The sequence below is a fragment of the Eumetopias jubatus genome, unplaced genomic scaffold (genome assembly GCF_037043125.1).
Source record: "Eumetopias jubatus isolate StellerSeaLion01/CBP00866 unplaced genomic scaffold, mEumJub1_p1.0 scaffold_7, whole genome shotgun sequence".
In the NCBI taxonomy this organism is placed as follows: Eukaryota; Metazoa; Chordata; class Mammalia; order Carnivora; family Otariidae; genus Eumetopias; species Eumetopias jubatus.
In genome coordinates, this window is record NW_028274813.1 from 28,605,798 (window position 1) to 28,666,745 (window position 60,948).

The 60,948-nt window shown below is 45.6% G+C and overlaps 1 protein-coding gene and 1 pseudogene across 3 annotated transcripts; one reads left to right on the forward strand and one right to left on the reverse strand.

Moving 5' to 3' along the window:
- Positions 1-2,601: 2,601 nt before the first annotated feature.
- ZFYVE1 (zinc finger FYVE-type containing 1) lies at positions 2,602-59,104 on the forward strand. Of its 3 annotated transcripts, none has more exons than XM_028088908.2 (12): positions 2,602-2,826; positions 4,154-5,088; positions 29,085-29,589; positions 34,326-34,540; positions 48,557-48,663; positions 50,667-50,775; positions 51,321-51,418; positions 51,513-51,630; positions 53,359-53,529; positions 54,282-54,462; positions 54,983-55,096; positions 57,496-59,104. In XM_028088908.2, exons 2-12 carry the CDS (start codon positions 4,576-4,578, stop codon positions 57,726-57,728), a joined length of 2,364 nt encoding a protein of 787 aa, XP_027944709.1. In that variant the 5' UTR covers positions 2,602-2,826; positions 4,154-4,575; the 3' UTR covers positions 57,729-59,104. The 3 variants fall into 3 exon arrangements, with proteins under 3 accessions (XP_027944709.1, XP_027944791.1, XP_027944857.1); XM_028088990.2 differs by having other exon boundaries at positions 2,602-2,823; XM_028089056.2 differs by lacking the exons at positions 2,602-2,826; positions 4,154-5,088; positions 29,085-29,589; positions 34,326-34,540 and adding an exon at positions 47,089-47,153.
- Positions 26,176-26,502, reverse strand: LOC114197917 (small ribosomal subunit protein eS26 pseudogene; annotated as a pseudogene).
- Positions 59,105-60,948: the final 1,844 nt, after the last annotated feature.

Genomic DNA, 60,948 nt, shown 5'->3' on the forward strand with positions numbered 1-60,948 from the left:
CTCTGCTCTTTCTCTTTCTCTATCTCTCTCTAAAATAAAATTTTTTAAAAAAGTACAAATGGTGTGCCTGGGTGGCTCAGTTGATTAAGCATCTGCCTTTGGCTCAGGTCATGGTTCCAGGGTCCTGGGATTGAGCCCCATATTGGGCTCCCTGCTTAGCGGGGAGTCTGCTTCTCCCTCTCCCTGGGACACTCCACCTGCTTGTGCTCTCTCACTCTCTGTCAAATAAATAAATAAAATTAAAAAAAAAGTACAAATGGATTTAAATGAAGTCTCTCTTCTTCCTCACCTTGGTTATACTCCTTGGAGGCAATAATTTTCCATGGTTTTACGGGTGCTTATTACAACTTTAAAAAAATAAACTTTAAAATGGGTATCCTTGGGGCGCCTGGATGGCTCAGTCGTTAAGCGTCTGCCTTCAGCTCAGGTCATGGTCCAGGGTCCTGGGATCGAGCCCTGCATCGGGCTCCCTGCTTCGCGGGAAGCCTGCTTCTCCCTCTCCCACTCTGCCTGCTTGTGTTCCCTCTCTCGCCGTCTCTCTGTCAAATAAATAAATAAAATCTTTAAAAAAAAATAAAATGGGTATCCTTGGCTTCGGAAGAGAGTATCATTTTATTCCCAGAATATATCCTCATTTTATAATTAGGAGTATAAAGCAAAATATTAAGCCTACAAAAACTTACAGTGTCAGTCTTAGGAATTAAACCCTCTAGGGAATTTTTCTTTTTTTTTAGATTTTATTTATTTATTTATTTATTTATTTATTTATTTATTTATTTTGTTTTAGAAAGATAGCATGGGCAGGGGGAGGGGCAGAGGGAGAGGGAGAAAGAGACTCTCACACAGACTTGGTGCTGAGCACAGAGCCCCACATAGGGCTCCATCTCACAACCCCAAGATCGTGACCTGAGCCGCTTAACTGACTGAGCCACCCAGGTACCCCTTCTAGGGAATTATTAAGAGCCTAGCTCAAGATCTATTCTCTGAACTTATTAAAAATCCCTCCCCCCCTTTATTTAAAAAGATTTTAAGTAACCTCCACACCCAACACAGGGCCCGAACTCACAACCCTGATATCAAGAGTTACACCCTCTGCTGACTGAGCCAGCTAGACGCCCCTAAAATCCCTCTTAAAAAAAAATAATGGGGCACCTGGTGGCTCAGTTAAGTGTCTGCCTTTAGCTCAGGTCACGATCCCAGGGTTCTGGGATGGAGCCCCACGCTAGCGGGGGTCTACTTCTCCCTCTCCCTTTCCCACCGCCTCTCTTCCCGGCTGTGGGAGCACTCTCTCTCTCTCTCAAATAAATAAATAAAATCTTTAAAAAAAAAGAAAAGAAAAGAAAATCTCTTTTCCTTTTCCTGTTTGAAACTTTGGAGTTTTAAGGTGCTATAGACAGCTTAGTTTTTAATATCCTGGTTTGTGATAAGCATGGGAAAAAAAATTCTCAGTCATTTGTGCAGTTAGCCCAACTGTTGGCTATCTGCCCAGTCTTGAAAACATAATTTTCAGCAATATAACCCTTATATGTGGCTCACACATTATTACATAGATTTGGTTTTACTATTGGTCTAATTATGTCCTTTGAAACATAAAAGAGTATGTGACTAAGTCGGGAGATGGAGTCTTGTCCCAGCTTTGTCAATAATTTCCTGTGTGACTTGGCAAGTCCCTTAACCTTAGTTTTCTCTACTGGGTTAACAATTATCAAGATAGAATCATAGAACGTTAGAATTGGCAGAGACTTCAGAATTGATAAAGTACAATTCCTTTATTTCATGGAGGGCTTGAGTGATTTACCCAGGAGCTTTCTAGAACAAGCACTCAGTCTCCCGCATCTCAGACCAGGGCTCTTTTTATTACATCAGGCTTTCTTTCAGTGTCGTTCCAAGAAATAAACAGAAAACCCCCGAAAAGTGAAAGCACTAAACAAATATATGGCTTTTTAAGAAAAGCCAGATAACAGTGTTAACCATTAGCCTGCACCGTAGCCCGCAAGCTTGTCTGAAAATGAACCCCGTCTAACTTAGGATAAAATGCAGAAGTTCTAAAACTATGTAGGAGGAGGTCGAAAAGTAAAAGGTAAGGGAAAAAAAATTCAGCTTGAACACCCATAAAGGGAAAACAAAACTCCAAGAAGAGTAAATTCTCTTATCATTTGTTTCTGGTCTTTTCCTAACTTGGGTAAGGTGAAATCAGGGAAGAGGAGATCGCCTGTTTCTACACATTTCTGAAGGAATCGTGTGCAATATGGGTTCGTGAAATCGAATTATTTGCCTCAACCATACTACACATTACATCAGCCGTCTAATTTAACGCCATTCCCTCTCAGGCCACTACCCAAACCAACGCGCTGAAATCGTCGAACACCGCAGTCAATGCAAAAACTCCAAGTCCCGAAACGCTCGACGGCCAATCTTCACCGCCTCCTCACAAGAGCAGGCTTTTTGATCCTGGGAGTTGTAGTCATTCAGAGCCTTGATTTCCGGGATGTGAGTAAGGACGCACGTCCGAGGAACTACATTTCCCAGGAAGCTGTGCGCGCCCTTCTCCGCCCTCGCCGGCGTAGGACTCCACCTCCTCCCTCTCCTCTCTCCCTCGACTGCACTGCTCACGCCTTCCTGGTAGTCTGAGCTGGGAGAAGTTCACTCGATCAGCTGATCCCAACTGACAACAGGAGAGGAGGAAACCCGGGAGGCAGAGAAGGAGGAGGGGGGGCGGAGATGGAGATGAGGATGGATCCACCGGTGTCCTGAGAAACAGCCCCCGCCCCCGCAGGCGCCCTGCGGTTCCCCGACACCGCCTCACCGCGGCCGAGCTGCTCCGTGGTGGGATCCCCGGGCCGCCGCGGGCGGGGAGGGAAGGGCACGGCCCAGCGCTGGGCGAGCTATATAGTCCTGGAGCTCCGGCTGCCCCCGGTGGGGGGGGAGCGGGTGCGGCTGGGGTGGGGGTGGGGTGGTATAAACAATGGATTCGGCTCTAGCCTCTGCTAGCGTGGGGGCGGATTTTGGGGGACCTTCTTTGTTTAGACTCTGCTCGTGCCCCTCGGGTTGTGGTGGTGTTGCCCGGGAGAAAGGTAGGGTGAGGAATCCCCGGCTGGAGAGAGGTGTCGAGGTGGGGGCCCGAGTGGGCAGATTGTTTGCTTGGCCGGTCGGGCGGTAAGGTGTTCTTTTGAAGGTTGATTTTATATTTTTCTGAATTGTGGCAAATTTCGAGTTTTGTTTCCGTTGTGGGAGCTGGTTGGGCATGGATGAGGTTAGGGTGTAAATAAGGTCTCCTAGTCACTCCCTTGCCTTCCTCGTTTGTCTAAAAATAAGATTGATAGATTGATTACTAGAGGGAGGACTTTACATTTCGTTGGGGTATTAGAATGGAGGTCAAGGCTAAGAGGGGTTAAGAATATAATTGTAGAAGTGACAAAAGCCTCTTTCCTGCTCCAGTTATCTTTTTTCCCTTTTTTCTTTTTTAAGTTATTTTTAAGTTAGTTTTTCAGTGACAGAGAGAAAAATTATTTGTTATAACTCACTGCAGGCCTGGCTTTGCAGTGGGCCTTAGAGGAGGCTAAGAGAAGCTCCTGTTGCTCCCTTTTTTTGCAATCAGAGAAGGGACAAAAGGAAGTACAATAATTGTTTTTAAACATGACATGGTGACTTTTGTTTCCAGGCTTAAGGTCCTTCATAGACATTTGTCTAGAGTTGAAACAACCTAACTAGATCTGTCAAAGGCTTTGATGGAGCTAAAGTCTACATTATTACCATTCCTTTAGATTTTTACAGGCCTCTTTATTCACCTCTCGAGTGTGTGCTGCAGGTTAGGGGAGTGCAGAGGGTTGTCCCTCCAAGCACTGTTTGCTTAATGATTTTGATTCTGAATTTAATAACTGGATGAATAGAGAATTTCAGTCTAAAATGAAGAGACAAAGTCTCTGAAATGCCTTGGGCCTAGAGATAGTGGCTGGTTTCAAAGGGAGGAGGCTTGCCCATGATTTTGAGAAGAAATTTCTGGGATCAGAAGTAGCCTGTGTAAGTTTTATAGCAAGAATGAGATTTCTCTCAGGAGTTCTGGCCTCTTACTTAACCACAATCTTTTTTTTTTTTTTTTTAAGGTGACTTCTGTTTTTGGATTAGTGAAATACTTTTCCTTCCTCTATTGTAGGTATTCCCTGAAATATTGACTTGAGGTTGGATTATATTGCAGAGCTCCTGACCACTGTCTTTCACTACCAAACCCTTGTGGCTGAGGCCCAACTGATGAGCCCACCTCAGTGAACCTATCGGATCTCTCTCAGATAGCCCTAAGAGACCCTTTAAGTAACTTTGACCACAACTTTGCTTGCACTTTATGGAGGATAAAACCATCAAACCAAATCAACGTTGCTGCTGACACAAGAATCTTGGAGGCAGAAAATTAAAAATTCCGACATTTGTGAGTGTGTGAAGAATTCTGATAGGACACCAAAGGTTTGTTTTTGTTTTTGTTTTTTTTAAGGTGTTCAGGAATCCATTGAAAGTTCTCTGCAGTCCTCAGACTCAAAAAGCCTTTGTCTTCACTGCTGGGGAAAGCCCAGGGACTGGTCTATGGTGGGTGATTTCCTTGCCAATCTGAGTATGAGTGCTCAGACTTCCCCAGCAGAGAAGGGCCTGAATCCGGGGCTGATGTGCCAGGAAAGTTACGCCTGCAGCGGGACTGACGAAGCGGTCTTTGAGTGTGATGAGTGCTGCAGTCTGCAGTGTCTCCGCTGCGAGGAGGAGCTCCATCGGCAAGAGCGCCTGAGAAACCATGAGCGGATAAGGCTCAAACCTGGCCACGTCCCTTACTGTGACCCCTGCAAGGGCACCAATGGGCATTCGCCGGGTATTAGGCAGAGGGCGGCTGTGAGGTGCCAGACCTGTAAAATCAACTTGTGCTTGGAGTGCCAGAAGAGGACTCATTCCGGGGGTAACAAAAGGAGACACCCCGTTACTGTGTACCATGTCACTAGGGTCCAGGGGCTCCTGGAGGAAGAAGAGCTGGATGAGGAGACCAGGAGGAAGAAGATGACCGAGAAGGTCGTGAGTTTCCTCCTAGTAGATGAAAATGAAGAAATTCAGGTGAGCCTGTGGGTGAAGTGCGAGTCCTGTGGTCGTGCAGCAGATCTGTTGTTGGAAGGTAGCTCTCAAAAGGAAAAGTCCAAGAAGAGCTTGCATTTTGATCGTTAAAGGGCGAGACCCCTGAAAGCTTAAGTTGGGTGGAGTCAGATTTCGGCACTTACTGGTTGTGTGACCTCGGGTTGAATTACTTTCTCTCTCTGAGCCTTAGTTTTGTCATCTATAAATTGGAGACAGTGCTTACTTCTTCGGGTGGTTGTGAGGATGAAATGATACCATGTGTGTAAAGCCTGTTGCATAACAAATGCTCAGAACATGGTAGCTGTTGTTGTTACCGTGTTACTGGGGTTATTGTGAGGGAGACCCGACTCAGATCAGCTTTCTGAGTGAGAGTGCTTGGCAAGTTAATAAACGGGACTGATGAGGGGTGCATGTGCAGGGTAGGAGACACCGTGGGTCCTCTCGGAGTGCCAGGCAGCAAGTCATAAAGCTGCTAGCTCAATTTAGAGAGGGGGGGTGGTCTTTAAAAAGTGGCTTTTGATAAGGAGAGTATTCTGCCAGTTGGCCTCTTCTTTTCCTGTATGGGCTGATGGGAAAAGCCAGTGAGGGCACCTGCCATTACAGAAGGACTGGAGAATATTTGATTGCATTCCGAGTTGGGGCAAGGGTAGGGTGTGATGGAAGCAAGCCGGGGAGATCGTGGCGTGTGACAGTTGGGGGTGACTATGGAAGGGGTGGTATAACGTTTATACTTTCCAGTGAAAGTAGTATAATGTCCAGACTTTTGAGTGAAGACTGCTTGAATTCTCTGCTTGCTTCTCCACTCAACTGTGTAATCGTGGAGAGTGATTTGAGCTTTGTGCCTCAGCCTCACTTGTACTTCCCAGTAGTAATTGAGAAGATTCTGAGAGAGAGTAAGGAATGGAAATGGAAGGGCCCTTGTCACAGGGCCTGGCACAGAGTGTCCAGTACCAGCTCCTTGTTTCTGTCAGTGTCATGGGGTATTTGTCTAAATTGACTGGGTACTTTTCAGCAGTGATGACTCCTCAAGTCTCCAGGTTGGGGGAGAACCTTTGTAAGTTGCTGTTTGACAACTCTCCAGTTGCCCACTAAGAATTTTTCAGCTCTGTCTTTTTCCTCCTTGGTAAGGTTATAGAAATGCATTACATCATGATTCCATTGTCAGCTAAATACTTTGCTAACACAGACTTCTTTATTGGCTGAGAGGGACTAATGGAGTTATGGAAGAGTGACCCAGATCCCAGTCTGCCTCCCTTGTTAGCAATAATGTCTTCATTAGGGTTATGCTCTAATTGGGTGACTGTGGACTAAATATTTTATAAATGGAACACTTGGACTTCGATGATTCTTTTTGGTTTTGCCACCAATTCAGCCTATGGAAAGCCATACTTTGGATTGGTGTCACTTTCGTAAAGCAAGAGGAAGATTTGGAATGAACCAGTAATCCTCATGGATGTTGTGTTGGCACCAAAAAGTATTTTTTGAGGGGAGGAGGGTGTGTATTTTTTTCTTTTTGTGCCATTGATACATGTTCCTTAGTAGAGAATTAGGAAAAATATATGCAAATGTAATGAAGAAGACAAATCCAGCTACCCAGAGATTATATTTGTTCTTTTTTCTTGCAGTGTATAATAATGTATGTAATTGGGTTGTTTGTAAAGATTCCTCCTGCTTTGCTTTCCTTCTTAAACACTGACCACTTCCCAAGAAGTAACAATTTCTTAAGCTTAAGCAGCCCTGGTTGGGGCTAATGGATTAGACATAGAATTTATTCTTTTTAGGTGGTGATTTGTTCTCCCAGAGTCACAGTGGAAAAATACTTTGAGAGGATGTCTGGTTCTGTTTTCTAATGTGAATGTCCAAAACAATTAGATGATTGTCTAATACGAATCTAGATTATAAATTCAGCCAGCATGTGAACTCCTGGAGAGCAGGACTGGGTCTTAGGCCCTGTGTCATGTACAATGGTAGGTAGGCACATTGTCAGCGCATAAATACCTGTTGATAGGTCAGTGATGTCTCATTTCAACTTTGGTTTTTAAAAAAAATGGGTATCATGCACATACCTAGTTAAAACCTAAAATAACATAAAAGGGCATATGATCGCAAGAGTTTCCCTCCTACTTCATCCCCTTAGTCTCCTTTAGAACAATCACCATGAGCAATGAACTACATGCCCTTTTAGAGTTTGACATGTACTTATTAACATATGTAAGTATCCTTTTTATTTTTAAACAAAAATGAAATCTAATATGCTTACTGTTCTGTCCCTGAGCTTTTTTTCACTAAAGGATACATCTTATTGCTATAGCAGTACATCTTATCAGTACATTGAGGTCTACCTCATATTTAAAGGCTGTCTACTATTTTGTTGAATGGGTTTTCTGTAATTTGAGCCTGTTAGTGGAGACTTGAGTAGTTAAAAACAAGGATATGTTGAATATCCTGTGAATCTATTTAGAAGTGGAATCTCTTTGTCAAATGATATGTGCATTTTATTTTATATATTTTATTTTTTTAAAATTTTATTTATTATAGAGAGAGAGCACCCATGTGCAGAAGGAGAGGGAGAAGCAGACTCCCCACTGAGCAGGGAGCCCGACCATGTGGGGCTTGATCCCAGGACCTGGAGATCATGACCTGAGCTGAAGGCAGATGCTTAACCGACTGAGCCACCCAGGCACCTCTAATATGTGCATTTTAAATTTATAGATACTACCAAATTTCTGAACCTCATTTTCTTAGCCTCTGAAGTACTTCAGTGAGTCCCCTGGGTTCTGATCTTGACAATAGCTAAAATTTAAAAGCTCTTACTTTGGTTGTTAGGAACTGTTAGGAACTGTTCTTAGCACTTGTTATTCTTATTCTTATTGCTTATTCTTGGTTCTATGGTTCTATGGTTCTATGGTTATTCTTATTGCTGTGGTAGCCAATTCCCACACATTTAGCGGCTTAAAACAACACAAATTAATTTTCTTACAATTTGGAGGTCAGAAGTCCGAAAATGGGTCTGTGTGGCTGTGTTTCTTGTGGGACTCCAGGGGAGTATTTCTTTGCTTTTCTAGCTTCAGGAGGCCACCTACATTCTTTGGCTTGTGGCCCCATCATCTAGCTTCAAAGATAGCAATGTAACATCCTCCAATCCCTCTTTCTGTCTCTCTGCTTCTATTGTCATATGTCCTTCTTGGCCCTCTTGCCTCCCTTTTACAAGGACACTTTGATTAAGTTGGACCCACTTGGATAATCTAGCACTGTCTCCTGCTTTCAAGGTGTTTAATGCAGTCACATCTGTAAAGTTCCTTTTGCCACATAAAACGAGCTATTCAGAGCTCTCGGAGATTAGATCGTGGTGAGTAGGGGGTGCAGTTTCAGCCTACCACACCTCATGAAGTAAGTTGTAGTCAGTTTGGGCTGCTGTGTATGATAGAATACCATATGCCATTAAATTAGATACCATTCAGTAGCATATAAACAACAGAAGTTTATTTCTTGCAGTTCTGGAGGCTGGGAAGTCCAAGATCAAGGTGCTAGCAGATTCGGTGTCTGGCGATGACTGACTTCCTAATTCACAGACAGCCATCTTCTCTTCTCTCTGTGTCGTCAGATGGTGGAAGGGAGTTCCAGAATCTCTTTTATAAGGGCACTAATCTTATTAATGAAGACCTCACTTCATGACCTCATCACCTCCCAAAGACCCCACCTCTTAATACGGTCACATTAGGGGTTAGATTTCAACATGAATTTTGGGGGAACACAAACATTTCATTTATAGCATTGTGTTTTATAGGTGAGGACATTGAAACACAGAGATGAAGTAACTTGACAGGATCAAGTTACAGTAAGTGGCAGAGGGTTTGAACAGAAGCATCAGGCTCTAAAATCCTTGCTGTAACTATGACACTCCAGTTGCCTCTGACCAAGTCTGTTAAGCTTTCTGATTAAGCTTTATATGGCCAGTACCATCAGCTCATCAATTCCTCAGGGCTGCTGTGAGGAGCAAAGAAAGCACAGCTCTATAAAATGCAAGACAGGGTTTTTGAACTGTTTACTCACAATAGTAAAGATTCTATGAGTTAGGCCCCATCTTCATTTTTCTTTTTATGTTTCTAGGCATTTGTGGGTTTTGACCATTTTCAGTTTTGTCCATAGGAATTATTTTAGAAGCTCGTAGGCTGTAACATATGTGGGGTTTTCTCAAATTCTTTGGCCTAGTGTCCCCTAAGATTTGTTGCTTATGGTTTAAGTGTTATTCAGTTTCTTTTGGGAAACCTGAAAGTGCCTTTTAGAAACAAAAAAGTTCCTTTTAGAAGTGTGAGTTTTATCGTTACCTTGTTATTTGAGTGTGTACTCTAGTGCTAAATTTGAGGAGAGACTGGCTTTTGGTCTCAGAAGCAAGAATTCATTTGTGGCTCTTAAATGGACACCTTTGGTGTTATTAGCCAAAAGCATTCATTAATTGATCACAGTTATTGAGCATATACTGTGTGCCAGGCACTCTCTAGGTTCCAGGGGTACATGGCTAATAAGACTTGGTCCGTGGCATCATAGACTTACCATTCAAGCAGGGAAAGCGGAGTTTACATGTATAAAACGCATAAAAAGGGGTCAGGTGTAGTATTAAGCAAGAATGACTTGGAAGCTGCTTGTGCAGGATGATCAGGGAAGGTTTTATTGTAGAGATGACTTTTAAGCAAAGACCTGATGGGTACTACCACCTGGAGAAATAGACCTTCAGGCAGAGGGCAGTGGGAACAAGTAGAAGGTGGATGGGATGTTTGGGGTATAGGAGGAATGCCAGTAGGGTTGGAGAGAGCGGACAGAGAGTGGTAAGGGCAGAAGCACAGAGGTAAATGGGTTCCAGAGCATGTGGGGCCTTGCAAGCCATAGAAAAAACCTTGGCTTTTAAGTGTAATGGGAAGCACCAGACTGCTTTATGGTGGTAAGTCACATGGTCTGATAGAAGTTTTCAAGAAATGGCTTCAGTGTAAAGACTAGATTGAGGTGACTGGTAGGGGTGGGGCAAGAAGAAAAGCAGGGAGACCACTTAGGAGGCCATTGTAGAAGATAAGGTGAGAGGTGGCTTCGATTTGGTGTCACCGTTGACATTGGGGAGATGGAAAGACACTGATGAGAGCTTCTGGGTTGGTGAACACATGGTCATTGTGGGGAGGGGTGTGCCTGGAGAGGGCATGGAAGCTCCTCACCCTTTCCCCATACCTCTCCCTACACAGCTCTGCATCTTGCTGTTGATTTGTATCCTTTATCATATCTTTAATAAACTGGTAAGTATTTAAAAAAAAGAAAGAAAGACTGATGAATTTGGGACAAAATTTGGGTGTAAAACAGGAATGCTGTTACAGAGTGGAGGGTGAGGAATGAGAGAACTTTCAGTGGTGACTTGACTCCGTGGCATTTCGTTTGTGCAGATCTCACCAGCTTAATACCCTGTGTCTTATTGATTTGATAAAACTAAAAGTCTTTAAGAACCTGATTCGTACAATAAAGAGTTAATGTCATTTGGTATTATATAACACAGTGGTTCTCAACCAGGAGTGATTTTGCTCTCCCAGAGGGCATTTGGCAATGTTGAGAGACATCTTTGGTTGTCACAACTGGGGGATGTGCTACTGGCTAATGGGTAGAGGCCAGGGTGTTGGTAAATATGTTACAACACATAGGGCAGCCCCCCACAAAAAGAATGATCTGGTACAAAATGTCAGTTGTGCTGTGATTGAGAAATTGATATAACGGATGAAGGTTTGGTCTGATAGATCTATATTCTGGTGACATGGCAAACATACCAGGGACAAAAAGTTTAAGCTCTGCACCAGTTTTTCCTCCCTCTCTTGGTTCTCTTTGCTCCCCAGAAGTAATGTAGCTGAAATCAGTATTCTCTTTTGGCATACTTGGCAACCTCTCCAGTGAAATGGTTACTTTCTTCTGTGTTGTATTCATTGATTTTTATAGGCCTCAGTTTAACTGTGCTAGGAAAACCAGAGGACTTGCAGGTCCATTATTTTTTTTAAATTTTTTATTGTTATGTTAATCGCCATACATTACATCATTAGTTTTTGATAGTGTTCCATGATTGCAGGTCCATTATTTAGAGTCCATAATAAGTAAATAGTCCACACTGATAAGTCATCCATAAGCTCTTGAACTTAGAGACAACACCCTTAGCAAATAACTCAAAGGTTAGAAGACTAAGTTCTTTTTTTTTTTTAAAGATTTTATTTATTTATTTGAGAGAGAGAATGAGATAGAGAGAGAGCATGAGAGGGGAAAGGGTCAGAGGGAGAAGCAGACTTCCTGCTGAGCAGGGAGCCCGATGTGGGACTCGATCCCGGGACTCCAGGATCATGACCTGAGCCGAAGGCAGTCGCTTAACCAACTGAGCCACCCAGGCGCCCTAGAAGACTAAGTTCTGACAATTGGATTTCTTAGTGGAGGAAGACGATAGTATTTTCCTATTTGTTGTGTCTTGTGAGGGATTCAGACATCCTGTCTTATCTGAATGTTTACCGGTCAGAGAAAAAAGTGAACAATTGTCTTTTTTTTATTCATATGCATATCTTTAAACCCCATATAAGTTTTTCTTTTTTTCATAACCACCCCATTCTCTTCTTTGTCCCTTTTCTACAAACTTCCTTTGGCTGTCTTCTTTCTGAGAAAGTAGAGCAGCAAACTGATGAGACATTTCACCTGTTTCCCTTTCATGGTTACTGACCCCTGACTAGGACATTAGGAGAGCCTAGGAGCTTCTCATGCCAAAGACTCCTCAAGGGAAGTCCTCTCACGCTGAACGTGCAAGGTGATAAGGAAGCCCGTTGACCTAGGAACAGTCAGTGAGAAGCTAAGCAAGCGTCCACTGGGGCAGGCCTTCCTTGACTCAGAGATCTACAGTCTTGGCCCACTCCGAAATGGGAGGCCAAAGTGAGCCTTCTTCATTCCTTCTTCAGCACAGTGGTGGACTTTCTCTCACTGAGACCGTGCCTTTAAGAAGACCCATCACGTTGCTTGGCTGCTTCACTTGTTTACAGTCCCAGAATAGTGTGGCTCAAAATACTGAGACTTGGCTTTTTTTTTTTTTTAATTGGTTAAAGGAGACATTATTCTTGTGAGATTCTGGAATGGAAACCAGCAGAGCATGTTTTCATACTGTATGGGAACCCTTGACCACAAACTGGCTCTGCTGGTCTGCCCCATTTTTGTTCCCCTTCTGTCTTGGACTTAATCTGCTAGTGACCCCTCTGGCCTCGTCCTCTGCTTCCTGGTCTAGGGTACCTTACCGGGGCCTGGTCTTACAGACAGGCTGGCGGAAACCCTTGAGGACTTAATTTTGGCCAACAGGTCATGAGCCAGGGGAATCAATGTAAATTGTGGAACTTCCCCATTTTTGCTCTGCACATGGCCACACCATTACAGTGTAAGGACTAGTTTTGGTGCTGTGGCTGGTTAGCCTTTGGCAAGTTCTGGTCAGTACGTGGATGTATGTGCTGCAGTATTAGTTCTTGGGTGCCGTATAAGAAAATATAACAAAAAAACCATAGATCTGCTTAGGGGCTGTCAAAATCATAAGCAATAATCGGCTGAGTAGCAGAGGCTCCCTCCCCCATCACTGTTTTTTGCTTCTAGAAACCCAAGGAAAAGCCCCTTTTGCTTGGTAATAGTCAGGAGAAGGCATTGTGTGGAATTACTGGGAAATGCAGGGTTGAGGATGACTCAGGCAAACAGAAGGAGGAAAGGGCCCCTATTATGTGCTTCCGGTTTCTGCTCAGCATCTTCTGAGCTTTCTCAGCCTTGGGCTCATTCAGTTCTAACAGGGTCCTGGCATTTAACTTGGGAGGCTATTTTTTTTAGTACAGGGCTTTTTAAATTTGACCCATATAAGCCATCAAAACCACTGTGAGTCAGCTTTTTAGGGAACCTGTCTTTAACTCTTTCAGGTTACCTCCTGTTTGTGTGATTCTCTTTCTTTCTGGTCTGTTACTTCCTTGAAGTGATTGATTTTTCTGGAATTGGGCAAATATTTAGCTTTTTGAGCCAGGATTAATAGAACAAGCCGATTTCTTATTAAGTTGACCTTATATGTTTTTCCTGTGGATGCATCTCCTGCGTGTCGCATCCTTGAGTTTATCCTGGAGATTACATAGCACGGAAGTGCTTCTGACAGCTGGTTAAACTTTCGGGGGGGGGATGGGTGCTTTGGGAGGAGCTCCCATGAGACTATTTCTGAGGTTAGAACTGCTAAATGTATTGGAGAAGAAGGGAAAGAAAACAAGGACATAGGGGGCACCTGGGTGGCTCAGTCGATTGAGCTCCTGACTTTGGCTCAGGTTATGATCTCAGGGTTCTGGGATCGAGCCCCCCCATCAGGCTCCCCGCTTAGGGAGTCTGCTTGTCTCTCTCCCTCTTGCTCGGCGCCTCCCCTCACTTGTGCTCTCTCTCTCTCTCTCAGATAAATAAATAAAATCTTTACAAAAAACAAAAACAAAAAAACCCCACAAGGATATAGAAAGTTCCAGGCAAGAAGAATTGGAAGGACATATGGGAAGGGATACAGAGGGACTTTTGGAGGCAGAAGAGCATGGATGTTTCCTGGGAGGCTGTTTTGTTCATTTTCCCATTTTTCCAGTGGCTTTTGGCCAGCACTTAAGAGACTCTCTTTGACTGGTTTGTGTGGTCAGCTTGGTGGTGACTGGAGTTCTTGGGCAGAGAAGTAGGTATACCAGCCATGCAAAAGCACCTGACCTCCAGCTTGACCTCACTGGAGGATGATTCTACTTTCTGGTAGCTTCTGGAATTTATTTTCTGCTTCCCAATTTCCTTCTATTTGAGACTGAATTATTGCTGTCTTTCCCAGGAATTTGACTCTAGATGTTAGAATGCTTGAAAAGAACTGACAGCCTGGTTCCTGCACGTAGTCACAGACATCCTAAATTCAAGTTAAGAGACAGCATGATCCTGAGCAATTCAGCAGTCCTAGAGTATTCTAGAAATTCCTCTGCTTTCTAGCCCAGTCCTTTCTGCCTGGTGAGTGTCATCCAAATGGCTAAACTTGTTTTCCATAATCTCTCATAACCTTTTCTTTCAAAGTGCTCAATTCAGTTTATCTGTATCACTCAGCAGCAGTCATAAACATTTATTGAACGTCAATTATGTGCCTTATTAGTGTGAGTAATCTCTATGGAAAATGTTTTAAAATGAAAATTCAGAGGTTAAGTGAGCCTCGGGTGTCGGGGGAGGAGATGGCAGAGGCTTCACTCCCGGGAAAGCTGAGCTCTCTTTTGTACTTGTCTGTGAGTAGAGGCTGTTTGAAGATCCCGTAATTCTTTTTGTACACCCTCCCTGGTCCTGCCTGGTGACCATGCTTTAGTTTGCGGTCATAGGTTATAGGTGACCGCATAGGCACTATTGCTTTTTTCCCCTCATCTCTCTCGCAGTCAACTTTGTTAGTTAGATCTAGACTATGACTGATGGACAGATGGACAGCCTGCTTGCCTGTCTTTTTCTGTCTTCTCTGTCTTCTTTCGTTCGTTCTTACCCTGTCTCCTCCCTCTCTCCCTGCCTTCCCTCTCCCTTCCCCTCCCCTGCCTCTCCTTCCTTCTTCCCTTCCCTCATCATTCTCTCCCACTGTCCTTTCCTTCTTCCTCCCTCTACTTCCCCCTCCCCCCTTCATGAATTAAGTTAAGTCTGCCAGTGCCAGGGGAGAAAAGTTCCTTTCTAGAACGAAATAGAAATGATTTTAGGTTTATGTTCTGTTTTGGGTTGTTCACGACATTTCTCTTCCATTTTCATTACCACGGAAAATTGCATTCACTACATCGTTTTTAAAAGGATTGACCTAGGGCGCCTGGGTGGCTCAGTTGGTTAATCAACTGTCTTCGGCTCAGATCATGATCCTGGAGTCCCGGGATCGAGTCCCACATCGGGCTCCCTGCTCAGCGGGGGGTCTGCTTCTCCCTCTGACCTTCCCCCCCTCCTGCTCTCTCTCTCTCTCTCTCATTCTCTCTCACAAATAAATAAATAAAATCTTAAAAAAAAAAAAAAAGGATTGACCTAAAAAGGTTTTGGCTTCATAGTGCAGCCTTCCTTGAGCACCATATTTAAAAGAGGAGCCCCTGCCCTGGCCTTGTATTTCTAGTCCTCTCCTGATTTTTTCACACTGCTTACCACCATTTGACATAACATGTACTTTTATCTATCTATCTATCTTTCTATCTATCTATCTATCTATCTATCTATCTATGTATCTAAAGATTTATTTATTTGAGAGAGAGAGAGAGTGCCAGCGTGCATGGGAGCGGGAGGAGGGAGAGAGAGAGAGGGAGAGAGAGAGAATCTCAAGCAGACTGCCTGCTGAGCATGGAGCCCGATGTGGGACTTGATCTCATGACCCTGAGGTCATGACCGGAGCTGAAGCCTTGAGCCAGATGCCTAGCTGACTGAGCCACCTGGGTGCCCCTAATATGTACTTTTAAAAATCAGCTCTGTTGTGATATAGTTTTTATGTGATACAATACATGCATTTTAAGTGTATGGTTCTGTGGGTTTTGATAAATGTATATCCACATGTATAAAAAGTGCCACAATCAAGATACAGAACATTTCCATCCCCCAGAAGGGTTCCTCAGCAGTCACTGATCTGTTTTCTATCACTATAGGTTTGGTTTTCCTAGAGTTTCATGTAAATAGAATCATGCAGTACTGTTTTGGGTCTGGCTGCTTTCAATCACTGTAATGTTTTGGAGCAGGGGATCATTCATGTTGCATGTCCCAGGTCAGTTCTTTTTATTGCTGAGTAGTATTCCATTGCATGGATCTACCATAATTTGTTCATCTGTTGACTTGTTTTTTGGTGTGTGTGCTATATATTTTAATTGTTTGAATATGGTCTTTCTTCCTCCCCATTAGAATATAGATAGGCTCCATGAGGGCATTTATTTATTTTTTTATTGAGGTGTAATTTGCATCACATGAAATGAACCATGGCAAAGTGAATGAGTTAGTGGTGTTTAGTGCATTCACAGTTTTGTGCAGCCACCACTCTGTCTAGTTCTCAAACATTTTCATCATCCCGAGTGAAAACCCTATGCCTATTAAGCAGTCTGTTCCAGGGAGATGGCTTTTTTGGTCTTTTCTTATGTAACTTTTATTATTTTCCTGTTATAAAAACGATAGACTCTGCATGTTAAAATACTGAAAATACAGAACTACGGAAAAGTATAGAATTTTATCTTAATTTTACAATAAAAGAAGGCCACTAGTATCTCATTTCTTTTTAATGTTGCATTTACTTTTTTTAAAGGTTTTTTTTTTTTAAGATGTTATTTATTTATTTGACAGAGAGAGACACAGCGAGAGAGGGAACACAAGCAGGGGGAGTGGGAGAGGGAGAAGCAGGCTTTCCGCCGAGCAGGGAGCCCGATGCGGGGCTCAATCCCAGGACCCTGGGATCCTGACCTGAGCCGAAGACAGATGCTTAACGACTGAGACACACAGGCGCACCTTAAAAACAGTTTTCTTGAGGGGCACCTGGGTGGCTCAGTCGGTTAGGCGTATGACTCTTGATCTCTAGATCGTGAGTTCAAACCCTGCATTGGGCTTCATGCTGGACTTGGAACCTACTTCAAAAAAACAAAACAAAACAGTTTTATTGAGATATGATTCACATACTATACAATTCACCCATTTAAAGTATACAGTTCATTGGCTTTTAGTATATTCATGGATATGTACAACTATCACCACAGTCACTTTTAGAAAATTAAAAAAAAAACATCATTTTCGTTGGGCAGTGATTTTTGCCTCTGCTGTTCATCAGCATCTAGAACGGTGTTTGGCATATAGTAGGTACTCGATATTTGTTGAATGAATGAAATGCACTCATGAGGATAAATCAGCTTAATCATTAATTCAGTAAACATTTAATCAGGGCCTCCTCTGTGCTGACAACTGAGGACAGTAGGAAGTGGCACTCAGATACTGAGCTTGCGCTCAGGGAGTGGACAGTCCAGCGGTAACAGAAGACAAATACATGGAAATAAGATGGATGATGTCAGAGTGGTATAGAGAGGATGTTAGAGAAGTTCAGAGGAGGGGGATACTGCTGGAGGGGTTACTATTATTGACTTTGTTTTTATTTTTTTAATTTTTTAATTTTTTTTACATTCCTTGTATTTTGTTTTCTAATACATTGCTTCTAGTGTAAAAAATTAAGTTATTTGTATTTTGACTTTGTATCTTGTGACATTGCTAAATTTATTAAGAACTTTGAGTGCTTTTTTTCTTTTTTAAATTTAAATTCAGTTAACATAATGTATTATTAGTTTCAGAAGTAGAGGTCAGTGATTCATCCGTCTTTTTTTTTTTTTTTAAGATTGTATTTATTTGAGAGAGAGACAGCACAGAGGGAGAGGGAGAAGCAGACTCCCCACTGAGCAGAGAGCTCAGTGGATGCGGGGCTCGATCCCAGGATCCAGAGATCATGACCTGAGCGGAAGGCAGATGCTTCACTGACTGAGCCACCCAGGCGCCCCCATCAGTCTTACATGATACCCAGGGCTCATTACATCACATGCCCTCCTTAATGTCCATCACCCACTTATCCCTCCCCTCCAGCAGCCCTCACTTTGTTTCGTATGATTAAGAGTTTCTTATGGTTTGTCTCCCTCTCTGATTTCATCTTGTTTTATTTTTTCCTCTCGTCCCCTATCATCCTGTTTTGTTTGTTTGTTTTTTTTTGGTGCAAAAAGGTGATTTTATTAAAGCACAGGACAGCACCCGTGGGCGGAAAGAGCTGCTGATCCTGTTTTGTTTCTTAAATTCCACATATGAGTGCAATCATATGATAATTGTCTTTCTCTGATTGACTTATTTTACTTGGCATAATACCCTCTAGTTCCATCCACGTCGTCACAAATGGCAAGATTTCATTTTTTTGATGGTAGTATTCCATTGTATATATATATATACCACTTTTTTTTTTTTAGGATTTTATTTATTTATTTGACAGAGAGACACAGCGAGAGAGGGAACACAAGCAGGGGGAGTGGGAGAGGGAGAAGCAGGCTTCCTGCTGAGCAGGGAGCCCGATGCAGGGGCTCGATCCCAGGACCCTGGGATCATGACCTGAGCCGAAGGCAGACGCTTAACTACTGAACCACCCAGGCGCACCGAGACTGAATTTTTAACTTTTAATTCCTGTCTCACATTTAGGTCTTTCTTCCATTTTGAATTTACTTTTGTAAAATTTTTGCTTCTCCCTCTTCCTCTCTCCCTGCTCATGCTCTCTCTCTCTCTCTCTCTCTCTGTATCTCTGTGTCTCAGATGAATAAATAAAATCTTAAAAAAAAACCCAATATTTGTTCTTCCAATCCATGAGCATGGAACACTTATCCATTTCTTTGTCTCCTCAATATCTTTCATGGGTGTTCTATAGTTTTCTGAGTACAGATCCTTTGCTCTTTGGTTAGGTTTATTCTTAGGTTACGGTTTTTGGTACAGTTGTAAATGGGATCACTCCTTAATTTCTCTTTCTTCTGTCTCATTGTTAGTGTATAGAAATGCCACAGATTTCTGTGCATTTATTTTAGATCTTGCTACTTTGCTGAATTCCTGTATGAGTTCTAGCAGTTTTGGGGTGGAGTCTTGGGTTTTCCACACAGAGTATCACGTCATCTGCGAAGAGTGGGAGTTTGACTTCTTTGCTGATTCGGTTGCCTTTTATTTCTTTTTGTTGTGTGATTGCTGAGGCCAGGACTTCTAGTACTATGTTGAACAATAGTGGTGAGAGTGGACATCCCTGTCATGTTCCTACCTTAAGGGAAAAGCTCTCAGTTTTTCCCCACTGAGCATGATATTTGCTGTGAGCTTTTCGTACACGGCTTTTATGATATTGAGGTATGTTCCCTCTGTGAAGAGTTTTAATCAAGAAAAGATGCTGTACTTTGTCAAATGCTTTTTCTGCATTTACTGAGAGGATCATATGGTTCTTGTTCTTTCTTTTATTAATGTATTGTATCACATTGATTGATTTGCGGATGCTGAACCACCCTTGCAGCCCAGGAATAAATCCCACTTGGTCGTGGTGAATAATCCTTTTAATGTACTGTTGGATCCTGTTGGCTACTATTTTGGTGGGAATTTTTGCATCCATGTTCATCAGGGATATTGGTCTGTAATTCTCCTTTTTGGTGGGGTCTGTCTGGTTTTGGGATCAAGGTAATGCTGGCCTCATAGAAGGAGTTTGGAAGTTTTCCTTCCATTTCTGTTTGTTTGAAACAGCTTCAGAAAAATAGGTATTAATTCTTCCCATTACTGACTTTAAATAGTTCTAGCAGTGTTCTTACTTCACCAGGGCTCCGCTGTCGCATCCGTGTAGCGCAGGATGCAGGCCCTGCTCAGTCTCTGCCTCAGATGCCAAAGATTTCCTTGTGAGGCTGTGTCATCTGTTAAGATCTTTGAGATAAAGTATGAGAAGAACATTTTTAGTGAATCTGTGGTATAGTAATAATTCTTGGAATCACGTCACATCATTCTTCCGAAGACTGAATGCCTTCTTATGCATAATGTATTATGTGATCTCATAATTGCTTTTTCTTTAATTGAAAAGATCTATCCTTTTGAGGGAGGGAACAGTAAGTATTGAGTGAGCATCTTGTTCATATCTCTTCTTTTTTTTTTTAAAAGATTTTATTTATTTATTTGACAGAGAGAGAGATAGCGAGAGCAGGAACACAAGCAGGGGGAGTGGGAGAGGGAGAAGCAGGCTTCCCGCCGAGCAGAGAGCCCGATGTGGGACTCGATCCCAGGATCCTGGGATCATGACCTGAGCTGAAGGCAGACGCTTAACGACTGAGCCACCCAGGTGCCCTTTGTTTGTATCTCTAATTCTTTAATGAGAGTGCACTGGAAGCCTTCCCTCGGAAGGGTTTTTACTTGGGATGATGGAATGAAATTCTGTGGTGGCAGTGGTGACTCTGGCCTAGAGGCAAACAGTGTAGCTACAGCCATGATGTTAGCCAGGTCTTCTAGCATTTACTGCCTGATTGCACCGTGCCCAGTGCCCCACGTGCAGTGATCTCGTTTAGTCCTCACAGCAATCCTCAGAAGTAGATTGTGTTATCCCCATTTTACAGGTGAGAAAACTGAGGCCTAGGGAAGTTAAAGGACTTCTTTAAGGTTATTCTAAAAATCAGCAAGTGGTATCGAGGCAGGTTGGTTGAACCCTTCACGGTAAAACTATACTGTTCCCTTCCCCAGAGGGAATATGGCATTTAGATACTCATTTATTTAACAAATGTATGTATATTGATTTCCTGTTACGTGTCAGTCCTTGGGCTAGGGCTGCAGTGGTGAAAACAGAACAGACCCTGGCCAGCACGGAGTATGTTGTAGTTGGGAAGCTCAGAACTAGGAAGGAACGGAAAATGTTAAAAGAGATGGGTGGGAAGGGCGCCTGGGTGGCTCAGTTGGTTAAGCGACTGCCTTCGGCTCAGGTCATGATCCTGGAGTCCCGGGCTCGAGTCCCACATCGGACTCCCTGCTCAGCAGGGAGTCTGCTTCTCCCTCTGACCCTCTTCCCTCTCATGCTCTCTATCTCCCATTCTCTCTCTCTCAAATAAATAAATAAAATCTTTAAAAAAAAAAAAGAGATGGGTGGGGAACGGAGACTTTGAGCAGGAGAAGGGTTGAGTGAATTGCGCATGGTCTGATCCAGGTAGAGGTGGACCTGAACCTAGCTCTCTTGTCTTCTTCCTGGCTTGGTGCTTTTATTGCTAAGTCTTTTATAGCTGGCCAGATATGGGTATGCCGTGTCACTTAAGAGGGGGCTGTGTCTCCCATCTGGAAGTTCTTTGGAAGAGTCTTCGGATGATGTGGATCTTGAGGATGACTCGGTATTTCCAGTCTGTCCTCAGATTTCAGCTTTGCTTTGGAAAGCTTTTTGTTCAGATACAAAAGGATAGCTGAACAGGGTGAGTTGGGTAAGGTCAAAGAAACTGATCATGGAGCTAAAAATGACTCTCTTTAAAGAATTCATTTTGTGGATCATTTCTACATACAGACACTCTTTCTTGCTGGAGTAGGAGGGGAGCTGCAGGTGAGTCTGAGAGGCTCTGTGTCAGAAGCACCGCTGGTGGTTCTAAGACAAGGAAGAATTCCTGACCTCTCAAGTAATGGAACACTTTGGGGACACTGGAGGGGAAGAAAGTGATCTTTGCCCTTACCAAATGTGCTCAGTGTGTTTGTGAAGCTAATCTCATGACTTTAGTGGTCTTAAGAAAACATTTGATTGAGAAACAATTGTGTTTTTGTATGAAATTCTGTGGACACATACATGGATAAACACAAAGTTACACACTCCTTTTAGGATAGAATGAAAGGAAATTTTCTGGACTTGCTGGGGTGGAGAAACAGGTTTGCTAGAACTTTCTGACAGGGTTTTCCTATTGGAATGGAACCACCTTATCGTTTGGGTTGTAAAATTAGACCGGCTACTGATCTGTTTGACATTGTTTTAGTAAAATCTTGTCTGAAAATTAGACCCTGGAGTTTAAACCATTGCCTGGAGTTTTTTCCAACATGATGAAAGTGGCTCTGGATTTTTTTTTTTTTAAGATTTTATTTATTTATTTGACAGAGAGTGAGAGAGCACAAGCAGGGGGAGCAGTAGAAGGACAGGGAGAAGCAGGCTCCCCACTGAGCAGGAATCCCAACGTGGGGCTCGATCCCAGGACCCTGGGATCATGACCTGAGCTGAAGGCAGATGCTTAACCATCTGAGCCACCCATGTGCCCCTGGATTTTTTTTTAAGATTTTATTTATTTATTGGAGAAAGAGAGTGAGAGAGCGTGCATGAGCAGGGGCAAGAGGCAGAGGCAGGGGCAGAGGGAGAAGCAGACTGTCCGCTGAGCAGGGAGCCTGATGCCAGGCTTGATCCCAAGACCCCAGGGTCATGACCTGAGCCGAAGGCAGACACTTAACCAAATGAGCCACCCAGGTACCCCTGTTTTTTTGTTTTTTGTTTTTTGTTTTTTTTAATCAGAGAGAGAGAGAATGGGGGGGAGGAAGGGAGAGAGAGAATCTTAACCAAGTTCCTTTCCCAGCACAGAACCTGACATGAGGCTTGATCTCACGACCCTGAGATCATAACCTGAGCCAAAATTAAGAGTTGGACACTGAACTGACTGAGCCACCCAGGCGCCTAGCTCTGGATTTTTCTAGGAAGAGTTCTCTCACCTTCCACTTCTCCTTTACCTTCCCAGGAGAAGGAAAATGTTACCTAAGTTCTGTAACTGTCTTGGTCTAACATCATCAGCTCAGTGCCAGACACTAGAGGAAGCTCAGTATGTGTCTGTTGATTAAAAGAAGCAATCAAAAAAAATAAATAAATAAAAGAAGCAATCAAGTTCTAGTTTCCTTTTGGGATAGTGGTCCCAGTTCTGGTGAGAGTGAGAATTTGGTTTGGTTTCTTTGGGTTCTGTCTCTTCCTCTGAACCCAGCTAAAAATAGATGAAAGTAAGATAAATCAGAGACCAATATGTAAAAGTAATTAGTAGGAAGTTCCCTTTGGCAATAACTATTGAACTAGGCTAGTTTTAGAATCTTGGTGGGGAGGTATAAAATAATCTTTGGTTCAGAGGTGGGATCTATATAAGCATTGGGTTGTTAGGATGGGTTGGTAGGAGAAACCAAGCTTCTCTTAGCTGAGCAACCAAGCTTTAATTAGCTCTTTCTGTGACTTTGGGGAAGGAGCTGGTTTTTGCCCTCATCCACAGGGAACATCTTCATAAAAATTTAAAGGACTGTATAATTTTAGTTGACACAGATTAGATCCTTTTTGTCTCTAGAGGCCAGAATTGAAAGGACCTCGGTGCTGAGCTACTTTCCTCTGTAGTGTTTTCGGGTGCCTTTGGGATTTCGCTTCCGTGGTCTCTGTACTTTGTTGAACTTTCCTCCTTTCGAGGCTCTTTATTTCAGTTCCTTCCTCATCTCTTGCTTTTCCCTTTGCAGAGAACAAAGCTGTTTTCCCTCAGAACAAAGCTTATGTGGTTATTCTTTCTGGAATGATTCTCTAAGGGCTAAGAAGGAATTTCTTGATGGAGATTGTCATCATTACCATTGCTTGCTTGGGTCAGAGGTTGACTGCTGGACCCCTTTCACTACCATAAAGTGCTCTGAATTCTAACTTGGAACAATGGAGATAGTGAGTACTGTTAATATTTCATTTTAGAAACTCTGCTTGGAACCCAATGCAAAGGGAAAAAGCTTTGTGGGTGAGATAGAGAGGTGTACTGTTTGGTTTCTTAAAAACTGTGGGTGTTAGACGGTCACTTTACTAAGAGTCAGCTGTAAAGCCGGTATTAATACCATGTTGTTTTGATGAGGGGGAGAGGAAAGGAGTTATCAGAGCCACTCAGCGAGTTCTTTCATTTTCAGGTGGAATCAGTTTAGATCTTTGTTTTTTTTTAAAGATTTTATTTAGTTGACAGAGGGACAGTGAGAGAGGGAACACAAGCAGGGGGAGTGGGAGAGGGAGAGCCCGATGTGGGGCTTGATCCCAGGACCCTGGGATCATGACCTGAGCCGAAGGCAGCCGCTTAACGACTGAGCCACCCAGGCACCCCGGAATCAGTTTAGATCTTAGCACATGGCTGATTTAGTCCCTGCATGAGCAACTTCTGGGCCACAAGCGGGTGCAAGCCTGGCCGCTACTGCGGTGCCCCCGGATGCGTTTGCAATGGGCTGGTCTTCAAGTAAGAATGGGTCCTATTTAGTGAGTGCTTCCCGTGCACCGGGCAATGCGCTGTGCCCTTTACCTGCTTTATCTCCGTTAGCCTCTCAGGATCCCGAGGGATTGCGGACTCTTACTGCCTCATTCCCCTGACGCGTCAGTAGTGAAGTCACTTCTCCAAGGCCAGCAGGGGCAAAGCCAGGAGTGGAATTTGGGTGTTTCTTACTTGTCTGACGTCCAAGAGATGGCCTAATGAGCTCAGGGAGAGCAGAAGGTGGAAGTTGGAGAGGGCAGGCTTTCCGAGAAGCATTTCAGACATGTAGAGCTGGGTTCGGGAATGGAGCAGAGTGGGGTCATTGATTGCAAACTGGCAGAACCAGTAGAGCTGGAGCCTTGTTCCCTTCTGGCTCCTTCCTTCCCTCATCAAAGGGAATCTTCTTATCTTTTCTTTACCTACCCCCTCTTCCCCCCCGAATCAGTCTCGCTACTGCCTAGGCTGCTCTCTGCTTTCTGGCTCAGCGGAAAAGGCCCACAGATTAGGATGAGCTGAGTAGTGTAACAGAGAGCAAAATAATGTAAAAGGCAGAAGAAGGAAAAATGAAGTACAGCGCCAGTTTAACAAGCATTTTCTCCGTTTATCTCTTTACTTGACTAGCAATCACCACCCAGTCAGGGGAGGCAGCGTTGGCTCTGTCCTTATTTTACATGTGAAAACCAATACAGTCGGTGCATGTTGTGCATGTTAAATGGTTATCCAAGGCTTGTCAGATTCTGTGGCGTAGGCCTGACACGTGAGCAGGTATGTTTAACCTGCCCCAGGACACTGGGTGCCAAAATACGCCCCCCCCGCCCCCGCCGTGTGCTGACAGAGAGTGTTTTATTTTCATCCCATATGAGTTGTTTCTTTTTTCAAGATTTTTTTTTTTTTAAAGATTTATTTATTTATTTGAGAGAGTGAGAATGAGAGAGAGAGTACGTGAGAGGGGTGAGGGCCAGAGGGAGAAGCAGGCTCCTCGCCGAGCAGGGAGCCCGATGTGGGACTCGATCCCGGGACTCCAGGATCATGACCTGAGCCGAAGGCAGTTGCTTAACCAACTGAGCCACCCAGGCGCCCTTTTTTCAAGATTTTATTTATTTATTTGACAGAGAGATAGTGAGAGAGGGAACACAAGCGGGGGGAGGGGAGGGAGAGGGAGAAGCAGACTCCCTGCGGAGCAGGGAGCCCGATGCGGGGCTCGATCCCAGGACCCTGGGCTCATGACCTGAGCCGAAGGCAGATGCTTAGTGACTGAGCTACCCAGGCGCCTCCCAAATGAGTTGTTTCTTGATATATGTTCTGTGCATCGTGTGGTGGGTACTTCATAGGGATCCTGAGACAGTTAATCGTGTACCGAAAGGCCCCCACGTGTCCCTTTTCCAGGCGCCCGCTCTTACGTAGCCCCGAGAGCAGCGACCTGATCAAACTCCTTGCCAGTAGAGCTTTAGGGCGCTTTTGTTCTCTTTCTCTTGCAGCTAGCCTAGGCCGTTTGGGACCAGTGAGTTAACACCAGTCCCAAATGGGCTGTTCTGTGTAACTTCTTGTTCCTCTCAGTTGTCTGGGACAGTGAGCCCATCACCGGGTTTATCGAATGCTGCTGTGTGTGAGGCCCTATGGAGGATAGAGGGTGGAGAAAAGTGATTATGGTACCTAGCAACATGCAGGGCATTCATTCATTTATTCATTCAATAACTAGATATTGAGCTTTTCCTATGTTCAGGTTGTGTCCCAGATACTTGGGATGAAAAGATTAGATAGACATGGTTCTGCCCTCGTGGATCTAGCAAAGGCAGTGTCATTGTAGTGGGCATTTAAATTATTAGCATTGTCATTAACATTAATGCATTAATAATGCAACAATAGTGATGTTATTAATAGGATCGTGAGTAGTCACGATGGTCTGTCTACATTTCTCTTAACTGCTCATTATCAAACCAGCAGACTGTTGAGAATCAGGAAGGTATGTTTTCTCTTGTGGCTGGAGGATACTAAGTGTAAAGGTTTATCACTCCTTGCTGGAGTAGAACATTGCCTGTATGGATTAGGAGCTTTGGCTCTGAGGTTCTGTATTCTGAGATTTGGGGCCCTGAGCATCTTCCTGGGGGTCCAGTCTGGGATCTCACTGGCACCAGGTCTCTTTCCTCCTGCTGACTTTTTAAAGAATTACAGCATTCTTTAACTGTAAACAGAGGAATTATGGATGGATGAAGTTTGACCAATACATTTTTTAGTATAATCTCCATTTTATTTTTTTTCCAGAGAACAGTTTTTCTTTAGTTCTTAAGGACTTAGCTCCTTACATGGGCTTCAGTGGAGGTCGTAGGGCAGCATCTGTCTGCAGGTCTAAATCGGGGTGGGGATGTTTGGTCCTGCAATGCTTCACGAGAGTGATTCCTGACTATCTTGCTGTGGATGTATGTTTCACATACAGCTTGGGCAGCACATAGGCATCGAAGACACTTGCTTTGGAAATGTCCCTGACGGCGGTGGCCTCTACTATGTTCCAAATAACGAACTTCTTAGTGGCCTTGGGTAAGCAACAGGCACAGTTGGTGCGGCAAATAGGCTGCATGTGGCCTTGGCCCTTTTTGGCATGACCATTATTCCTTTTCTTCTTGGTCATCTTAGAAGTGAGGACCCAAGAGAGCCATTTTTTTTGAAGATTTTATTTATTCTGAGAGAGAGAGGGTGCACGCAAGTGGGGGAGGGGTAGAGGCCGAGGGAGAAAATCTCAACCAGACTCCATGCTGAGCGCAGAGCCTGATGCAGGGCTCGATCTCAAGACCCTGAGATCATGACCCTAGCCCAGATCAAGTCGGATGCTTAACTGACTGAGCCACCCGGGTGCCCCCCGCCTTTTAATAACCGCTTCATTGAGATGTAATTCATATACCATATATTTCACCCTTTTTTTTTTAAGATTTTATTTATTAATTTGACAGAGAGAGACAGAGCGAAAGAGGGAACACAAGCAGGGGGAGTGGGAGAGGGAGAAGCAGGCTTCCTATTGAGCAGGGAGCCCGATGTGGGGCTTGAACCCAGGACCCTGGGATCGTGACCCGAGCTGAAGGCAGATGCTTAACGAATGAGCCACCCAGGCGCCCCTATTTCACCCCTTTAAGAGTGGATAATTCAGTGGTTTTAGTATATTCTAAAGTTGTGCAGCCCTTAGCACTAATTCCAGGACATTTTTATCAACCCAGATAGACACCCTATACCCATAAGCAGTCACTCCCTAGTCCCTCCTTCCCCCAGGCATTGATAGTTCCTAATATACTTTCTGTCACTGTGAATCTGCCTGTCATGGATATTTCATATAAATGGGATCCTAGAATATGTAGTATTTTGTGTCTGGCTCCTTTCACTTAGCATGATGTGTTCAAGGTTCCTCCATGTTGTAGCAAGCCTCAGTACTTCATTGCTTTTTATGGTTGAATAATACTCCACTGTATGGATACACCACATTTTGTTTATCCATTCATCAATTAATGGACATGTGGGTGTTTCCACCTTTTGGCTATCATGGATATTGCTGCCATGAACATTTGTAGTCACATTTTGTGTGGACATGTTTTCAGTTCTCTTGGATACATACCTGGGAGTGGAATTACTGAGATACACGCTAACTCTCTAACTTTTTGAGAAACTGCCATACTGTTTTCCAGAGTGACTGTACCGTTTCACATTCTCAGCAGGGCATGAGCATTGCAGTTTCTCCATACTCTCATTAACACTTGTTATCTTTTTTTAATTTTTAATTTTTATTATTTATTTATTTTTAAAGATTTTATTTTATTTTATTTTAAAGATTTTATTTACTTGAAAGAGTGGGCAAGAGCAGGGTGAAGGGCAGAGGGAGAAGCAGACTCCCTGCTGAGGAGCCCGATGTGGTACTCGATCCCGGGACTCCAGGATCATGACCCGAGCCAAAGGCAGACGCTTAACTGAAGGCAGATGCTTAACCAGCTGAGCCACCCAGGCGCCCTAAAGACTTTATTTTATTTATTAGAGACAGAGAGCTCACGTGTGAACATGAGCATGAGGGGTGGGGGGAGTGGCGGAGGGGGAGGGAGAAGCAGACTCCCCGCTGAGCAGGGAGCCCCATGTGGGGCTCAATCCCAGGGATGACCTGAGCCAAAGGCAGATGCTTAACTGACTGAACTACCCAGGGGCCCCAATTTATTTAATTTTTTTTAAAGCTTATTTAAGTAATCTCCACATCCAGTTCAGGGCTCCAATCCACAACCCTGAGATCAAGAGTCACGTGCTTCACCAACTGAGCCAACCAGCGGTGCTGGTTGGTGCCCCCAATAGTTATGTGAAGATTTTTGTTGTTGTTGTTACTATCTTTTTGATCATAGCCATTCTAGTGGGTGTGAAGTGAGACCTCAGTGTGGTTTTAATTCACATTTCCTTAATGACTGGTGGTGGTGAGTGTTTTTTCGTGTGCTTATTGGCCATTTTTAAATCTTTGGGAAAATGTCTATTCAAATTTTTTTGGCTTAATTAAGTTTTTTTTTCTTGTTAAAGGAATTCTTTTTTTTTTAAAGATTTTATTTATTTATTTGACAGAGAGAGAGATAGCTAGAGAGGGAACACAACCAGGGGGAATGAGAGAGGGAGAAGCAGGCTTCTTGCCGAGCAGGGAGCCCAACGCAGGACTTGATCCCAGGACCCTGGGATCATGACCTGAGCTGAAGGCAGATGCTTAACTGACTGAGCCACCCAGGTGCTCCACTCCTGTGTCATCTTTTAAGAGTTTTATAGTTGTAGCTCTTTCATGAGCACTAAATTGTACTACTAAATCTTTGAAAGTTCCTCTTAGCTGTTTGCTGGGAGTTAGGCTAGGTGGGAGCCTATCATCCTGGAGTTTCTTTTCTTTTCTTCTTTTTTAAAGATTTTATTTAATTCACAGAGAGAGAGAGACACACATGAGAGGGAACACAAGCAAGGGGAGCGGGAGAGGGAGCCGGCTGAGCAGGGAGCCCAATGCGGGGCTCAATCCCAGGACCCCGAGATCATGGCCCGAGCCGAAGGCAGTCGCTTAACCAACTGAGCCACCCAGGCGCCCCATGGAGCTTCTTTTCTTTGCCACCTTGACCGTTCAATCAAGGACCTTGACCTTGGGAAGCAGTTGTTGTTCTTGCAAGTTTTCTAACTATTATGCAGTTTGTATTTCTTTCTTTCTTTCTTTTTTTTTTGAAGGTAACGAATGAAGAGGACTTTATTAGGAAATTGGACTGTAAACCTGATCAGCATTTGAAGGTGGTTTCCATTTTTGGAAATACTGGTGATGGAAAGTCTCATACTCTCAACCACACTTTCTTTTATGGCCGTGAAGTCTTTAAAACTTCCCCTGCCCAGGAGTCTTGCACCGTGGGGGTATGGGCGGCATATGACCCAGTCCACAAAGTAGCAGTGATAGACACAGAAGGGCTCTTGGGGGCGACGGTGAATCTCAGCCAGAGAACACGACTGCTGCTTAAGGTCCTGGCCATCTCAGACCTCGTCATCTATCGAACTCATGCAGACCGGCTGCATAATGACCTCTTCAAGTTCCTTGGGGACGCCTCAGAAGCTTACCTGAAGCACTTCACCAAGGAACTCAAGGCTACCACTGCCCGCTGTGGCCTGGATGTCCCTTTGTCCACCCTGGGCCCTGCTGTTATCATTTTCCATGAGACTGTGCACACTCAGCTGCTGGGCTCTGGTGAGTAGACAGAGGACTGTGTCACAGATTCACCTTTCTGGGTACAAGGAGGCAGCCATTGGGCTTCTGTAGTAACTTGGTGGAGGGCGATTGCCCAGCAAAATTTCTGCCTGGGCAAGACCTAAGGGAGTGTTTGAAGAAGCGTGGATTGAGCAACAATGTCAGAATCCTGTCAGGATGAGGGTTGAGGATTACCGATTGGCTTAGGCAATAGAGAGAGCCTTGGTGATCCAGATAAGACTTGTTTCTCAGGGGTGATGGGCGTGAAAGCCTGATCAGGGTAGGTTCAAGAGAGAATAGGAGGAGGAGAATTAAGGTTGTGTGTATATTCCACTCTTTCAAAGAGTTCTGTTATAAAGGGAAGCAGACAAATGAAATGATAGCTAGAGGCTGATGTGGGATTTCAAGGCGTTTTCCCTCCTTTAAATTGAAGCTGGGAGGTAATGCAGATATTTGTGTACTGGTGCAAATGCTTTACTAGGAAGGGACCAATGCAGATGGAAGCAAGCAGAACAGTTGGAGTGAGGCCCATGTGGGTGGGTTGGCCTTAGAAGCATGGACAGTCCCTCCGTTAGCACAGGAGAGAAGGCAGAGTATATGGACATGGTTGCAGGTAATTGGTAGATGTGGTATGTGTGTGGGACTTGTTTTACTGGTTCTGCTTCCTTAGAGAAGTAGGAAGCAAAATCATGACCTGAGGGTAAGGGAGCAGTGCAGCAACAGTAATTGGACACAGGTGGGGACAGTAATGTTAGCCCCAACTCACTTATACCATTTACCTGTTCATTCAGTCAACATAGTTTCTTTCTTTCTTTCTTTCTTTTTTTTTTTTAAGAGAGCGGTGGGACGGACAGAGGGAGAGAGAGAGAATCTGAAGCAGGTGCCATACCCAGTGTGGAGCCCGACACGGGCCTCCATCTCACAACCCTGAGGTCATGACCTGAGCCAAAATCAAGAGTCGGATGCTTAACCGACTGAGCCACAGGCGTCCCATCAGTTAACAAAGTTTCTTTTCTTTTTTTTTTTTTTAAGATTTTATTTATTTGAGAGAGTGAGCGAGAGAGCATGAGCAGAGGGAGGAGGAGAGGGAGAGGGAGAAGCAGACCTCCTGCTAAGCAGGGAGCCTGATGTGGGGCTTGATCCCAGGACACTGGGATCATGACCTGAGCCGAAGGCAGACACTTAACTGACTGAGCCACGCAGGCGCCCAGTCAGCCAGATTTCTCAAGTGGCACAATGCCATGTGCTGAGCACTGGGGCGCAGAGCTGAGAAAAGCAGTTGTCACCCTCGAATACCTCCCTGTCCAGTTGGGGAGCCCACACGTGTTCTCTTCTATAGTGGATGTGGGTCCTGGAGCTGCGGGAGTGTGGTAGAGGGACACGTTACACTTCCTGAGGGGGTCTGGGAAAGAGGAGAGGAGGTGGGGCTTGAACCTAGACACGTGGCTTGCTAGGGCAGGAGAGGAAGGATGCTCTGGAACGTGCAAACCCTTGGTGGCTTGAAGGGGCAGCTTGTGTCCCGGAACCCGCAGGGTTCATGCAGGTAGTTCTGCCAGAGCCTCCTGAGCCCCCTCTAGCCCCTCCGTGCATGCTCCACGCAGCAGCCAGGTACTCTTTCCTAAGCTTTATTTATGCTTTAGATCATGCCGTACTCCTGCTTACAAGCTGTCAGTGGCTTTTCCTACAAACTCATGACGGTGTTCTTACTCTGAGTCCTGTCTGTGTCTCTGAACTCCTTCTCTGGTTATCCCGTTCCTCCCCTCCCGCTGCCCCCACATGCCCCCACCGCACATGGGTGTGCACACAGCACCTCTGTGTACGCTCCGTCCGGTAGCCACACCAGCCTTTTCTGTGTTTCCACCTTTGCATATGCTGCTCTGTCGGCCTGGAGCACTGTTCCCTCCGCAGGCCGTACTTCAGACTCAGCTCAGCTCTCACCCCTTTGGAGCCTTGGGTCACCATCCCCTGTAGAGTGGTCCTTTCTGCCCCCGAGTTTGCACGCTTACTGCATCTCTCTGTTCCTTTGCATCAGGACCCTTGTCACTATCTGAGATCCTCCTGTGTGTTTGCTTACTTGTTTTTGTTTCTCTCCTGTTACAACAGAAACTCCATGAAGGCAGGAACCTTGCCTGTCTTACTCACTGCTGTGTCTAAAGAGCCTGGATGAGTGCTTGACGCTCAGTGTTGTTGAATGAATAAATGAAGAGGTTCTCACTGTGTCTGAAGCACAGATTGTATGGGAGGGAATGGTGGAGATACTTGGGGGTCAGATCATGGGCTGCCTTGACTCCGTTCTCAAATAGGACAGGAGCCCCTGAAGGATTTTAAGCAGGGAGTTACAGGATCAGATCTGTATTTTACAAAGATCGCACGGCAGCCTGTTGCAGGATGAACTGTAGAGGCATGGCTAGAGGCGGGGAGACCAGCCAGGACATTACCATGGTGCTAGATGAGGGGTGATAGGGGCCAAGCCTGGGCAGTGGCATAGGAGGGAAGTGGACAGACTGGGGCTATATTAAAGAGTTAGAATCAGAAGGACCAGAGTCTAGCGGGAGAATGAGAAATCTAAATGTTCCAGCAGACACTCCTGAGCAGGTGACTCTGAGGTAAGGAGAGAAAGTTGGAAATACTGACTTGAGGATGCTTCCCGTGATCTACATTTTTTTGTTTTTGTCAAGATTTTATTTATTTATTTGAGAGAGAGCTCATGCGCGCTAGAGCACAAGCAGGCGGAGGGGCAGAGGGAGAGGGAGAAGCAGATTTCTTGCTGAGCAGGGACCCCGATGTGGGATTCGATTTCAAGACCCTGGGATCATGACCTGAGCCAAAGGCAGATGCTTAACCAATTGAGCCACCCAGGGGCCGACCCCCCCACCCCGTGATCCACATTTTTATGCCACTTTGGATTTTTACAACCTTCGTAAGGGGAAGGTTTAATTTCTAGTTCAGGATTTTGAAATAACCAGCCCTTCACAAATAACTTTTTTTTTTTTTTGCTTTGTACCGTACCATGTTAGGTGGCTTTGAAAAAAATAAACGCTAACTTACTGTATCCTTGTTATTCGGCCCACTCAATAGCAGCCCCATTTTACAGATGAAGCTGAACTCAGAGAGCTTGAGTTATGTAACCAAGAGTTTTCCAGCTAGTAAGTTGCAAAACTGGGGTTCAAAATAAGGTTTCCTACCTCCTAAATCCGGAGCTCTTTGTGGAATACTGTTGCTGCTTCTTGAAATTTGGAGATGGAACCAAGGCAGCCAGAGTTTACACAGGGTAAAGGAGAGGTGCCAGAATTGTGGGCAAATTGATAATTAGAGTTTTGTGTCTCATACTTTCTGATTTTATTTTGTTTTATTTTGATTTCTTTTTTAGAGAGAGAGAGTGAGTGAACAGTGGGGAGGGGCAGAGGGAGAGGAAGAGAGAGCATCTTAAGCAGGCTCCATGCCAGTCAGCGGGGCTCAGTGCTTGATCTCATGACCCTGAGCTCATGACCTGAGCTGAAATCAAGAGTCGGACATTCAACCGACTGAACCATCTGGGTGTCCCATTTTCTGAGTTTATTTGATCCTGTTCGTTTTCTGGACTAAGGATTCTAGGTGGGAGTTAGAAGGCAAATGAATTCTCTCTTTTACAAATGAGGAGAACCCAGCTCCCATAATCATTTGGGAGCAGAGATTGTATGTCCAGAGACAATCTGTGAGATGATGTTGGGACGGGGGGAGGGGGGCCAAGCCGGTACCTGGGTGGCTTTGGGAGGAGTCACTCCTTGATGGTTGACCCTGGGATACCCTGGGACCCAAAATTATTGCCACAGGAAAAATTCAGGGAGAGATGGATTTAGGGATGAACTACAGAATTTTGACTACTACTTTTTGATGACTGTACTTTTAAATTTGAGTAAGGCTGTATCTCCAGTATTAATTGGAGTGATTTTGTTGTTGTTATTAAAATATTAAAGGAAATTAAGAAGTCCTTCTAACATTTATCTCCAGGATATTTATTGAATTCATTTGTATTATGACTCCACAAATTTCTGGATAAATATTCGTGAAACTACCCTCAGATATGTTGTCAGTTTGTCTGTAGCTTCACCAGCATAAGACCAGCATGTTCAAAGTAGCCGTTTATTTTAAATGTTCATTTGTAGGTGACTGGTTAAATATGTCCGTAGGATGGTGGACTATGTAGCTATTAAAAAAAAAAAGAAACTTCTCAGAGCATCATGAAAAGAGTAGGTACTTACAGTATGTAATTAAGTGATACAAGCAAGTTGCATGTATGTGTTGGTATGTGTGTAGGAAAAAGAAGTCTGAATGGGCAAACAAGCACTGAATTGTAGTCTCCTCTGGGAAGTAGGAGGGGGCAGAGGAAATCTGTTTCTTTCATGCTTTGACCTGTTTGGATTTTTTTACAATGAGCACATTAAAAAAGACTTTCCCTTGAAGTATGTACATACAGAGAGTGCACATCCTATCACAAATGTATTAATATGATGAATTTCACAGTCTGGATGTACCCGTGAAATCAGTAGCAGAAAATGACATGAAATGCCAGCACCCTCTTCGTGGGGAAGCCCTGCTCATGCTGCCTTCTAGTTAACGGTAACCTGAATCCTAACAGCGTAGATTAGTTCTGCCTGTTTATGTACTTTAGAGAGTCAGATTGTATATTTTATTGGCAAGACAGATCTTTTTTTTTAAAGGAAGGTTATTGTTTACGTATCTGTTTCCTTGTCCAGATCACCCCTCAGAGGTGCCTGAAAAGCTCATCCAGGACCGGTTCCGGAAGCTGGGCCGCTTCCCTGAAGCCTTCAGTTCCATTCACTACAAGGGAACGAGGACTTACAACCCTCCCACCGACTTTTCTGGGCTGCGGCGGGCTTTGGAGCAGCAGCTAGAGAATAATACCACCCGTTCTCCCCGGCACCCGGGGGTCATCTTCAAAGCCCTGAAGGTCAGTTGGCTTCTGCCCTGAGTGCTTCTCGTTGGGGTACCAGTGGGTGGTGAGAACACTCAGCTCCCCTTTTGTTGGTGCTGGGGATTGGAAACTGAGGCTGGAAAGTGAGGTTGTCAGGAAAAAAGCACAAGAGTGGAGTTCTCACCTGCCGAGTGAGAGCTCATTCTGCTAAGAGCACGAGCACAGAGGGATCTTGGGTTATAGTTAAAAAGTGACAGGTCCCCATATCGGAGAAAAACCAGGCTTTCAGACAATAGGAAACAGCATTCATTTCCCGTGGTATGGCCCTCCCTGGTGAGTTGACCTTGTATTGAGGCTCAGTTATCTGAACAGGATTCACCTTTTTTTTTTTTAACCTATATTTATTCAAGAGGGCCACTTTTTGTTATCACTATAAATGGAAAACCAGTACCACAGGTAGAAATTTCCCAAGACAAAAAACAAACACAGACACACGATAACAAAAATTGCTGTTTATTATATACCAGTGTTCAGGGGACTCTGTATGAATTCGTTCATTTAATCCTCCTTACACCACCAGTGGGCTTGGTTGGCTCAGTCGGTAGAGCATGCAGCTGTTGATCTCGGGGTTGTAGGTTCAAGCCCCATATTGGGTGTAGAAATGACTTAAAAATAAAATCTTTTTTTTTTTTTTTGGTGTTACTTATTTATTTGACAGAGAGAGACATAGCGAGAGAGGGAACACAAGCGGGGGGAGTGGGAGAGGGAGAAGCAGGCTTCCCGCTGAGCAGGGAGCCCGACACTGGGCTCGATCCCAGGACCCTGGGACCGTGACCTGAGCCGAAGGCAGACGCTCAATGACTGAGCCACACAGGTGCCCTTAAAAATAAAATCTTAAAAAAAAAAAAAAAATCCTTACACCAGCTTCATGTGTTAAGTACTGTTACCCATCCTCATTTTGCAGATGAGGAAACTGAGACACAGGGAAGTAAAGTGATTTGTTACACACAGTTACTAAGTAGCAGCTCTGGCTGGTTTACTCTAGAGCTCCTTATAACCAGGAAGAATCTTCTGCCTCTCAACAAATATAATAACATATTATTTCCTCTCTAGGGACTGTCATTCATGGAAGGTTCTGAGACTGGGGCTTGTTTTTTTCTTTAAAAGGGGGATTAGCAAGTGTTCAGGAGATGATAAAGATAATGCTGTTACCTGAGACTTTCTCTTTTAACAGAATCTGAAATTTTGAAAATGAATTTAAACAGGAGTAATTTCTTCTGTGGAACTTGATGCTGTTTACTGTATCACCTACAATCCTGTCCCGTGCCCCTAAAATTCATCTTGTAAACACCAGTGATGTGAGGCCTATCTTTTGGGAAACATCTCTAAGCATTGTATCTTTGTCCTTTACAATCAGGCGAATTGTTTTTCTTGTGTATCTCAGCAGTACTGTCAATGTATTGTTTTGATGATACAGTAAAATCCTGTTATAAAGTACCCTGCTTCTAAGGATTTTGTTTCCCCATCCTTTTTTTTTTTTTAAAGGTTTTTTTTTTTTTTTTAATTTGACGGGGAGTTAGCGAGAGCAGGAACACAAGCGAGGGAGCGGGAGAGGGAGAAGCAGGCTTCCCGCCGAGCAGGGAGCCCGATGCGGGGCTTGATCCCAGGACCCTGGGACCATGACCCGAGCCGAAGGCAGATGCCTAACGACTGAGCCACCCAGACGCCCCTTGTTTCCCCACCCTGATGGTTGGTGCTTCTGTCTTTGTAACAGAGACCCTGCCATCTGGGTGAGCTGCAAGCCCACCAACCACAGCAGATGCTGTATAACCTGTCTGGGGCCCTCAAGGGTTAAACTGTTGCTCCTTCGTTATCAGATCGCATCTTAGGCCTCACAAGTATCTGGGTAGGTGGGATCACTGTGCTAGGTAGTATCACTTCACTCCAGTAGCAGTATGGCTACTCTGCCATTCCTACATCATTGTGGCATCAACAGGCAAGAAATCACTAAAACAGTGGTAGTGGTGGTGGTGGGGCAGAGAATGGGATAATCGAAAAGTATGACCTAAAAAGTATTTTCCATTATTGAAAATTGCCATTTTAGAATTGACTAGGTAGTCTCAGTGAAATCTTGATGTCTTATCACAGTGCATTGATCAAAGCATTCCCTGGGCCCAGTAAAAGCTGGGAAAAGACTTCCCAAAAGGAATGTCAAAGTTGTTGATACCATTGTGGGAATAAGAATTCTAAGTTTAGGACAGTTTGTTCAGTGATCCGTTTATATTGTGTTTGTCTAAATTCATATCCTCTGGCTTATGTTAGGAATACATGTTAAGCGTAGAAAACATTGGATACTATAGTGGAGTTACAGCAATGAAAACAAGAACCAACTACAATCCCTCCACCTGGGGATAGCCATTGGTAGCATTTTAATATGTGCTCTTATAGTGTGTATTCTGTGTGTTAAAAAATATATACATAGAGCTTGTTATCACATTATAGATGTAAACTTGTAATCCTTTCCCCCTTAAACTTCATAAACATTTTACTGTATTATGTTTTTAGCGTGAGAGTGAGCGGGGGAGGGGCAGAAGGAGAGAGAGAGAGAGGGAGAGAGGGGATCTTAAGCAAGCTCCACACCCGATGCAGCCCAATGCAGTACTCTTGTCTCACTACCATGAGATCATGATCTGAGCTGATATCAAGTGTCAGACACTTAACTGACTGAGCCACCCAGGGACTGCAACATTTTACTATATTATTATATGGTTTTTATAACTGCACAATATTTCTTTGTCTCAACATACCAAAATAACAGTTGTTGGATAAGAGATTATAAGTAAAATTTCTCTATTAAAAATAATACCATGGGGGCGCCTGGGTGGCTCAGTTGGTTAAGCGACTGCCTTCGGCTCAGGTCATGGTCGTGGAGTCCCGGGATCGAGTCCCACATCGGGCTCCCTGCTCAGCAGGGAGTCTGCTTCTCCCTCTGACCCTCTTCCCTCTCGTGCTCTCTATCTCTCATTCTCTCTCTCTCAAATAAATAAATAAAATCTTTAAAAAAAAAAATACCACGGGGCACCTGGGTGGCTGAGTCGTTAAGTGTCTGCCTTTGGCTCAGGTCATGATCCCAGGGTCCTGGGATCGAGCCCCGCATTGGGCTCCCTGCTCGGCGGAAAGTCTGCTTCTCCCTCTCCCACTCCCCCCTGCTTGTGTGCCCTCTCTTCGCTCTCTCTCTCTCTCTCTGTCAAATAAATAAAATCTTAAAAAAAAAAAAAACCACAACTAAATATCATAAAAGCTCTTTCTGTATTTGGAATTATTTTTCTAGGTTATATTCTCTTGAAGTAGATTGTGTCAAAAGTGTGTGTGTGTGTATAAATATAAATATATATGTGCATATATAAAAATATACTCATACACAGTGAATATCACATTTCTGTCATTTCATATAACGACATGGAATCCTATTTAAGTACTTTTGCTTATTTGGTGTCTTTTTTTCTGTTTTGCCCATTTTTAGTATTTCAGGGATTTTACTTCAACAGTCTCTGATCTTTACTATGTACATATTTACTTTAGCATTCTTTATATACAGCTTCCTTTTTACAGTTTACTTCGTGCACAGCTCTGTGTTACCATGCCTGCAGGCGCAGGACAGAGGAGCAGGAAGGGAGCAGGGCCTTTGGGGCAGTGCTGGGTGGGTGGGATCTGGAGAGAGGCTGGGAAATGTTGGCAGAATCGGAGCTAGGGATGTGAGGATGCCCTGAGGACTAGGGGATAGAGACTGGGGCTGGGAGGGATAGGAAGGAAGCAACAGGAGCCAGATGAGGCAGGCTCTGGCATACACAGGAACAGACTTCGGGCATATGCGGATTTGCTCAGTCCACTGAGTTTTTTAAAAGGTTTGTAGTGGGATACAATGTAGACAGTTTGTGAATCTGGGTAAATTGCGGATCAGAGTTCCTTGTACCATTCTTGCGACTCTTCTACATGTTTGAAATTATATCAAAAGGAAAAGTTTCTTTTTTTAATTTATTTGAGAGAGAGCACAGGCAGGGGGAGCAGCAGAGGGAGAGGGAGCAGGGACCCGAAGTGGGGCTTGATCCCAGGACCCCGGGAGACGCTTAACGACTGAGCCCCCCAGGCGCCCCTCAAAATGAAAAGTTACCCTTTAAGCAAAGTTTGTAGTTTTTGCATTGTGGTTGCTTTAGGCCGGATGTTTGTGTCCTCCCAAAATTCATATGTTGAAACCCTAATGCCCAATGGGATGATATCTGTGGGCCTTTGGGAGGTGATTGGGTCATGAGGATGGAGCCCTCACGAATGAGATTAATGCCCTTGGAAAGAAGCCCCAGAGAGCTCCCTTGCCCCATCTACCAAGCAGGATACAGTACAGAGCCACCATCTGTGAACCAGGGAGGCAGGTCCTCACCAGAACCTGACCTTGCTGGCATCCAGATCTTGGGCTTCCAGCTTCCAGATTTGTGAGAAATACATTTCTGTTGTTTAGAAGCTATCCGGTCTGTGGTATTTTGTTTTAGCAGCCTCAACGGAGTAAAGACAATGGTTAAAAGCTTGGGGTCTGGAGTTAGACAGACTTGTGTTGGAATCCCAGTTCTTCTTACCAGCGGCTTGGTCTTGGTAACTTAATTTATTTGTTCGTTGGTTCATTCATTCAACAAATAAAAGAGTGCATCCATGTGTCAGGTAGAGTTTGAGGTGCTGGAAGTACAGTGGAGAACAAGATAGACAATAACCTTTGTCCTCCTAGTACTTCTTCAAACCGTTTTCCTCATCTGTAAAATAGGAATAATAAAAGAATGTTCCTAATGAAGTTGAGCTGAGGATCAAATAGAACAGCACACTCGAAGAAACAAAGTACGTGGTATATAGTAAATGTTCAGTACATGTTGTTAGTGTGGAGAATATTAAGGAAAAAACTGAAAAATGATTGTATTTGAATAATTCATGAAATACTTTTAATTAGATTTGAGGTTAAGGTCTACTTAGATGTACTGGCGTATGTCCTTGAAATGGCTTAAGTGGAGGATTACACTCAGGTATTGCAGACATCCTCAAGAGAGGCTTAGGCCATACCATGGTATACGAAGGGCTGTGAATCTGATCAGTATAAATTTTAATGATGAGGTCAATGGCTGGGTTCTAGAGTTCCTTAGGTTTTCTCTAAGCTAACCCAGCTTAATGTTTAAATTAGACTGTCAGGGACACTGAGTGCTGTAAGCAGTAATTAGCACTCAGGGATTTTACCCTCAGGGGACTTGGATGTCCTACTCCAGGCCAGTTTGTTAGGCAATTTTGAGAAAAATAGTTACACTATGCTTATGAGGTGGTATGAGTCAGGAAGTTTTCTGTAAATACACTGAGCCTGGTCAGCTGGAGTTGTAATGATTCGTGGTAACTGGTGTCTGAAGAGTTTCACCTGGACCCTATATTTAGTTCTGTTCTCTGGGGTAGCGACTGGGATGCAGGACCTGCTGCTTCTGTCCGTGGGAAGGAGTTACCGGTTTCAAAACTCACGTGTTTTTGGCTCTCCCCAGGGAATTGTGGGGTGCTTGCAACTTACTGAAATCCTTGAAAAATTTGATTTTATCTTTTTTGGTTTTGTTTTGCTTTTAATCTCTTCTTTAAATTAGAAGTTTGTTAATTTTCCGATTATCGTTCTAATAGAAAGCTACTTGTAAGGTGTGCATTAGGCAAATTGACCCACTAGAGTTTTTATTTTTATTTTTTTTTAAGATTTTATTTATTTATTTGAGAGAGAGAATGGGATAGAGAGAGAGCATGAGAGGGGGGAGGGTCCGAGGGAGAAGCAGACTCCCTGCTCAGCAGGGAGTCTGATGCGGGACTCAATCCCCGGACTCCAGGATCATGACCTGAGCCGAAGGCAGTCACTTAACCAACTGAGCCACTCAGGCGCCCCCACTAGAGTTTTTATAGCTGTTAAGACACACTAACTGAAGTTTTCATAGTTCATAGCAATGTGTAATAGAATGGCTGTCTTTTCTTCATTGATTTTATTTGGCTTTACGTTGTATTTATTTTTACAAGGAACTTTGAATTCTTTTTGGAACAGAAGACTGGGGATTGGTGTAAACAGATAAATTATCAGTGTCAGACTAATTTGTTTGGCTTCCTGCTTCCAGTTTTTTCTTTCTGGTATTTTTAGCCTTGTCCAATTCCTCACTAACTCACTGAGTAAAACCACTTTGTGAAGGCCAGGGCTATGTTCTAATATGATAAATGTAATTTTTTTTCAATATGATTTTCTCTTTATTTTAGATAAAATATACAGGAATATGGTCAGGAAAAAGTACATAAGCTTTTGGGAAAATGGAGAGACACATCACCTAAGAGGTGATCAAAACCGTGATGCACAAATGAAGAAATCTCAACTCTCTAGTAATCAAAGAAATGCAAATGAAAACCACAACATTAGGAGGGCAGACAGTGATAAGTCTGGCAATAAAATTTTAAAAAGGATGTGAAGCGATGTAAACTCTTACAGACTGCCAGTTGAAGTTCAAATCAGTACAACCACTTTGAAATGCCATTCAGAAATATCTAGTGTAGGTGAAGATATTCCTAATATATATTCTAGCCATATCATTTCTAGGAATTTGCCTTAGAGAAACTCTTCCACCGGAAAACAGGGAGACCTTTATGAGGATATGAATAGCAGCTTTCTTTGTAATGGCAAAATAATGCAAATTAAGTATGTAAAAAATGGATAAATGGTGTTAAGTGATTCTTTGCTACTTAATTTTATTTTTATTTTAATTTTTAAAAAAGATTTTATATATTTATTTGACAGAGCGAGCGTACAATCAGGGGGAGCAGGAGAGGGAGAAGCAGGCTCCCCACTGAGCAGGGAGGCTCTGTCCCAGGACCCTGAGGTCATGACCTGAGTCGAAGGCAGATGCTTAACCGACTGAGCCACCCAGGCGCCCCCTGCTACTAAAGAGAGAATTGGGGTCTTAGTGTATGTATGTGCAGTTACATACTTTGCTTTTCTCATGGAACATTGAAGCCTAGTATTTGTTCCCCACACCATTAAATATTATGAAAATATGTCTTTAAAGTAGCTGTATGCTTTTTATAGGGATGGATCATTTTTTACATTTAATTTTGCCCTTGTTTTTAGTAGTGGTTTTCATTTTTTCCTGCTTATAGTTTCCATGTATTTAAAGGAATGGTCCACATTCTGCCTATTTCCTTAGGATCAGTTACAGCTCCTAGTACTATTTTGGACTGATGTTGGAGTGCTTACTGTACACCGTGTACTATGCACTGCGCATGGAGTGAAATCACTTCATGCTCATGCCAGCTTGATGAGGTAAAGACGTGGAGGCACAGAGAAGTTAATTAATTTGCCTAATATGACTCACGTAGTAAGTGGTGGAGAATTTGAACCAGCTAGTCTGGCAACAAGTTTATGCTTTTAACCCAGTGCTATATATTTCTTCTCAGTGTTATTCTACTTCTAAGAAGGTCACTGGGTGCAGCCATCTTTAAAGGTTCCCGAAACATATTGCCAGTTGCCTCTTGAAAGGATATTCCCATAAATTGTATTTGTTTGGTTATTTTAATGTTTAAAAAGTCATTCTTTAATTTCTAAAAGCAATATGTGTTCATGATAAACAATTCAAATAGTAGAGAAATGTGTAAGGTTCAAGTTAAGGTCCCTCCCCACCCCCATCATAACCATTGTTAATACTTGTATATGCTTCTAGAAATTTTTAATCCTACATAAGTGCATACATATGTATGTGATGTATATATTTTTCTCCCTAAATGGGATCATATGATTCCTACTGTTCTACAACTTGCTTTTTTTCACTTAATTATGCATCTTGGTCATCTTTCTATAGTAGTACATAAAACATACCGTATTCTTGGGGCACCTGGGTGGCGCAGTCAGTTGAGTGTCTGCTTTCCGCTCAGGTAATCTCAGGGTTCTGGGATCAAGCCCCACATTGGGCTCCCTGCTCAGCGGGGAGCCTGCTTCTCCCTCTCTCTCTGCCTCTGTTCTCTCTCTCTCTCTCTCTCAAATAAATAAAATCTTAAAAAAAATACCTCCTTAATGCCATTAGTATACATTAAAAAAGTTATTAGCTGTATCTTACTTATGAGGTTCCACCTGATTCATATAGCACTGTTGGATTCAGAGGGAGCCCAAGTGCTACTTTTCATGTTCATTATTGAATAGGAAATGTGTTGATGAGGAGGGAAGACTTTGCAGAATGTATGCAAGAGAGAGGTCTGCAGGTCTCTTCTCTAGTGGCCTGCTCAGTTGTTTCCTGGTGTATCATGCTGACCTGATCATTCTTTTGCCAGTTGGCCACGGTGTGGTCCAGGCTCCAATCCCTCTTTTCTAGCAGGATTATTTCCCACTTCTTGACCACTCAGTGCTTTGCTCAGGTTCCATGGGAGCAATAGCTCAGAAAACTTCCAGTAGAGTGTACCCTCACTGAGCAGGTAAATCTGTTTAAAGAGCTGCTCAGGTTTCTATTGAATAAGGGAATTGAATATTGAATTAACTGTTGTCTGTATTTACAGTTCTGAATATGTGAGAGAACCATTTTATAGTTGAATTTGTATAGGTTTTATATTCTACCTTTTAGTCTCTGATCTCTAAATGTAGAAACTCTGACTTTCCAGTTCTGTCACATCAGGAAGTATCTATTTATAAAGTTATTATATTTTGTGGGGAGAGGTGGCATCAGTGATTACATAAGAGTCTCCATTTTGAATCAGAAAATTCCCTGCTAGCCCTTGATGACTGGGACTAAACCTTACAGGTTCAATAGAAAGGGCCATACTGTTGCCAAGGTGACTAAAGTTCAAGATCATCTGGTCTCCAGGCAACCTTTTCTAGAGTTGCTTCAAATGCTTTCCCTAGCTTTCTCCAGAGAGGTCTCCCTGCCTTCCTCTAACAGCCTGGGGCCTCAGGAGGAGGAGAGCCCAAGAAAACCTGGGATGATGTGAGGTTTGGAATTTTTTTTTTCTTAAAGATTTTATTTTTAAGTAATCTCTACACCTAACATTGGGCTCGAACCCATACCCAGAGATCAAGAGTCCGTGCTTTACCGACTGAGCCAGCCAGGCGCCCCTGAGGTTTTGGAATTTTTGAAAGACAAAGTATGTGGCTTAGGTGGCAGTGTCTACATTGGAAAGGAACAATCAGGCTATAGAAGAAGGAGGGTAGTTTCTCTTTACCCTTGTATCTAAAACACGCTAACATCAGAATTTTTTTTGTAAACAGTTCTGTTACATTCCCCTACTCTTGATTGATGTGAGTCCTCCTGAAGCTTGTTAGGGTCTGATTCATGACCAGCTGCCAGCTCTTCATTGACTTGTGAGGGAGGTGAGATGCTTATTGTGTACATACCCAGCGGGTGAGAGGTCAGGTGACCAGTGTCTGAGTGAGGAGGCTGGTTAGCCGGGGAGTTCTTCTCTTTCTGATGTCATAAGAGATTATGGCTGCCCTGGACAGCACAAGCCAGCAGTTAATTTCTCTAGGGCAGGTGACAGTGGAGGTTCTGTGGGCACATGCTCCATGGAAATCAGCCTGCAGATTGTTCCATGCCAAGCTTTGAGATCCTTGCTGCCATTTTTCTTTTTTTTTTTTTAAAGATTTTATTTATTTATTTGAGAGAGAGAATGAGAGATAGAGAGCACGAGAGGGAAGAGGGTCAGAGGGAGAAGCAGACTCCTTGCTGAGCAGGGAGCCCGATGTGGGACTCGATCCTGGGACTCCAGGATCTATGACCTGAGCCGAAGGCAGTCGCTTAACCAACTGAGCCACTCAGGCGCCCATTGCTGCCATTTTTCTGGAGAACTTTCAGAGAAGTGAGCAGGCCACTTGGAACAGAAAGAACCTTGTGCTGCCACGGTTACTGGGCTGCAGTTGTATATTTGCTGGGGAGTGCCATCGCCCCTGATTTCAGCCCTGGTGAACGCATGCCAAATTTGATATGTTCCCTAAGGGCAACTAGTACTTAGGTTATCCTTTCAGTTACCTGTTTAAAAGAAAAAACCCTGGGGCTAAAAATATTCTTTTTTTGGTTTCCCCTATACCTCTTTAGTAGCTTTTACATTCCTTAGTGATCTCTGTTTTCCCTTCCTCTGTTTTCCCATTAGATACATAAGCATCTTTTTTTAAAAAAAGATGTATTTTTATTTATTTTTTTAAAGATTTTATTTATTTATTTGACAGAGACAGACATATCGAGAGAGGGAACACAAGCAGGGGGAGTGGAAGAGGGAGAAGCAGGCTCCCCACTGAGCAGGGAGCCCGATGTGGGGCTCGATCTCAGGGCTCTGGGAACATGACCTGAGCCGAAGGCAGATGCTTAACTATCTGAGCCACCCAGGCACCCTATTTTTATTTTTTTTACACTTGATCTTAGCCAAAAGGCCGAGAAGCAATTATTTTTATTTTTTTAAAGATTTATTTATTTGTCAGAGAGAGAGCGCTTGCACGCGCACAAGCAGGGGGAGTGGCAGGCAGAGGGAGAAGCAGGCTCCCCGCTGAGCAGGGAGCCCGATGCCGGACTCATTCCCAGGACCCTGAGATCATGACCTGAGCCGAAGGCAGACGCTTAACCGACTGAGCCACCCAGGCGTCCCAAGATTTATTTATTTTCAGAGAGAGAGAGAGAGCCTGCGCCACCCAGGCACCCTGATACACAAGCATCTTTTTGCAGCTAAATATTTGCCCACTGAGTTCAAGCCCCACGTTGGGTGTAGAACTTATTAAGATAATAAAATAAAATGTTCACCAGCAAATGCAAGCAGCTGTGATGACCGGTGAGCTATCATGGAAAGGATGGAAAGGAGCGAGACCCCTGCATTACCTGGATTAGGTAGGAGGGTATCTAAGGAAGAAAATAAGAAAATTAGCAGCATAAAAAAAACCAATAAAAATGATGGTTAATAATGGCAGTGAATGTTTTCTGAGCTCTTAATTTATGCCACGTGCTCTTCATGTGTACGTTCCATTGATCTTGACCGTGTAATCCGTGAAGACGCCTACTGAGGAAGGTACTCCTAGCAGCCGCTTGTTATAGATGAGGAGATAGAAGCAGAGAGGGGCAGACCCACCAGCGACAAGCTGAAATGACTGGGGGGGTCTTGTTTATTTATTTTCTTAAAGATTTTATTTATTTGACAGAGACACACAGCGAGAGAGGGAACACAAGCAGGGGGAGTGGGAGAGGGAGAAGCAGGCTCCCCGCTGAGCAGGGAGCCGGATGCGGGGCTCAATCCCAGGACCCTGGGATCATGACCTGAGCCGAAGGCAGACGCCTAACGACTGAGCCCCCCAGGCGCTCCTTATGTTTTGTTTATGCAGATTGTCCATTCAGTTTCATACTGTACCCATGTCTGCTTTATCTCTATCAAACTTCCTCCCCTAATCTTTCAGTAAATTGATGCATTAGGAAGATAATGCTCTATTTTCCCACCAGCCAGTCCCAGACAGCTATGCACCTGCCTGTTTGAGAAATACAGCCTTAAGAGTTCTCAGTAATTTGGCCAATCAGGGAGCAGCTAGCCTTAAATTTGAGAGGGTCTGTGGACATGGGATGAAGCCTGGCACAGAGGCAGGGCCAAGGTGAGGAGGGGAGGGCGGGGTTGGTGTGCACATGGGGCTTGGTGCTGGACCACTTCATTCCAGAGGTCCTAGTTGAGAACCTGTTAGGACCTTGGCTAGGAGCAGTGGAGGATACAAAGGAGACGACTTTCACAGCATGTGTGATCTTGTCTGGGAGGTAATATCCATACAACTGGGCCATAACTTTGCATCATCGCCCAATTACTATGTACTTCAGGTATTGAATATAGCTGGTGTTCAGAGAAGGCAGAGTGTGGTATGTCTAGAGTGTTGGGAAGGCTTCGTGGAAGAGGTGAGACCAAAAAAAATCCTGGTGGGATAGGTTATTTAGAAGTAGGATGGGGCACCTGGGTGGCACAGTCTGTTAAAGCTTCCAGCTTTTGGTTTCAGCTCAGGTCTTATCTCAGGGTCGTGAGATCGGGCCCTGCATGGGGCTCTGAGCTCAGCGCTGAATCTGCTTGAGTTTCTCTCTCTCCCTTACCCTCTGCCCCTCCACACCCACCCTCGCGCGTGTGCTCTCACATAAATAAATCAACCTTAAAAAAAAAAGGGGCGCCTGGGTGGCTCAGTCCTTAAGCATCTGCCTTTGGCTTGGGTCATGATCCCAGGGTCCCGGGATCGAGCCCCGCATCGGGCTCCCTGCTTGGCGGGAAGCCTGCTTCTCCCTCTCCCACTCCCCCTGCTTGTGTTCCCTCTCGCTGTGTCTCTCTCAAATAAATAAATGAAATCTTAAAAGAAAAAAAAAAAGGACAGAGGAGGGCAGTGTAGGCTAGTGAGTGATTCTACTTTTGATTATTATTAATATTCATATTTAAATTAATTTGTGTCCTCTCTCTCAAAGCTCAGTGTTTTCCTAGGTTACTCCTCACAAAATACCCCTAAGAGGACAGGACTTATATATATTATTTGTCAGACCTTTTTTGTTGGTCTGAGTCAAGGATTGCGACCTGCTCGGCCATGGCTGGCAGATCCCAAGTGTGATCCACGCAGAAGCTGTTGGAACGTGCCTGGGTGAGTCATGCACCCTCACTTTGACACACTCCTTGCCACTCCTCCTGTCTTACACCTGACCTGACTCAACATTGACTTCAGGTGCCTTTGTCAGCACTTGAGTTTGCAACTTGGGATATTATGATTTCACTGAGAAAAGGAAAAGGAACTTTAACAAGTTCCCATTAAGTGAAATTCCCTTCAGAGCTTGAGAACCTAGGTTTAAAACCAAATCTGCCCTTTTCCCAAATCTGCTCTTAAATTTTCTTTTTCTTTTTTTAAAGATTTTATTTATTTATTTTAGAGAGAGAGAGCACAGCAGGTGGAGAGTCAGAGGCAGAGGGAGAAGCAGACTCCCCGCTGAGCAGGGAGCCCGATGCGGGACTCGATCCCAGGACCCTGGGGCCATGACCTGAGCCGAAGGCAGACAGCCAACCGGCTGAGCCACCCAGGCACCCCTCCTCTTAGATTTTCTTTTGCCTTTTTACTAAAGGAAGTAACATCTTGTCTTTTTGTTGTAGGCCACTTTTCCCCCTGAATAGTGCGTGGCTGCCTCAGAACGGGAGATTGAAACTTGGAAGCTGGGAGCTGCATGCATATGATGATTTTTAAAGCCTGAAAAGGCCATTTCTGTTGAATTTATATAACTTTTCCCCACTGCATATGAGTAAGGGCCTGGGGGGAAGAAATCAGCCTGAAGGATACTTTGTGTGTAAAGTAGTGAGTGAAAACAGAGGACTAGACGTGGAAGCTACCTTTCAACATAAAATTTTCAGTTTGCTTTTGCAAAGACTTTATCTTTCTTCTCGGCATTTATTTTGGCCATTTGCTGTGTTTTAGGTTACTGTTGTTGATAAAAGCCTGCCAAACACTACAATAATTCTTCCTTGTTTTTTGGCTGATGACTTTTTTTCTACATCAAGCTAGTTCTGTGGCCTAGTAAACTCCAAAAGAGCACCCGTGGTTAGAACTGGGATGGAAGCCCAGGGAACTCCCAGCTCACCACTTAGCTCTGCCTCTCTCTGACTTAAAGACCGAGGCCTCTTCTCGGGTCTCCGTTTCTTGGTTCCAGCTTCAAAGGATGAAATGGGCATGAGTCAGTATCTGTGGTGGTTTTGCATGAAAGACTGAGTGTGTGAGATGTTTGTAACTTCCAGGGTAATTAAGAGAGCACAGTAACATTGCTGGTTCCTTCTGACCTCCGGGGGAATGGGCTGGTTCTTCTGAGGTTTCCTGTGGCAAGGATGGGTGCAGGTTGGGCCAAGAAGGTAAGGAGCCGAAGTCATTGGGTTGCCTCTTCCAGCAGTGGGGACTGTAAGAAGTAAGCCAGTGACGAGGGGAACTTAGAAAGGCAAGTAGCGGAAGGGCCAGAGCGTGGGGCTCTCTGCCAAGTGCCTTCATGTGTCGCCTTCCCTCCTCGGCAGGCACTGAGTGACCGCTTCAGCGGTGAGATTCCCGATGACCAGATGGCGCACAGCTCCTTTTTCCCAGATGAATACTTCACCTGCTCCTCCTTGTGCCTCAGCTGTGGGTAAGTGAGGCTGGCCATCTCGGGCAAAGAGACACAGACTTCAGACTTCAGCGTGCGTGCAGGTCCCCTAGGGTCTGGTTAAATTCCAGATTCTGAATTAAGGGTGGGTTGGGGTTTGAGAAGGTGTATTTCCAGCAAGTTCCCAGGTGAATCCCGGTGGTCGGGGGACCACACTTTGAGGTTGTAAGGGATTCTAGGATACATGGCTGTGAAGAGTCCTCTGACGAGTCCGAACTGGTTTAGATGTGAAATTGGCTGGCTTCTGGCTTGGACAGGTTTTTACTACAGAAAACGTTAGGTTGCTTTGTTTTTCTACGTTTCTCCTCCCAAGGCTTTTCGTTGTAGTCGTTCCGCTTGCTTATTAACTCACATTTGCCAGCCTTGTGTGTACAAAGCTCTGTGGTAGTAGGTGTCAGTCCTGGTTGATTCTTTTCACTGTGAGGGCAGACTCTGAGAGCACATTAGAATTCTCCAGGGAGCTTTCAAAGTTGTCAAGGCCTCGACCTCACCTCCAAGGATGCTCACTTAACAGAGCTGGGGTGGGGCCCTTCGTGTTGGTGCGTTTGAAGGGGTCCTCAGATGATTCTGATGTGTTGAGAACATTGAGTTAGGGCAGTGCTCCTCAAACTGTAATCTGTGTGTGCAGCACCTTGGGGTTTTGTTAGAATGCAAATTCTGCATCAGCGGCCTGGGTGAGATTGTGCATTTCTGACAAGCTCCCGGGTGATGTGGTGCTGCCCCGTCTGTTGACCGCACTTTGTTCCAGGGGTCTTGGAGCCGCGATTCTCACATTTGGTCATTCGTCAGAAAAACCCGATGGACATGTTAAAATACGTTGTTGGGCCTTGCCCCCCCAGTTTCCGATTCAGTAGGTCTGATGTAGGGCCTGAGAATTTGCATTTCTGATAAGCTCCCAGGTAATGCTGATGTTTCTGATTGGGGCCACACTTTGAGGATCCCTGGATTAATTTGAGCTGTTGACGGCTATTAAATCACAGTCTGGTGACTTGTCTGATAGAGCTCAGGGGACTTGAATGCAGTGTGTCGGTGAGATCACAGTCTCTGGGTCCCCACCCCGCCGTCCTCTTCACCATCGAATTGTCTTCACACCCGTCAGGACCACTGCCCCACATCCTCCGCGTGTATCCCTCTGGAGGAGGAGACCTGAGCCTTTTGTTGTGAACGGTCTTTCTGCGTTGAACCCTGTATGCAGGCTACCTGCTGGGCACTGAACTGCCACCACCTTGGCTCTGAATCTGTAAAAAGGATTTGCTTTTAGATTATACGGTCTGGGCCGGGGAGAGCTAAGGATTATGGTGGAGAGGAAAGCGGGATGTTAGTTGCCAGTGTGACTTACCTTCCTTTTTGTTTACCCCATAGCCCAGCATGAGGGGCTTAGGTTCTGTTGGATCATCACTTTTCCATTCTGACAGCCTCACCAGGGTTTCCAGAGCTTTCCCTTCTATCATGGTGAAATTCTAAAGTCCTGTTCTCTTGTTTTTGCGTTGTCAGGATGGCAGAGCTCACTGTTCGTTTGGAAGGTTTTCTTGTTCAGCCTAAGCCTCCTTTTAATGCATTGCCAAATTTTGGAGGTTGGTTTTTGTTTTACATCTTGGCAGCCTGTTCTGGTTAAACTTCCCATTTTGTGCTTTTTTGGATTTTGGGGTTTCCTGAGTGCCATTCAGGTTTTATCTCCTGTCAGGGCGGTGTCTTCTGGCTCCTCCGTTCCTTCTGTGGGACCGTCCACGTGGGTTTTCCAGGAGGAGAGTCCTCCCTCTCTTCTCCTTTCTCTGCACACAAGGGTAACAGTGGCCTCACTTCTGTAGTGCTGTTGAGTCTCGTATCAGAGAGGCATGTGGATTTCTGAGACACACACGGCACCCTCTGTGCTCAGGATTCGGGGCCCAGTTTATAACCCTGGGTCCGGCTCAGGGTCCCACTCCCCCGTGTAAGTGCCGGGGCTCCTTTAGCCACCTCACTGTCAGCTTTTGGGCTTCACTCAGGGCTGGATGTAAGAACAGCATGAATCATGGGAAAGAAGGAGTCCCTCATGAAGCCAAGAGCCGCTGCAGATACTCCCACCAGTATGACAACCGAGTTTATACCTGCAAGGTGAGTGCTCTGCTCTGGCAGCTGGCTTGCTGTTCCTGCTCTGCTTTTGGGAAAGACTAGGGGACCACCCTTTGCTGCGTCCCGAAGTATTTGATGTTTAAATCAGTATCTCTGGGACTTCTCCCCAGCTCTAACCAGAGGAGCTCCCATGCCTCTGTTGCTGGGGGCCCCTTGGTTTATTTATTTATTTACTGATTTATCTCCCAGCCTGTTTTCCCTTATTCTGTTGAGCTTTGTATGCCAGGGGCATATACACTGACTGTTCATTCTTCAGAGCAGGAGTGCTCTGCAGGAACCCAGTCTAATGGATTTTCGGTGGCGGGTGTAAATTACAGCTCCGTTTTGGGGCCTGGGATGGGTACACATTCAGTTGGTGATCTTTTAGGGCACTGGCTTTTTTAGAGAAACAACCCTTCCCCTGATGCGCTGAACTCAGGGTCTACAAACCCTGATACGGTTTGTGGGGAGGGGGCTGGCCAGGGACACGAAGCGGCCAGGGGCTCTGGTGTACAGAAAAGAAGCTGGCAGAGTGCTCCATGTTTCAGGCGTGTTATGAGAGAGGCAAGGAGGTCAGCGTAGTGCCCAAGACATCTGCTTCCACGGACTCCCCCTGGATGGGTCTCGCAAAATATGCCTGGTCTGGGTGAGTTTAAATGGCGACGATGTAGCTGAGGGTTGTCGGTGTCGGTCTGCCAGGCACCTGGCCCGGTAACAGTATCTCTTCGCTTTGCTTGTAGGTATGTGATCGAATGTCCCAACTGCGGCGTGGTCTACCGTAGCCGGCAGTACTGGTTCGGGAACCAGGATCCTGTGGATACGGTAGTCCGGACGGAGATTGTGCACGTGTGGCCTGGAGTAAGAGCGGCTTCGTTTTTCCTCTTGTATCGTTCAGTTATTCGTGTGTGGGGAGAATGGAACTTGGGTAGCATTAAGGTTCACCTTGAATTTTAATATATTGGTGGTTTAGGGAGGCAGGATCTGGAGGGCCTTTCTTGTCCTAGACCCTTAATTATTTTCATTTCTTCTTGCCTGAATATTAGAAGCACAACTTTAAATAAACTAAATGTTGATCTATTGTTATACTGCCTTAGCAAATAAGATATTTTTTCATATTCTCATTTCCACATGCATGTGTGTATAGATGCAGTTATAATTTATGTGCCATTTACCTGCTTTTTCTCATACCTCCGTTTTACTTCCACATTGCTTCCACTTTTCATGATTCTCCTTTGTAGTCACTGGAACATTCTGTCTCATGTTCTGGTTCGATTCTCCATCCCCTTCTTTTTGAACGTTCATGCTGTTTATGATTTTTCTTTTATTATCAAAATGCTATAGTGACATTCTTTATGTGTGAAAGCCTCTGCTCTGGGAAATTCTCTTGCACTGTATTCTAAGAAGGGGGATTTCTATCGACCCTTATTATTTTTTAATTTGACTTTTGAATTCAAGATGTTGGAAAAACAAATCTGTTTGGAGGCAGTGATGCGCTCTCGTTCTTACCAGTAAATCACAACACGCCCCAAACCTTGTCTCTTCGCAGAAAAAGGACGAGTGATTTTCTCAAAGGGACTTACCTTACTTGGTGCTGTTCCCCTTGCTGGGTGACTCCTAAAGGTACCGGTCAGCCCCACAGGCCTACCTGCAGAGCCGTCTTGAGCTTTCTGGGGTCCTATAGCTCCCATAAAACTGAAGATTTCCTTCTTGTTTGTTCTTCTCTCCAGTTTCCAGTCCCACCAAAATGTGTTCCTGTGGTATGGTCTCATTTCCGGAGCCCACCCTCTGGGCACGATGGGCCGGGCCATCCTGTCCCAAACACTTAATATGGTCTTGACTTTTTCACTACACCTTTTCTGACTAATGTCTTTTGTTTTTGGATCTGGGTTCTTTCTTGTGAATGCCGCTGTCTGCATGGTAAGATCTGTTCCAAGAAAGCAGTGATATCATCGTTCCCTTTTAGGCCACGTTCCTCGTGGTCCTTGGGATTAGGGGATACAGGTCCCTCCCCTTCTGTTCGTTCACTCAGTCATTATTGTCAGCCCAAGTATTGGTTGAGTACTTTGTGCCCAGAATTGAACCTGATACTTTAAAAATACAAGAATGAAAAAGGTAGGTTATTTTCAGAGAGCTCAGTCTAATAGCGAGTCAAATACATAAACAGGTACTGTCTTTACACATGGAAACAGGATTCTTAACAATGTACAGGTATTAGAGGAAGCCAAGAGGAAGGGCTTCTAACCCAGCCTGGGGTGGGGTGGGGGGCTTCCCGAAGGAGGTGCCATCTTTACTCGAATATCTCCTGGATTGCACATCTTGCTAATGGGCAGGTAAGGCCTGAATTGAACAGTTGTGCACCAAGTCCTGTGGTTGCCTTGAGGGAATAAGTCAGTAATGACTGGTTGGGTGTGATACTGCCTAGAAGCCGGAGGCATTCTTGATTTGTTCCCATTCTTCTCTGCCAGGGAGTTTGTGGTTTCTGAGTTGGCCATTGATGAGTCTACAACTCACCTGAGACCCCGTCTCCCTCCTTTGCCTTTACTCCCTTCACTCGGAGCATGATGGGAGCCTGCATTTTCATTTCAGACTGATGGATTTCTGAAGGACAACAATAATGCTGCCCAGCGCCTCTTGGACGGGATGAACTTCATGGCTCAGTCAGTGTCTGAGCTTAGCCTTGGGCCCACCAAGGCTGTGACTTCCTGGCTGACAGACCAGATTGCTCCTGCATACTGGAGGCCCAACTCCCAGATCCTGGTATGGTGCGGCAGGACGCCCCTGCATCCCTGGCGTGGCCCCTTCTGCTGGTGCCATTTTGCCCTGTCCTAAGCTTGCTCTGTGAGGGAGGCATGGGATTTCTCTTTCAGTCAGGTTCATTCCCAGAGCATTAGAAAGGGTGAGGCACATGAGGCAGCCATGTTCTCTTGCCCATTGATTTCTCTTTGTCTTACTCTGCGGTTATTCTTTTTGGTGGATTATAGTTTCTTTGCCTCCAAGGGCTAGTTCTTATCGGTCAGATGTCTGAGGTGGTAGATAACAGAATCTGGAGGAAAAGGGGCATTTAGAGGTCATGTGGCTTGATGCATAAATCTCTGCCCACAGCAAGGGAGCCCCCAGCTTTGGCCCACACACTTTGGGACAGGAAGCTTGCTCCTCACCCCCTTCCCAAAGGCTCTTTTGAGAAGCCATGGGAAAAGAAATGAATTCTCATAGTTTTTTTTTTTTTTTTCCTCATTGCTCTTCTTGCTAGACTTAGCGGAGTCCTTTCTGAGGACGCTGTGACTCAGCCAGGTAGATTTGAGGTGGCTTTCTAGGCACGTCTCAGAGGAGAAAATGGGTCACAGCTGGGCTGCTCTGTGTGACTGGAGGTCCCAGGTTCTCTCCATTACTGCTGTCGGGGTCCTGCTGTTCTCAGTGGTCCTGGGGTCCTCTGCTTGGGTCTCGCTGGCTTTCTCGGCTGGTAGAAACGAATAATATCTGCCTCTCTGTTTGTTTTGGGCTTGGAACAGAGCTGCAACAAGTGCGCTACATCCTTTAAAGATAACGACACCAAGCATCACTGCCGGGCCTGCGGGGAGGGCTTCTGTGACAGCTGTTCGTCCAAGACCCGGCCTGTGCCGGAGCGGGGCTGGGGCCCTGCGCCTGTGCGGGTGTGTGACAACTGCTATGAAGCCAGGAATGTCCAGTTAGGTAACGTGGGGCCCAGGAGCTGCGGCGGGGTGGGGGGGGGCCCTCTGTCCTTGGCGCAGTGGACTCCCACATGCCTCGCCGCGTTCCAATCCCATCACTGTAACGATGGCAGCTGCCTGCCTGGCCCTGGCCGGCGTCCTCTAAGCTCTTTGTTAACAGAGTCCTAGGGGTGCGAGTCCTGGGGGTGGGGGGTTCACCCTGTCCTATGTTTACCAGACATGGCTTAGACTGGGTCTTCTTCCTGGAGAAGGTTCTTGGTCACACTCCTAGAACCTTTCTGGCTTACCCTGAAAGGAAGGTTATAAAACAGCTCCAGAGGGTTGAGGCCAAGGACTACCAGAGCTCACTTGGTGTCAGGGTCTGACCTGCCTCACAGCCCAGACCCTTGTGGTCATTGCAGGGCAGGAAGCACAGTGGTATCCTGGGAGAAGAATCCAGAAGCGCTCTGTGGTTGCCCCCTGAGTTTTCCACTGGGGAAATGACTAAGAGGTGATGGCTTTTCCTTTCTTGCTGTCTACAGATGTGACTGAGGCACAGGCTGATGATGAAGGCGGGACGCTGATTGCACGGAAGGTGGGCGAGGCCGTGCAGAGCACTTTGGGAGCCGTGGTGACAGCCATTGACATACCACTAGGTGGGTGTAGTGTATGTGGGATGAGGGGTTTCAGAGTGCCCCGGGCTGTCACTGTGTCAGGGGCTTGCTGACCTAGATTGAGCTGGGCAGCAAGGCGTTGACTGAAAATTTACGTTTGCTTGCTTCTGAACCTTAGTGGTTTCGTGTTTAGTCCTGGAGGCCATCTCTTACACCATCCATTGCTGCATAACAAACTACCTAAAAATGTAAAGACTTGAAACAACCGCCATTTTTTTTCCAAGATTTTTATTTATTTAACAGAGAGAGAGAAAGAGCACAAGTAGGCAGAGTGGCAGGCAGAGGGAGAGGGAGAAGCAGGCTCTCTGCTGAGCAGGGAGCCCAACGTGGGACTCGATCCCAGGACCCTGGGATCATGTCCTGAGCTGAAGGCAGCCAGTTAGGCGACTGAGCCACCTGGGCGTCCCTGCCACCATTTTTTTTTTTAATTAATTAATTTATTTGACAGAGAGAGACACAGTGAGAGAGGGAACACAAGCAGGGGGAGTGGGAGAGGGAGAAGCAGGCCTCCCACCGAGCAGGGAGCCCGAAGCGGGGCCTGATCCCAGGACCCTGGGATCATGACCTGAGCCGAAAGCAGACGCTTAACGACTGAGCTTCCCAGGTGCCATGAAACAACCGCCATTTTATCATGTCTCACAACTTTGAGTCAGGAAGGGTAATTATTCTGGTCTAGGTGGCATTGCCTGGAGTTACCACCTGATACTCCAATATGGCAGCCTGACCTGTCCTGAGGGGCCAAGCCAACCTTGCTTACATGCTGGGCACTTTGGCAGGGCTGCCTGGAAGGCTGGGCTTGGTAGACCCCATCTCCGTGTGTTCTCCAGGCCTCTCTACATGGTTTCTCCAGGGGTCGTTGGACTTCTTATGTGGGGGCTCAGGACTCTTAAGAGCCAATATCCCAAGAGATAGGAGGTAGAAGCCACCAGTGTCTTGAAGGTCTGGGCCTGGAAGTGGTACCTCGGCCGTAGACTCCTGTAGTCACAAAGCCTGCCTGGATTTGAGGGAGGGGGCAGGAGTGTCAGAGAGTTTGTGGCTGTCTTTAATCGACCACACCAGCCAAGCCAAGCTGTTACTCATTAAGGATTTAAGATCCTTATTCACCTCCAGTTGTGAGGGGTACTTGTAACTAGGAGGATCAGAGGGAGGGGAAGGGAAACCCTCCAGTGTGTGTGTGGAAGGCTTAGGCACGGTTGGCTGGGCCTGGGGTGTTTCTGCCCATTGCAAGGGAGCGACTGAAGGTTCCTGGGTGGGTGGTGGTAGAAATCACTTGGATCTGATTTACCGTCCTTGTGGCTCAGAGGTGAGCAGATGATGAGCTTTTGACTCAAGGAATAGATCTGGTAGGAATAGATTTGCCCAGGCTTGAAGCTCAGGTTGCATCCGCTCTCAGGGCTGCCTGGGAGAAGTGGCGCTGCCCTCGGCAGAGAGAGCCCGCCACCTCTGCTCACCAACGGCTCACCTGCGCAGTGCTCACTGGCTGTTGGGTCCCAGGTCAGTGTGTCAGACATGTCACGTTATTTCTTGTAATCCCCGTAACCGCTCTTGAATGTGGGTTGTTGAAGAGGAGGAAGCCAAGGCCCTGAGAAGTTAGGTAACTTCTCTCGATCCTGCAGGCACTAATTAGCACGTGCTCAGTGGAACAGGGATTTGAATGAAGAGATATCCTGACTCCCAGAGTCTGGGCTTCTTTATCATTATTCCAGTGGTTCTTTTTTTTATTTCTTTTTTTTAAAGATTTTTATTTGAGAGAGAAAGAATGAGAGCACGAGAGCGAAGAGGGCCAAAGGGAGAAGCAGACTCCCTGCTGAGCAGGGAGCCCAATGTGGGACTTGATCCCAGGACTCCAGGATCATGACCTGAGCCAAAGGCAGTCGCTTAACCAACTGAGCCACCTAGGCGCCCAGTGGTTCTTTTTTTTTAAAAGATTTTATTTATTTATGTGAGAGAGAGAGAGAGAGAGAGAGCGCAAGCACAAGCAAGGGGAGAGGCAGAGGGAGAGAGAGGGAGAAGCAGACCTTCCGCAGAGCAGGGAGCCTGGATCCCAGACCCCGGGATCATGACGTGAGCCGAAGGCAGATGCCTAATGACTGAGCCACCCAGGTGGCCGGCCCCAGTGGTGCCTAATGCAGCTGCGCTTCAGGATCACCTTTGAGCTCAGTAGATAATGCAGATCTCAAGGCCTGGGCCGCAGCTCCAGATCTTCTGACCTGCATGGTGCGGGGCGCAGGCCAGGGCTATGTGTGTTTTAAAAGCTCTGTAGGTGAGGGGTGCCGGCGTGGCTCTGTAGGCGGGCGCGTGGGCCGTAGTTGGGTAGTCTCTTGGGGAAGAGCCTGACGGTGCCCTCTTGCCCCGGGGGCCTCGGTGTTGTCTCGCCGCAGGGCTGGTGAAGGACGCGGCCAGGCCGGCGTACTGGGTGCCTGACCACGAGATCCTGCACTGCCACAGCTGTCGGAAGGAGTTCAGCATCAAGCTTTCCAAGCACCACTGCCGGGCCTGCGGACAGGGCTTCTGTGACGAGTGCTCCCATGACCGCCGGGCTGTCCCCTCGCGAGGCTGGGACCATCCTGTCCGAGTCTGCTTTAACTGCAATAAAAAGCCCGGTGACCTTTAACCCCAGCTCCCTCTCCGCATCCTTCACAATTCCTTAGGTTCTCAGGGTTAGAAACAGAAGTCTCATTGAGGTCGGCCCTCCTCCCGGGCACCTGTCACGGTGTGTGTCCTCTACTCCCGGGGCCACTTTCCTGGGGCGGGGGGGTTGCAGGTGGCCAGCCGGGGTGAGCCTGGCGGCCGGCCCGAAGGTGTGACCCCTCAGCGCAGGGGTCCAGGCAGCTTCCCGCAAAGGGGAATGAACCTGAATCCGTTGCGTTTATTTCAGTTAAAAATAATAAAGATATAAATATACATGTAGATACATCTGAAGGGAACGTGGAGCATATTCAGGCTGCTGCTGGCTCTGAAGACTTATAAGTCTATCCCCAGCATGGGGACAAGGTGGCCACGGCCGCAGATCTTCCCCACAGAACAGAGCCAGGTACAGAGCCACTGTGTCGCTAGTCACCTTTTGCTTCTTCTCTGTGAGCCTTTGAAGCCTCTCCTTTCCTTGCCTTTTCCCAGGTACCTCTTGCTTCGAATGGCCTGAAAGGAATCTCCGGGGGCCCCCTGGGGTTGGATCCCTACTCTAGGCCTCAGCCGATGTCAGTCATCAGAGACTACCCAACTTAGTGTGCAGGTCACCGGCGTGGGTGGAGGGTAAGGGGTAGGGTCCTTGGCCCTGAGTACTGGGGAGAGCACGGGAGGAAATGGGCCTTCCCCAGCGGGGTTTCCTACTTCGTGATGCTTCTTTGTCCACTTGGCTTTCCCAGAGGCTGCACCCTGCTCCTAAATAGAGCACCTGCTTCCTTCCCCTCCACCCCTGCGAGCCCACCATCTGCTTCTGAGTGTTGCACTAGGATTTTTATTGCTTATTTTGAAGTGTCTTAATTCTTTGTACCCTGATACATGCCCCCTCTGGCTATTGGAGGGGTGATACGAGAATCTTCCAGGGAAACAGTGCACCGAATGGACTGTTAGTTGTTTTAAATATATATAAATATTTCAACGGATCATTAAGAAAAAAATTCTCTCTCTGGTTCTTGCAAGAGAAGTCAAGTGAACTTCTGTTTCTCACCAAGAGCCAGGACATCCATCTCTCGTGACTGGAAAGAGACTGTTGTGCTGAAACCCTGTCATCGGGACGGATTTTATCTTCAGTGGCCAAACACGAAGAATGAAGTGCGACCTAGTTCTTGACAGAGCTGGTGGGTGGGCCGAGCTTCAGGGAGGGACGTGGCAGGCACTCCCGGCATGAGTCAGTGTGACGGGAGCCCTGGCACGTGCTGGTCCTCGTCAGACCTGCGTCCTGTGGCCTTCCGTGGCCCAGTGACTCAGACCCTACTCTCGGACTGTGTATTCTCCAATTCGCCATGATAAACGAATCTTCCTGCTGAACACGGACTGTGCTCTTTCCTTTAACCTCCTCAATAGACCGGGCCTCTTTCTAGTCGATAGGAAAGCAGCTGGTGGCTTTCAGAGGATAAGCCAAGCAAGAGGCACGCTTCTGGGGTAATATTTGACCTTTAATACCTATTACTCTAATAAGAACTTAGAAAAAAGCAGAGCTAAATAATCACAAAACCGTGATAGGGGTTTTCATCTCACGATGGGCTGTTTTCCCTCAGCTTTTAGACAGATCGCCGCCTCCAGCTGTGTGCTAACAGGGAACTTGGTGGCTATTCCTTTAGAGAGGGTACTAACGGACGCTCACAGAACTTTCTGGTGGTGAGGGCTCCACGCGTGCTCCCTGGCCATGCCACGGTCCTGCACTTGGGCTGTTCATCAGAGCTTTCCCCAGCGGGCGGCCACTGGCCATGGGGTGGGGGAGCCACGTCAGCCCGGCCCCGAGTAGGGCCACCTGTGTCAGACGCAGCGGGGGCCACTGCCTGGTGACTTGTGTGCTCGGCTTCGTGCGGGTAGCTGTGGGGGGCCTCAGTCCACGGGGAGTCCTCTCTCACGGAAGAGTCTAGGTGATGCTACTGACCTAGGGAAAGGCTGGAGAAAACTTTTCTACCTTTTTATCTGTCGCTTCCCTCTTCATTCCCTTGCCCTGCCTTCTCTGTTCTCCTCCCGTGTCCGTCCTTCACGGTCTCCTCCTCCTCCTCGTGGGCACGGATACTCTTGTCTTTGTCCTTACCCTTACCCTTGACTTTACCTGTTCTGCTGCCATCCCTTTCATCCTTACCCCTGCTTTTTGGGTGAGTGGAGCAGGGGGGTGTATGGTGGTGGCCCTTTGTCCTGTTGTCGTGCGGGGGTGGCCCTGAGCACGCGTCTGCCAGGCCACACAGGAGTGATGCAGAACACTCTTCTGCACGCCCTTCCTTACGCTGGTCAGACCAGGAGAGTAAAGGAAGAGAACCGACCCAGTGTTGAAGTAATAGAAGGTTCGCTTTTCTTCTTCTCTACCTCCAATCCCAGCCTCAGCCGAAGGGGTGAAAACCAGCTAAACTCAGGATGAAAATGGCTGAAACTATTAAACTATCATAATACAAATTTCCACTTGATAAATCTTCTGAACCTGAACATATAATGAACCAACGTCCAGATAAATAGGACATAATTGCAACCCCAGAAACTGCCCACCCGCCAGCCCCCACCCAGAGAGCCCACTATCCTGACATCTAATAGTGCAGATTAGTTCCCCCACCCTTTAGGGGGTGGCTGCATAAAGGCTTTAATAAATTTCTAGTTTGGGGCGCCTGGCTGGCTCATTCGGAAGAGTGTGCAACTCTTGATCTCAGGGTCGCGAGTTTGAGCCCCATGTTGGGCATAGATTACTTAAAACATATTTCCAGTTTGAGAGACTTGCTCTGAGGTGGGGATCGCTGGTGAAGCCCTTGGAGAGCTGGGATGGAAGGCTTCAGCTGTGGCTGAGAACCACACGGTCTCCTGAGCAACGGGAACCAGGGGTACCCTTCCACATCCGTTGGGTTTCGCTCTGCTGGTTTGACTTCCCAATACACGGGTGCCAGTTAACGCCAGGGACTGTGCTGGGACTAAATATGGTTGATATTCTAACAACCACACTGGAAGGGAGGGAGTGGTGTTCGTGTTTTATAGCTGAAGACACTGGCTCAAAGAGGTTTGGAAGCCCAGCGTCGCTTGGCCAGTGAGACTTGAAGCTGGGGGTTTGATTCCAGGCGGTCCTGAAAAGCCTCAGTGCCTTCTGCGCTCCGCCGCCCTGTGTCCCCTGCCCAGGTAGAGCTTAAATTTCCTTCTTCCTCCTTGGGTTGTGAATT

What these genes read in the sequence shown, in the direction of transcription:
- ZFYVE1 (XM_028088908.2), top strand. Translation starts at nt 4,576, where the DNA reads ATGGTGGGTGATTTCCTTGCCAATCTGAGTATGAGTGCTCAGACTTCC. An exon ending in ACCGAGTTTATACCTGCAAG is followed by an intron (nt 50,776 to 51,320) that starts GTGAGTGCTCTG and finishes TCCATGTTTCAG; the next exon opens with GCGTGTTATGAGAGAGGCAA. An exon ending in AGCCAGGAATGTCCAGTTAG is followed by an intron (nt 54,463 to 54,982) that starts GTAACGTGGGGC and finishes TGCTGTCTACAG; the next exon opens with ATGTGACTGAGGCACAGGCT.